Here is a 72,089-nt window from a genome sequence, read left to right as displayed (position 1 = left end):
TAGAGAGTATATGCAAATAAGATGAAAACAGAAATGTCATAATTTGTTTTCATAAACTCCCTCAAACAGTTTTTCAAAAGCTTATGCTGGTAGGTAAAATCAAATAAGTCAATCCAAATAGGCCCCGAGAATATTCCTATAGTGAAATCCCACTTGTACGACCTGATACATGGAACCAACCAAATCTCCATCGATTTGTGATCGATCATCTTTGAGACTCTTTGCAGGTTTCTCATCTCTTACATAAGTTGCAGCAACATTCTTCGTATCTCAGTTCTTTCTTGGTCTTGAGTAAAGCCTAGGGAGTCTTCAAAACTACAAACTGCTGTGGATTGACTGAAGCTATGTTATTGAATGGCTGTAGGATAATATATGTCATTTAGCAACCATAGTAGTCAATAGCGCTCTATAGCGGCGCTATACAGGCGTACGGCAAGAAACCGTTACGGTGGCTGTCATAGCAGTGCGGTTCAAGATAGAGGCCGCTGTAGCTGCTATAGCGGGTACCGGCGTGGTTCAAGATAGCGGCCGCTTTAACCGCTATTGGATTTTAACAGGAAAATCCCATATTGACCCTAATTTTAAAACCATTTTAAGGGCATTTTGTGGATTTCGTATAAACCCTAACATTTTCCTTACTCTTTCTTCTCTGCTGTAAAACACACAAAACACGATCTGCAAACTAAGTTGCAACCCTCACAAGGACTGCAAACCGATTGCCATCGCCGTTGCCTTCGCTGATTGCACCACAGCCATCGTCTTCCACTCTTCATGTTCCATCTATCTTCCTCTGTTGTTTGTTGTTCTTTCAGTTCCTCTGTTCTTTGTTCTTTTGGATTTAATTTTTTGATTAAGACTTGTGAAATTTTGTTGGAGACTTGATAGCTTTCATAAGCTTATTTATTTCCTTGACATTTGTTGGTATTTGGATTTGAATGTAATGTTTTGTGGATTTGAGTGTTTTGACTTATGAATGTTTCATGAAATTTGAGTGTTAAATTTAATTTTATATTAAATATATGTTTGTTTATACTTTATAGTAGTATTATTCAACAGCGATCTTCCTGCTACACGCTATCCTGCTATCCCACTTTTGGGGTCGGCCGCTACACGCCACTATCCGGGGTTGACTACTGTGTTAGCAACACACAAGAGATGCATAGAGAAAAGGAGAGACAAGGAGATCTGAAACACAGTCAATAGAGCATTGTTCTTCTGGCAAGAAACTAGGAAAAATATAACATAATTAACTTAAAAAAGTTAAGAAAAACTTGAACTCTTCCTAGTTGCAACAATCAAACCCCTTTCTAATAACTGACACCTCAATTAGAAAAAAACTCATATCTACCGGAATAGGTCTAATACTAGCTGTTAGGATAGATGAGAAATATCTTATAATATTAAGACTGTATCTTTCAGAATATTTTACAGCATTGTAGGTGATCTCCTATAGTGTGTTTGTTTCAAGGTATGCAATTATATATTACTAGGAAAGTAAGACTGTGGTTTAAAAAAGTATTAGGGGTATGATGGATTGCAAGAATATTTTTTTTCGTGTTTTCTCTTTTTCAATGGAAGATAAAGTACATATTTACAACAACATGTAGTAGTGGCATGGAAAATATCTATGCAGCCTTGCTTACGGTAGCATGAATAATGGTTACTTGCGTGTCAATCCCAAATCAACATCCAAGTCCAACAAGTATTATAATTGATTCCGATCTGCATGGTTGGTGGCATGGTTTCCACAATTTCTCTAAATCATTAAGCCTAGTCTCTTGGGGTTTCTTCTCGAAAAAGATCAAGCTAGTACTCCTTGATATTCTTCCACCTTATATGAAATTGTGAATTCTGCTATCTTTCAATTCCTTGTTTACGAATACTTTTAGATATATGTTATTTAATCTCCTCTGGAGAGTTCATTCTGCTAATCTGCTCATTGTGAATTCTTGCTGAACTAAAATTAATTTTTGTTACTGCAGCTCCTTAATTATGATGTTAGTTATGTCCCCTGCTTTGTGCTTATTGACAACAAAGGAAGGGCCCTAGCTAAGTCGGGTGTGCCAAATAGTCGTCTACATGTTATAGCTGGACTCTCGCATCTTCTCAAAATGAAGCGTCCTCAACAAAGTTAATGCATGGTGGGCATGAAAACCAACATTTGTTTGCGGTACTGTTCTATGATCTTAAGTTGCACTTCTTTATATATATGGTGTTGAGTCCGTTTTAATTGAGATGGGATTTCTTCTGCTTGTTGGAATTTGTTCCATATGTAAGGTTTGCTTCGAGTAACAAACATATTGTATGACTGTCCTTGCAATCGTCCCTTTAGATTCAACGTGTGGACTTGAATCGTATATTCATATTTTATAAAACTGTTGATCATTCTTTTTCCTCCTTGCCTTCTTTCTCATTTCTTTTAATTGCAATCCCTGTTTATTTCTCTTGTTTCTTTCTGTTCTAGAATGTTGGCATCATCACCTTCAAGGTTTTAGTTACTCACTATTGTATTGTGCTGTCACAGTCATAGCATGCTTTAGGTGCAAAGGTGTTAGTTAACTTATTGGCCAATCCGATTGTATGGCCCATGAATATAGATGTTGTCCATCTAAATCCTAAGTAGTCGATTCGTTCTAGTTATGCAAATTAATCCTATATCGATAATAGCTACTGTCCAATATAACATACGAAGAAATATAGCAAAACCTTTGATGAGATGAATAAGGAATAATAGTACAAAAGAAACCAAAGGAATTCATAATCAAGTAATATAGAGACTGAGTCACAATATCAGTCTGAAATTGATTATTTAACAATTACTAAATTAATAAAGTTCTTATGTTGTTAAAAAAATTGAAAGGGGCACTGGAGCAATATCAAGTAAGCAGCAAGAGAATTGAAGAATGCAATAAACTAATAAAGAGCTCAAAACCCAGGAAGAACAGTAAACATACAAGCAGTCAATTATGATTAAACCTAAAGTTTCTAGTTGCACTTATATTTATTATAGATTACTTAGTTAGAGATAACTTTTGCCTTCAAAGTCACTTCCTCCTACTAATCTTATAATTAAACCGTGGTAACGAATCTCGTGATGTGCAAAAAAGGCATGTCACCGACACAATTTACATGCAAAAGGCATGTCACCGACACAGTTTACATTATTCAGTTGGAGAATAAATTATGACAGTGCTTTAAGCTTGAAGCAGAGTTAAAACTATCAAATGGCTCATGACTTAAATAACACTTAATTCATATAACATAATAAAACAAAGATAACAAACAGCCTTCTTTTAGTTGCATTCGTGATCCTACTATGATCAACGATAATGCATGACTCTTGGCTACATCACACAAAGGGGTACATAAAACTGATAGTGATCTCACACTCAAACAACTGACCACAGAACTTAGAAGAAAATGCAATAATCAAACATAGTACATAACTTGCCAATGCTAAAGACCCATGAAGCTGCCTAATGCTAACCATTATGGCAGCACCTGTAGCTGATAAACACTTCCATTGTGCGGTGACAATCTGGACACTCAATAAAGTCTGGGATTTTTCCATCAACATTAGGAATCTCAAGGTGAGAGCAAATATGAACAGAGCTAGCAATCGTGTTATGATAGTCTCTAAATGAGTATTCAAAGCCCTTGGTGCTCACCACATCTTTCCATTTGTCAAACTCTGCAAATGTCTTCAAAACTGTAGTCCCATGACCAACAGCAATCACAATAGAACCTTTGGTTACAATTGCCCACCCTGACTCATTTTTGTATGAAAGCAATTTCTCAACTTGCTGTGTAACAGTGTTTGTTTTCTCATGCATCTTGGTCACAAACAAACTCTCTACCTTTTTCCAAAAGGTGTTAACCACATTTTGTTGTTGAGACTCCAAGCAAATCAACTCAATTGAAGTCTTTGTCTGCTTAATAGTGGCATCATTTACTATGGCGCCATAATACTTGGTGAATTGTTGAATCCATTCCTTATCTTTACCTCCACAAATGATGACAGTGTCATCCTCCCTCTTCATTTTTCAAAGGAAATATATGAAATTTATTAGTCATGTTTCTTTTTTTCTCAATTTAAACTTGTCAACAATAAAGAGAATGGACAATATATTAAACTTCTAGAAATAATATGCACTAGATATGTAAAAAAGCTTTCTCACAAACATAATTATGTCTCACAATATAGGTAAATATTACTTTGGATTTAGGTAAATATTACCACATGATGTAATATTATCAGATATAGACAAATGTCTTTGTATAAGATTTTTTATACTATTATTAGTACATGGTAATTAAATTCATAAAAATTATCATAATATATAAGAGTTTTCATCGTAATAAGAGATTTTATAAGATTTATGACCAACCAAACACTTACCCACTTAATCTTTATATCAATGCCAACCAGCACGGAATCAACCCACATTAGTTCTTGGGTCATTGATTCTTCTTTGGTTTTGGTGAAAGGGAATCCCTTTACTCCCCAAACATGAATCATATGAAATGCATTCTGATGCAGAATCTTTCCTTGTGTACTCAACACAACAACCAAAGGATTCAGCTTGAAATGCAACTCCTCTTTTATGAACCTGATGCCTTTTATGGTTGCAAAGTGATGCAACACATACCATGGCATCTTAGACTTCAAGGAATCAAACTTCTTCCTCCCCTTATCATTCCATTCCTCCACAATGGGAACCCACACAATCTTGTGTTGGCTTCCTGTTTTCTGGATATGATCATAAATTCGAATCATAGTTGAGATGTCTTCTTGGCAGATGTCCAAGGTTGAAATGAACAAGAACACGTCCTTCTTTTTCAACACATCAATGTTAACCTGTTTAAATATAAAACATTCAAACCAAACTAGATTAAAAAGTGAAGACAAAATGTACTCACTTTAATAAAAAATGTATTTATTGTCATAATGTATAAAGTAATTAAGATATGATAACACTAACCAGTGTTTTAGTGGAACCACAATAGATGGGTGTTTGTGGAGTATCTTTCCAGAAAATCAGCACCTTAAACACTTCCATAATTTCAGTCGGGGTTTGAAAGAGCTTTTTGAGTAACTTGTTATACTCTGCTTCATCTAAGAATTTAAAATAATTTCCTTCAGTATGGGAAGAAAATATAAATAAATAAAGTTTGATATAATGTTACAAGCTATAATTACCAATCTGTATAGTGATTTGTGACACATGCTTCCTCAATTTGCTGATTATGATGTTAATTTTTTGACCAAATTGAGATAAGTCCTGCCTCTCTTCCCTGTTAAAAAAAAGGTTAGTAACTATTATTGTATTAACTAATGTAGCCAACTTAGATTATGTAAAAGGTTTCAACAACAACAACAACATTAACAAGTATAAAAATTATAGTTATAATAAGTAAACTTACGAATCAGAAGTGAGGCATTCAATCTGAGTAACAATTGCAACAATGGTGTTGATAACCCAATATACATCAACTGGGAATTGCTCCAAAGCTGGTGCAAGAGCTGGCACTTCCTTGATGTCGTGACGTGAGTTGAGTCTTTCCAACTCAATGATGATATCAATCACTTGCCATGTTGCCTTAATCAGATTGTTAACCTCCAAAATTGCATAGCGGTGTTTTTTGAGCGATTCAGGTTTGGTGAGTTGAGGCACTCGCTTCATTATGGCCAAAGATTTGGCAAGTGGTTCTGTTGGTAGATACTGTGATAGCAGCCAGAACTCACCATATTCAAGAGCAAAAGCAGAAAGAGTGAGAACTCCTTTTGCAACCCATGAATAGTTTGACAACTTGTTCAAGATTGCTAGTGTTGTTTTGTATGCAATTTCCTCACCTGGAGCCTTGCATGCCATCTGCCACCATCATACAATACCGTTATTCATATACAATGTGCACCAAACCTTTATATAAAGTTAAAAATATTACAGGGTAATCATATACAAACACCTTTAATTTTCCAATATTCATTCAACATTGTCCTATTTTCTCTCTATCTCTCTTTTCCTATCACATCACCGATTTAGCACATTACTCTCTATTTCTTACTCTCTCAAGAGGTAGAATGGGTGTTTCAGTGTCCAATATTATATTCGTGGGATTATGATTTCTTGTTTTTAATTATGTGCTTATTTGGGAAGGATCAAAAGTGTTTGATGTCATGGGAAAGATCAAAAGTGTTTGAAGTCATTTTGAAGGAAAGAGAGGATGAAACACAAAAACAAAAATATTGTTGTATACTTTATATGCAGGTATAGATTATTTTAGTTTGCCTAAGTTATTACATAAATAGCTTTCAAATCGACCATTTATATTCCTCTAAAAAAAAAACGACCATTTATATGATTTTTATGGAATTCTACTTCTCTAAAGTGAGTTGTTACTAAAGATTTTTTTTTAGGAATACTAAAGAAAAAAAGTTATGGGTCAATATTGTAACAAACTCATGATTTACAGGGTGTGTAGCTCAAATGGTTTGAGCTCTAGAGTGAGTTGTTCCTAAAGAAAAAAAGTTAATGAGTCAATGTTGTAACAAACTCATGGGATTATAGGGGGTTGTGTAGCTCAATTGGGTTGAGCTAAGAGAAAAAAAGTTGGTGGTTTTGAGTTCAAATTTGGACGAAAGAGCAAAATTATAATCTAACGAATTAATTACTAACATTTTTTTGCTCAAAGACACTCATGATTTTTTTTTTTGGTAGTGACACTCATGATTTATAACACAAGTACATACAATATCAACATTTGATAATTCTTTCACCAAAAGAAAAATAAAAAATTTGTTTCATTAAAAAAATAAAAATTTGTTTTTTAATGTTTGATATTCATTTTACGCTCTTAATTGAGCGATTCACTTTAAAAGAGCTTATATTCTTTTTGGATAGATTAATCTTGGTTGAAGAATATAATTGACCATCTTTAATAGAGAGATCAGTTTGTTATTAGGTTTTTTTTTTTTTTTGAAAAGATGTATAAATTATTTTATGTTTGTTTATGATAATAAAAGTTTTTTTTTTAATATAACCAGTTATAGAAAATGTTTTTCTAGATCGAAGCTACTTAGAATAATTTTCACTTGAAGCAATTTTTAATTTTTTTTCTTGCGATTCTAATTTCTCTTTTAAATTGTGATAAACGGGTGAAAACTTCTAAAATTGACATTCTGTTTAAAAAAAGTGATTTTTTTTATGAAAAAAAAATTATTACAAAATGGATACTTAGATTCACCCGTCCTACTTGTTACACACTTTCTTTAAAATAAGAATATGAAGAAAAATAAATAAATCACAATTTCAAACGAGAAGCTTCTAGAAAATAATCTTTGATGATTGATTTTTTATTTTATTTTTTAAAAAAGAAATTTTCATTATGGTAAACAAACACAATAATTACTGTTTTTGTAATCTCTTAATTATTAAATATCAAAATTATTTTTTTTGTAACTTTTAACAAACACACATCCTCTAAATAAAACACACATTTTATCTCTAAAGTTTTGAAAATAAATTAAAAATCATTTTTTTTAATAATCTGTAACAAAGTTACCCAAAATCTCTCTTCAGTCACAACTATGTTTTTTCTTACATCCACATGATTTGTACCAAAAATATTACTTAAAAATATCGAGTTACGCTCTGAAGAGCTTAATCTTGAAATATTTACATGTAGTTTAGCATTTGGAAATGAAAGATTAAGATATAGACCTCAGAATTGATTTTCTTCAAAGTACACAGCGGTGAAGTGAAGTTAGCAGGGGGATTAATGTTGTCCAATTGCTCCACACTTGCTTGATATTCATGTCCCTGTAATAAACAAACAAGTTAACATTATTTAGTTAGAAGCAGTATATTAAATAATAAAAAAAGAACGTAGAGATAGGTGCAAATATACACATACTTGCACAAAGTTATCAACAACATGGGTTGAACGTGTAAGGATGTTTCCAGCAATGTTGAAAAGGTATTCAGCATCAAACTTAGTGTCACTATGGACATGAGTTGAATAAATCTCTTCCAAAATGTGCTCATCAGACATGGTTAAAGGGTTATGGTCAATGCTATTATCATTACCAATGTGAATAAGTGATCGCACTAGGCTAACCATATTGATTCAGAGAAAAAAGTGCACTAGAATTACTCTTGTGGGTTACTATGGTTTAGAAGGAAAGATTTTGTGTGTTTTGTCTGGTTGCTTTAGTGCCCTATTTATAGCCTTGAGAGCTGCAAGGTTTTTCTTGTGTGGAAAGGTAATTTGTTTTTTATTTATTTTTTCTCTTAGGATAAGCCTTTTAGGGAGCTTCTGAATTCACAATAGGATTGACACAGTATGCATCCTGCAATTCACACAAAATACTTGGTTGGTCATAAATATTTGAACACTTCATTTAAACACATATATTTGAGAAAAAAGTAGAAAGAAAAAAGAATTAAATAATATGTATTTTTAAAACAACGAATTTATATGTATTTTTGTGTATGTGTACCTAAATATTATAAGATGACCAACTTCTTCAAAAAAAAAAAAAAAATTTATAAGATGACCAAATATATTTGTGGTCATGCAAGACTTTCTCGAGTTTCACACTTCTTAACGTAATCCGTTGTTTTTTAAAGTACTAAATATTACCGTGTGCAACTCTCAAAAATTGTGACTAATAGTATCTTATCTTTTATCTTTAAAGACTAAGTTCAAATCTCATTGAATACAGTTGTAAAATGACAATTTTTATCACTTTAAATAATTTTAGTTTTTCATTTTTTTTTAATATCTTATGTTAATTGAGAGATTTTTTTTGGTAGTATCAGGGGTTCGAACCTCGAACTTTGCATATATTATGCATTATCCTTACCACCTGAGCTAAGCTCACATAGATGTTAACTTAGAGATTAAGAAAATGGTTGAGATGCCTCACAACAATTGTTTTTTTTTTTTTTTCTAGACTTAAGAAGTCAACTCCGTGTTCGAGTATTGGGAAATCAATGTACTATACTCAAAGGCAGCAATACAAGTTATTTGGACATTGAAAAACTTTCAGACATTTTGTAAAGATATCTCTTTATTTTTATGCCACACAACTTTCACATTTATAGCAATACAAAATTATTTTATTCAAATAGATAAACATAAGTACAAGTGGTATTAAGTCAATTACAATATATGAAGTATAATTAGTACACTACCCATCAAAATAATCCTAATACATCAATTACCTATCAATATATTTTAAGGGTTTGGAATTCCATTAGTAAAATAAACAAAGGGAACACCACAATTATAACCGGTTAAATTTAGGGTTTTGACTCATCTTAAGGGAACACCACAATTATAATTGGTTAAATTGTGGCAATATAAAATTAAAACTTCCACAACTCTATCACAGGGTCATATTCTAATTTTGTAAATCAAAGACAAGTCATAAACTAATAATTAACCACATTAATTCCAACAAAGAAGGAATGAGGATTCAAGGATTTCCTAATCGCCGTTACTCATCTGAGTCAAACCAACCTAATCTCGTATTGGGTGGGACAATTAAAACCTGGCCACCACTTTATCTCTTTTATTTTATTTACTTCTAATAAATTCCTCTAATTGCTAAGTTGAACGACAATCCATGTTGAGACGATAACTTACTATTTTATTACTTGTTTATGATTTGGTGCCCTTGCCAATTCGCATCATTAATACTTGATGGTGATTTTATTAATATCTTGCCTATCAACACACATTATGTAACTTACAAGGGCTAACATTATCACGTATCAACCCATCCTTCAACTTGACACTGGCCTTTAGCATGCTCTTGAGGATTCATTTTATATTCTAGTAGGACTTGATTTCACACCATATTTGATAAATGAATAGGTGCTGGCTTAACCTTCTTGATGAGTGCGATTTTAAGGTCTTCCAAGGAGAAGGTGACATGCAACAATAGGAACGACATATTTGATAAGTCAATAAGTGCATCAGAAGCACGATGGCAATGTGTCAAGAATCAAGATTGACTCTCGATGGTTTGAGCTTGGATTGTTATTTGAACCTAGTTTTGAATCATAATTTGGACCTATATCATAAGCTACTTTCACATTTTTAATTTAATATATTTAAAGTAATAAAAAAGTAATTCCTTTTTTAAATTACCCATCTCAGAAACTTGTTCCATGAGAGTAAATTATGTATTGAAAAGTGGAATTTAAATTAATTGAAGAGTAATTGAGAATAGTATGTAGCATTAAATATGATAATATATTAGGTAACTTTTTCTTAGATTTCAGGCCAAGGATATTTTATTGTTTATATTTGAGACCGGATGAAATATTTGATCATGTCGTGGATTGAAGGTGAATTGAATTCAATTAGGATTTAATAAGCTAGTATGTCCTTGATTTTGTAATCATTGATCAATTAAATAGCTATATAGTACCTCAATTTAATTCACGTCTATCTAATAAGTCCCTCGGTCAAATATAAACTTTAGACTTGCTAACGTTTAAAGTTAGATGCTGACTAGTCCTCCGCATCACCTACCAGGTTTGCAAGATCAATTTGCTTGAATTTATTTCTTTCTTAAAATTCCCATTTATCAAACTTTATCAAAAAAATCATCAAGCTAAACAAAAATTTAAGTTTAGAAACACATGATTATTCTTCTCTTCTTCATCATCTTGAGTTGCAATGAAAAATTAATGCTTAGAAACACGATGATGAAGACGAGAAGAATATTCAAGCGTTTGCAAGTTTAATTTTTATTTAACCTTGATGATTGTTTACATTTTGAATAAAGGTTGATTGATGGAATTTAAAAAAGAAATAAATCTAAGAAAATTGGTCCTTAAAGTGAACATGTGGTAGGTGATGTGAAAAGACACATCAAACATTACATGGCGTTGAGTCTAACTTCTATATTTTACGCTGAGACTCATTTGATAGACGTGAAGACAAACTTAACTATTTCATAAAATTCAAGAATGAAATTGATCGATGATTACAAATTCAAGGACGAACTAACTTATTCACTCATTTGATTACTCGGTGTCTCTTGCTATCATGAAATGTGTTATGTTGAAGAGCAAGTCTTATTTGAACACAACTCCAAATCAAAATTATTTGAACAAACAAAAGATAAAAAATTTAAAAACAAAAAAAGTTAAACAATGCGATTAAATTATTTTTCTCTTAGTAAATTTTTTCATTTGTATGAAACATAATTTTAATTTGTGGTTGCTCCCAAGTAAGTATTTTTCATTGAGAAATGATATTTGTACAACCATTTTTGACAATTTTCTTTTTCATAATCATTATGTTTTGAGATGTGTTATTTGAACAATCATTTGATTGACAACTAATTTGACAATCATATATTTACAAAGAAAATATAGGTATTGACACGAAAACCAAAAAAATAGAGATAAAGTAAAAATATAATGTAAGTATGAGAAAAAAAGCTGTCACAAAAATTATCATAACATGGTTGTACAAATATCGTTTCTCTTATATTTTTACTTTTTTTTCTCTATTGTTTTGGTTTTTAAACCAATACATCTTTTTCATTGTTGAATGGCCGGGGGTGTGTTTATGAATTGAGGCTGCTGTCATGGAGTGGTTGCCGAGTGGTTGAGGCACAGTTGGAATAACTAGTGAGATTTTTTATTTTGGAGGGATGCAGTTTGTTGCAAGTCATGATGAATTTTGTAGTGATTGATGGATGATTCAGTTTGATGGGTTTCAAAGGCTATTCATGTCTCCTACCGTAAACGGCACCGATGTTTTTAGTCTTAAATAAGTTTGATGAATGTTGTAGATATTAGTGATTCGGTTTGATACACTAAAAAAAAAAAAATCAGTTTGATGCTTTATTTTTATTTTTAAAGAAGCTAATTTAACAACACCATCATCATATATTACAACAGGCTGCAAAGGTGTTGAGTGCCACATTGGGCAAACATATGAGCACTACGGTTAGCTTTTCTCGACGTAAAACAAATCGAACTCTTTCAATTTTAACTATGAAGCAAAGGGTGGCTTTTCTCAACGTAAAAAATTACCATGATGGTCTGGTAAGATACCTCTAGAAGCCGAAGAACCACTAGCATCTCCAGGAGATCCATCAAGAATCATTCTTAGCACTCTAGGGAACGGTTTTTAACCAAAACGCATGAGAGGTAGAAATGTTATTTGTTCTCAAATAAGAGTTCATCGAGTTATGGATCTTCTCCTCCTAATTTATTAAATGTTATTTCTGATAAACCAAACAAATTCACATATAATCAAATGTATTTACTTAAGTTTAATTATTTTATTAAAATTGATACCAAAGTTAAAGTGAATTTCCGTAATTTTGTAAATAAAAATGTTTTTTGACATAAAAAGTTGATCTCAGTTCTCATACATCATATATTATTCAATTTTTGTTTTTATATTAATTTATTTTCTCTTTTAATCAAATCAACATTTAAACTGAGTGTTTATATCCGTTATAACATGCTTCTTTAAGATATCGACTTTTAATGTGTACACAAACATAATTAATTGTTTTTCTTTTTAGTCTTGTATACTTAGGAATTATGGAAACAAGGGCTTTTAATGTATGATAGAGGTCTACGTGATCAGTGTGTACTTTTGCTGCATAAATGTTTTCTGCGAAAGTATAGACTCTCCTCTTTATGAGATAGGAAAGAAGGTTCTGTGTACATGTGTGAGTGTGGATAAGGTGGATTCAAACATTTCCAGTGGGCGCAAGAGCTAAACATTTAAGATGTTCACAATGTAAGAAATTTGCATTTAAGAATAATAAGTGAAAATCCATAATATTAGAGGGTGCAACGTGCAAGTACTCACCCCGACCAATAGGTGGGTCCACCCCTCATCTAAGAGTACATTAAAGGTTGAGTAGTTTTACATACAAGAAGAAAAAAATTGAGCATTATAATACGACGACTTTGGTAAACGCATGAGGAAAAATAGTGAGAACGCAGTTTTTCTATATTATTACTAGCAGTACCATAGTGTAAGGTAGATTTTCAATAATTTCTCTTTAAATATTTGTAGTAAAGATCCACACCTATTTTTCTTTGGTTGGTTACCAACGATTTTTGTTGTTAACTTGTCATAAAAGCTAATAAACACAAACTCCATCGGTCCTTTTAGTTATTCTCCTTTTATCTTATATGAGATTTAATTTGTATATATCGATAATGTAAACCTTTTTATAGAGATATCTGTACATGTATTTACAAAGATATTTTAATAACTAATCTAAGCTTTAACTTTCTCTCTAAGCATGTTATTTTCATTTTTCGACATTGTTAGTTCAGATAAAAAGTTCTTCATTGTAAGTAACCTTTTGGTTTTCAAGAGAATGGACCATGGTAATTGATCATAAAAGGGAAAAAAACGGGTTAATAGCAACGTTATGCATGTATCATGTATGTGATATGACGAAAGGATAGAAACTCCAGCACACCACTATGACGTAATCACGATTTCTAGCCCTGACGTAAGTAAAGTACACAAACGTGTACTATAATTGAAATCTAAGTCAAACCATAGAACTTCGTAGAAGCTTCATGTACATAAATAAATTTTTTTTTTTTTGAATAAATGTACATAAATAAATTAACAAATGTTACTCTCTCCCAGGAAAACCTTTTTTGTCTCAATTTATAAGTCATTTTACATTATCAATGAAACATTAATTGTTTAAAATGTTGAATATTATGACATATGTTAAGATTTTATTAATGGAAATTATGTATTAAAAATTGTGTTAGTTTATTACTTTTTTTTTTGAAGGATGTGTTAGTTTATTACTTAAAATGTTGAATATTAATTTTTTCAATAATTTTTTTTTAATGCACGTTCTTTGTGGTTTTATGCTTCATCCTACCATAGGTCTTATCAGTAACTAATCTGTAAAAATCAGCTTGGGATATCCATGCAACTTCAAACTTGAACATGTGGTTACGCCATTATGAGGAGCCCCTCCAAATAAAAGCATAAGAGGATGATGATCAAATTGCACCTGTGGAATAACTAACAAATCCCTCGTGGTATTTTAGATGCTATGCTAGATTATATAAAACCCTATCAAGCTTTTTTAAGACATTATAATGGTTAATCCATTTGAGACTTCTTCACGTAAACTTAGTTCCTATAGTGTGGACTTCCATTAGAATACACTCATTAATCCAATTAGATAATTCAACGCACTTGGAGATGTAAAATTGAGCTCCCCCTTTCTTTTTCTTAGGCAATGGGTATATCAATTTTACTTCATTCTGTGTAAGTCTTCTTCTGAGATCGTGCAAGCCACAATAGTCAGATTTTCTGAATTTCTTTGTTCATTGTCTATTTCTCATCATTATAACGTCCGCAGTGACTATATCCAAAGAGGTTACTTGACACATCTTATAAAAAGCATAGCATGATAACAAAGTTGTTTGATTAGGGTGCATTCGAACTAATTTCAAGGTCTTGACATTTTTCTCTTTTAATGACCATTTCTTCAATTTATTACATATCTAGACTAAAACATAAAAAAAAACTCACCTATAAATATTGTAAAATGACTCATAAAAGACCCTTAAATTCTATTTTGATAGGGTGTCATCATTTGGAGGTAAGCAAATGGGGTTGTCCATAGCTTAACGAAGGCGGCCACATTGTCAGCTAGTTTCCATATTTCGGTGGATATAAAAAATTGTATTAAACACATTTTAAGTAATGAAATGCTAGAATAATTTTCACCTAAAAAAAAAACTTTAGCTTATTTCTTAAAAACAAATTTCCTTTCACTCTCATGAAAGGTTAAAAATTAATGAAAAGTTAGGAGTAATTAAATATTAAAAAATGTAAATTTCTCTCTACTATCACGAAATGTTAAAAAATATTCCTTACTATTATGTGACCTCTTTATTAGTTGTGCTAAAGGGTACATAAAGATATATTTAATAATGATAATAATTTTGAAAAAGGATTTTTATAACTCTATAAAAGCTAATAATTACTTAATTATTTATAGGAAAGAATGAACTCTATACAATATACACTATAAAGAGATCAAATAATATTTTATGTTTTTTGTTTTGTTTCGGCATCGTTCTATATTTTACATGCAAAGTGGAAAAATATGTCTGCAACTGTCAAATTTATTTATGCCATGAGTTTAATTCTTTTCGTTGGGATGCATTATTGTAAGACATTTTTTCATTTCGTACGCCACCATTTATCATGTTTAGGTAATTTTATTTGGGTTTTTCTAAACTGTGCAATGTTGCACAGTTTAAGCCTTAATTAATGCATATTTTTTTCTCTCATTTATTACCTTTTCTCTGTCATATTAATTAGCATTTTCTGAAAATTGATGATAGAGATAAACTTCATTTTCTTCCCAAAAAAAAAAAAAGAAAGAAAGAAACTCGTTGATATAAAACGGGGAAGATGGTGAATCAGTACTTTAATATTCTTTCTTCAATAAAAAATAAAATTTTGATAAGAATAAATCTTGTTGGTGGTGGTGATTCATGAAGGTTCTCCCAAAAAGCGTGACATAACAATCCAATTCGGAACCGACGCCGGTAATACTTCATCGTTTGCAAAGGCTTTGCAAGGATTTCCGGGAAGAAATTTCGGCGTCTCCCACACGTTTCAGCCGCGTGTTAGAACTTTCATTTCGATCATTTGTCGAAGTTGCGGAGGAGGCGCACGACTGTTTCTGTTATGGGACAGAGACGCGAGGACTCTCGTAGGAGATCCAAATCGGTATGATGAAGATCGTGGTAAGGGATGGTGAATAATTGGAATTGTTTCCTGATCAGATGGAGATTGATATGTGGAGGTTTTGTTTATGGTATTCAACCTTGGTGAAGCTTGCAAGGTTAATAAGAGAGAGAAAAAAAAATGTGCATTAATTAAGGCTTAAAGTGTGCAACATTGCATAGATTAGAAAAATTCATTTTATTTTAGGAAAATGTTAACTTGCACAAGATAAGGATCTAAAAATAGAATTAAAAAATAAATGTTGCATTGAAAAGATAAATTTTTAAAATTTTAAGATTATGAATGCACAATTTCTAAAATTAAATTTTTACATTTAGTTTTTTATCTTGTGCCCTTAGGGCACAAGTTAACAAGACCCTTTATTTTATTATCTTTAAAATTTATACAGGGTTAAAATTCTGTGGAACTGATGAAGATTGTCGAAGAAGTGGAAGCAACCAACACTGGGTTTATAAATGCATTAATTCTAAATGTCAATATGTTCCCTCAAAAAAAAAGAATGTCAATATGTTCATCGCTGATTCTCTGAGTACCACATCTGGAAGAGTGCAATAACATACCGAAGAATTATTATGATTTTATATGAGTTGGACTTCGTCTCTTTGTAATAAAAAAGAATTTATATGAGTTGATATTTACTAATTATACTGGAATATATTTTTATTTCTTTTCCTTATTTCACGAACCATGGCTTTATGGTTTTATTCTTTAAAATGATTATAATTAAGGAAGTCAATAAAATTAGGGAAATGCTAACCGGTGCCCCCGGGGCACTGGTTAAGGTTACTAAAAAGGGAAATAATATAGTAATTATTGCATTGAAAAATGTGTAATTAATCCATAAATAAGCCAACAAAGTTTCCTTTTATGGTAAGAATTTCCTTTTTTTGTATGCTTAACCAGTGCTCCGGGGACACCGGTTAGCAAGACCCATAAAATTATTACTACCTTCGTTTCTAATTATAAGATTCTTTTAAGAATTCTTTTTGTCGTTTTTATTTGACCCCTTTGCTATGTTCAACTAGATTAATTATTTCTTTACCTACATACCCCTATTTATTATACATTTTTTTTCTTGAATCAACAACAAATAGTTTTTTTTTTTGAGAGGAAACAACAAATAGTATGTTGAAAACACAAACTAGGATAAATTTATTTAGACTTAACCATGTGATTAAGTTAAAACCCGGTTAAGCATGAATTTATATGAAAGACATGTAGTTTAAATTCTACTAATAGATTTACTTACTTTATAGTCGAACTCATAATCAATTACCATGATCCATTCTCTTGAAAACCAAAAGGTTACAATGAAGAACTTTTTATTTGAATTCATTATAACAATGTCGGAAAAATGAAGTTAACATGCTTAGAGAGAAATTTAAACTTAGATTAGTTTTTTTTTTGAGAAAAAAACTTAGATTAGTTATTAAAAAAAATATGTCTATAAATATATGTATATATATAGTGTGATTTGATTGAATACACCTATAAAAAAAAAGTTATACATTATCGATATACAATTTAAAATTTAAATCTCATATATGGCAAGAGGAGCATAACTAAAAGGACCGATGGAGTTTGTGTTTATTAGCTTTTATGACAAGTTAACAACAAAAATCGTTGGTAACCAACCAAAGAAAAAATAGGTGTGAATCTTTACTAGTAGTGTTATTTGAACAACCAAATGAGACAACTTATGTGACAACTTCTTTTTTCTCTCTTTTCATTGGTTAAAATCAATGGAGAGAGAAAAAGGAAGAGAGAAAATAAAAATATAATGTGAGTATGAAATATAAAGTTGTCAAAAAATTGTCTGAAAGTGGTTGTACAAATATCATTTCTCCGTATTGATCATAAAAGGGAAACGGGTTAATAGCAACGTTATGCATGTATCATGTATGTGATATGACGAAAGGATAGAAACTCCAGCCCACTATGACGTAATCACGATTTCTAGCTTCTATGACGTAAGTACACAAACGTGTAATATAATTGAAATCTAAGTCAAATCATAGAAGTATAGAACTTCATAGACGCTTCATGTACATAAAAACATTATTTTTTTTTTTGAATAAATGTACATAAATAAATTAGGGTTAAATATGTTTTTGGTCCCTATAAATTTATCAACTTTTCATTTTAGTCCCTCTAAAATTTTCCTTCAATTTTTAGTCCCTATAAAATTTTCAATCACTACTTTTGGTCCCTATTTTAAAGTAAACTCATATGTAGAATTCATATTTTTGAATAAATTTTTTCAGAAAAATTCATAATATTATAAGAATCTCTCCAAAAAAATTTTAGAATTTTTTAACAATACATGAATTTAATATGAATTTTTATATTTTTTATGGTTAAAAATTCATATTAAATTTATGTTTTGTTAAAAAATTCTATTTTTTTTTGTGAAATATTTTTACAATATTCTACACATTTCTGCACAATTTCATTAAAAAATACAAAAATTAACTTTAAAATAGGGACCAAAAGTAGTGATTGAAAATTTTATAGGGACTAAAAGTTGAAGGAAAATTTTAGAGGGACTAAAACGAAAAGTTGCTATATTTATAGGGACCAAAAACATATTTAACCCAATAAATTAACAAATGTTACTCTCTCCTAAGAAAACTTGTTTTGTTTCAATTTATAAGTTATTTTACATTATCAATGAAACATTAATTGTTTAAAATGTTGATATTATGACGTATGTTAAGAATTTTACTAATCCGTAAAAATCAGCTTGGGATATCCATGCATCTTCAAACTTGAACATGTGGTTACACCATTATGAGGAACCCCTCCAAATAAAAGCATAAGAGGATGACGATCAAATTGCACCCGCGGAATAACTAACAAATCCCTCGTGGTACTTTAGGGATCACGATTCACTGCTGTCAAGCAAATCATGCAGTCACGCAGTCAAGTTAATGTGAACCGCCGGATTTAATTAACGGTTTAGATTTAGTTTTTTAATTTTTTTAATCTAAACCCCACACACAGGAAATTCAGAACCCAGTAAAACCCAATCTTCCCTTTCCTTTCAATCCATCTTCATTTTCCTCCGACGAGTTCTCGTCCTCGTCTCTCATCTGTCAATCAGATATGGCAGTTTTCATCCATTTCCGTCCTAGTTGTGAATCTTTTTATGCCAAAGAAAAAGAACATATCATGAAAACAGATTGGATTTTTAAGCTTTTTGACATGAAGAGGTGGAAAACATTTCTAAGAGAAATCGATTGATTTGGATCTTACAACTTATTTTTGATATTTCAAAGTTGTAAAGAGAAAAAAATAATAAGAAGGGAGGGATAATAACAGCCACAAGAGGAGCTTAATGCATGAAGGAGATAAGGAATGAATTGAAATCAATGGAAAAGGACAGAACTTAATGGATAAAAGACAAAATCAATTGACTGGATTTAGAAATCGTGGAAATTGTTTAATTGACGAGACCGCATGGAAGAAGAAAGGAAGAGTATGGTTAATTACCTGTGTTTGGAGCTGAGATTAAAAAATTAAAAAATCTAAATCTGAACCGTTAATTAAATCCGGTGGCTCATGTTAACCTGACTGCATGACTGCATGATTTGCTTGACAGCAGTGAATCACGATCCGTATTTTAGATGCTATGCTAGATTATATAAAACCCTATAAAGCTTTTTGAAGACATTATAATGGTTAATCCATTTGGGACTTCTTCATGTAAACTTAGTTCCTACAGTGTGGACTTCCATTAGAATACACTCATTAATCTAATTAGATAATTCAACGCACTTGGAGATGTAAAATTGAGCTCCCCCTTTCTTTTCTCAGGCAATGGGTCCATCAATTCTGTGTAAGTCTTCTTCAGAGATCGTGCAACCCACAATAGACAACTTTTTTTAAATTTCTTTGTTCATTGTCTATTTCTCATCACTATAACGTTCGTAGTGACTATACCTAAAGAGGTTACTTGACACATCTTGTAAAAAGCATACCATGACAACAAAGTTGTTTGATTAGGGTGCATTCAAACTAATTTCAAGGTCTTGACATTTTTCTCTTTTAATGACTATTTCTTCAATTTATTACATATCTAGACTAAAACATAAAAAAAAAAGTCACCTAAAATATTGTAAAATGACTCATAAAAGACCCTTAAATTCTATTTTGACAGGGTGTCATGATTTGGAGGTAAGCAAATAGGGTTGTCCATAACTTAACAAAGACGGCCACACTGTCAGCTAGTTTACATATTTCGGTGGATATAAAATATTGTATTAAACACATTTTAAGTGATGAAATGCTACAATAATTTTTACTTAAAAAACAAAAAAACTTTAGCTTGGTTCTTTAAGACAAATTTCCTTTCACTCTCATGAAAGGTTAAAAATTAATGAAAAGTTAGGAGTAATTAAATATTAAAAAATGTAAATTTCTCTCTACTATCACAAAATGTTGAAAAAAAATTCCTTACTATTATGTGACCTCTTTATTAGTTGTGCTAAAGGGACAAACAGTACATAAAGATTTAATAATGATAATAATTTTGAAAAAGGATTTTTATAACTCTATAAAAGCTAATAATTACTTAATTATTTACAGGAAAGAATGAACTGTATACAATAATATACACTATAAAGAGATCAAATAGTAGTAATATTTTATGTTTTTTGTTTTGTTTCGGCATCGTTCTATATTTTACATGCAAAGTGGAAAAATATGTCTGCAACTATCAAATTTATTTATGCCATGAGTTTAATTCTTTTCGTTGGGATGGAATTTCATCGTAAGACATTTTTTCATCGTTTTTCAATTTTTTTTCTTTACTTCTTAGTTCGTACGCCACCATTTATCATGTTTAGGTAATGTCATTTTATTATCTTTAAAATTTATACAGTTGAAATATTCTGTGAAACTGATGATGAATGTCGAAGACGTGGAAGCAACCAATACTATGTTCATAAATGCCTTGATCACGTGTGTCAATATGTTCGTCGCTAAGTCTCTGGAAGAATTTCCCTAAAAAAAAACATACTGAAGAATTACTATGATTTAAAAATAAATGTGTCATTACCTCTTTTCTTAACAAACAAAAATGGATTATTTATAATAACAATAATATAAAGTACTTAGTAGTACAAGGTAATAGGTATGCCAAGAAGAGTTGGACTTCGTCTCTCTTTATAATAAAAAAAGAATTTATATGAGTTGATATTTATTAATTATACTAGAATCTATTTTTATTTCTTTTCCTAATTTCATGAACCATGACTTTATGATTTGACAGATACTACCCACACCCCAAATAATCCAAGTTACACCCCAAAGTTACGTAGTGTATGTAAATTCAGTTTACGTAGTTTATGTAAATTCAGTTTACATGAGTTAAGTAAACTGAGTTTACATACACTACGCAAACTGAGTTTACATACACTATGTAAACTGAATTTACATAAGTAAATTAAGACTGAGTTTTTAGTTCATGTAAACTGAGTTTACATAGTTTATGTAAACTGAGTTTACATACACCAAGTAAACTGAGTTTAGGTGTATGTTATTCATTTTTAGAATATGTACGTAAACTAAATTCACGTGAGACCTATATGTAAACTTAAATGTTACCCTTCTACGTAAACTTAAATCAAACAAATCAATGTTGATAGACAAAAGTGAAATTAACTACAACTATAAACATCCATGGTAAAATTAACAACATCGAATAAATCATAGAGCAAACGATAAATAAAAACTCGAAGAAATTTATGAAATTCACTTACTTGTATTAATCGAGTACGTATCAATGGAAGAGAAGTTGATTCAATTGATGATTTTAGTAGGTATTGATTGTATATCCATGGTGGTTTGTGGGTGAAAAAGGGTGAGGGTTCAGAATGATAATAAAAGAAGGGTTTTTAGAAATTTAGATGAAGAGGGCAATTTTGTTATTATTGTAAAAAATTTAATAAATTTGGGTATAACTATGATTATATGGGGTGAAACTAGAAAGATTCTTATGATTTTATCCTTTAAAATGGTTATAAGGAAGCCAAGAGAACTAACATATATTATTTTCTCTTAATTTTGGAGATATCACCTTCACCTTGGTAGCATATCCCGCCTTATTATTAATCCCACCACCTATAAAAGTAACTTTAATGGTTGGGTTTAAAAAATAATAATATGCTTCAAAGACTTTAATCTTAATTTTATGTCATAACTAGAAATATTACGTGCAACGCACTAGTTATATATATATTTTTTGGTAGTTTTATATGAATCTGTTTCCAGAATTTAGATTTTAACCAAAAAATAATTTTAATAAATATAGTTGGGAAATGCTTACTTGTGCCCTTATGGTACATGTTAATAATTCCACTAATAGAAAGTATGTATTGGACATTGTGTTAATTTATTACTTAAAATGTTGAATATTAATTTTTTTCGATAAATTCTTACTATTAGTGGAATGCTTAAAATCCCTAAAGGCACAAGTTAGCATGACCATTTTTCTTATTACTCCCTCCGTTTTAAAATGAGTGTCGTTTTAGCCAATTGCACACAGATTAAGGAATGAAATAATGTTGTTCAAAAATATGATATTTTTACTAAAATAGCCTCGTTAGTTATTGGTGCACTTGCCATCGTTATAAATTAAAGTACAAAATGATACTTGGGAAGTTATGTGGATAATAATAATTAAGGGTACTATTGGAAAAAGTAATTAATAGTACATTGAAAAGTGAGAATGACATTCATTTTGAAACAAATTATTTTTGTTAAAGCGACACTCATTTTGAAACGGATGAAGTATATTCTTAACTATTTATTACTCTATCTTCTTTCAATTCATTCATTTATCTTTCACATACTATTTATCAAGGATAATTTTGTAAAACAATTCATCATATCTTTTTCCCATACAAAATTAATTATATTTTTTAATACGTGTAAAATGCTCAAAACATTATATATTTACATGCTTACAAGAGTGTTACAGGGACTCGATGACAAATTATTAATTGTCCAAGCATGGAGAAAGCATAGCCATAAGATGTGAGGAAGCGTTAACGCGCTGGTGCGTAAGCGATGGAATGAGAATTGACACATGTGTCACTTAAATCATGATGTTTTAATTTCAACCATTCCTTTTATAAGAAGGCTACCAAATATGTATGTATGTATGTATGTATGTATGTATGTATGTATGTATGTATGTATGTAAAATCCAAAATAAGACAATTTCTAAATGACATACTCATATTCATCCATACTCCTTCATTGAGATATCTACCGATTGGGGTGGGAGTGAGGATTACTTTTGGCTCCATATCCCTATCAACTAACATGGTCACTGTCCCTATCTCCATTATTCGCCTAACCAACTCCCAACCAAACCACCTACAAACTTATACCACACATGATAAGCAAAGACACACGTGTGACAAATAAATGGCTATCAGATTTGACTAGATTCTCACAAAATACACGCAATATACCACTAAGATCAATGATGATCCAATTTCTTAAGAGATTCGAATAGGTAGGAACACTGTCTTGGAGCATCTAACAAGAGAAGATACTTACTTTGACAGGGCCCAACTATTCCAAACCTTAGCAAGAAGTTAAACTTTTTCATGTCGTGTTCTCTCTCTGTCGAAAGCAGCCGACATAGTTGGATATGTCTAATTAACTGACTGGACTCCATTCGTTTCGTACTTCCATGACAAATATCCCCCTCATGGAGATACTCAATCATTCAACATCTACCTCATACTGGCAAACATCTTCTGTTTATATATACCACCTCTCTCTCTCCCTCCCTCCCTCCCTCCCTCTCCCTCCAGCAATAAAGAATGTTCAAATTGGACCTATACAAACAAAACATTTAAATATAAACATTAATTAGGCTATAACCTAATAGTTTTTAGCTAAAACATATGTTTGATGTTTAGTTTTTTTTTTTATATAAAAACGTTATAGATATCTTGGTACATTGTATTTTTTTATAGTTGGTTTGTGTTTACAAAAATCAGCTTAAAAATGGTTACGAAACTCACAATTGATATTAACTATTTTTAACCAAACTATATATTTGTGTTGTATATATCAAAATATGAAAGTCTTTAACGAGTCACTATGAGTCATCCTGTGCTTAGCACGGGTCATTATGAGTAATTTGAATTTTGAGGTGTCTATAAGCAATTACTAAATGCCTAAAGAACATTTTTCTTTTCTTATAGTGAAAGGAAGATAGTCCATACAAATATGTAACACATATATATTGAAACAACCAGCCGAAGAAGCATAACAGAAAGAAAGAAATATCTTAATCTTAATCTTAATATATATAAATGTTAAATAGTTCTGATTAACCCTAATCCCACCTTTTTTGAGGGTTTTGAAAAATATGTATGAAAAAATTCTCTCCAAAGATTCAAACCCATGCCATGTTGGTTAATTCCAAGCATTTTGACCACCAAACCACTTGCTGTTTTTGTGGTATTATTTGACTTCCACTACATGATATCTAATATTAAACTCCCTTTTCAAAAAAACCAATTAATTCCTTTTCCTTTCTTTCCAAAAGGTTTTGAACCCTTTTTTCTCCTTTCTCCTTCACAATCTAAACCCAAAAGTCTGCAGTTTTCATCCATTTCTTCCCCTTTATACAGTAACTTTTTTTCTTTGATGTGTATTTTGAACTATTTAATTAGCTCATTGTTTAAATTTTGTATGATAAGTTCCAACTTCTGTTCACTTTTCTCATTGTAGTCTTTATTGAAATGTTATACATATTACATTTAAACATGTCGACAACTAATAATATAGTCAATCTGATGCTTATATATGAAAATCGAAATAAACCCGTGCATCGCACAGGCCAGGGTCTAGTTTCCTCAAAAACGAAAGATAAGAAAGAAATATATTAAACCCTTATGCTATTTTGTCTCCAACGAAACCCTTAAACATAAACCCTCAAACCATAGTAGAAGATTTACCATGAAAACTGGCTACGCTCACACCTTTCGTTCCCTACCAATGAGAAGGAAAAGAATGTATTCCCTCGAATCTTCAACAGAAAATTTAGCGTCCGCGAAACTCACCGGAAGTCCAATGAAAAGGAAGAATATAACTCCTTCACAAGAAACATATTCATATTTACCGATGAGTGTTGGGAATGTATCTTCAAATTAATGAATGACTACAATCGTCACTATTTGAATTCTCTATCCCTCATCTGCAAACAATTACTCTCCATCACCAATCGTCTTTGATTCTCACTCACTGTTAAAAACACAACACACCCTTTCCTCCCTCAGCTCTTGAAAAGGCTCACCAATCTCACCTCTCTTGACCTCTCCCACTACGGCTATGAACTAGATGAGCTTCTTTGCAAAATCTATAATTTCCCTTTGAAACTCACATCACTCAAACTCCCTAAGGGACGTGCCTTTCCCGCTAATGGCTTGCGAGCTTTCTCCCAAACCATTACAACTTTGACTTCTCTCACCTGTTGTCCCCATGTTTTTGGTGATAAAACCGACCTTTCACTCGTTGCCGATTGTTTCCCTTTGCTCAAAGAACTCAACCTCGGTCACGCTCAGTTCAACAATCACACTAACTTCATTAATGGATTTCACTCTCTCTTATCCAACTGTCAATATATACAACATTTGGATCTTAATCACACTTATTTTCTTAATAATCAACATGTTTCCGAGTTCTCTTTGTTTGTTGCTGATTTGGTGTCTATAAACTTTAATGGATGTTGGAGGTTTACAGAATCAGCATTGTATTCACTTGTTACAAACTGTCCTTCACTTAGTGACATAAAAATGCAATGCACAAGTATTGGGAAAGGGAGTATAGAGTATTCTAATTCTTTGACGGATTTTGCAGTAAGCCCTCAATTAAAGTCACTCTCTTTTGCGGACTGTCAGCACTTGAGAGATGCAAACATCGTATTGTTTCCTTTCATTTTCCCCAATTTGGAGGTGCTTGATTTGAGCTATTCGAAGGACTATCTAGAGAAATTATTCGTCATGTTTTAAGATGTTGTAGTAAGATTAAGTATTTGAACTTGTAGTGACAGAAAGAAAAAAGTCTTCTTGCGTCGTCATGGATGCTTTGTTTGCTAGTATTATGAAAGTGCTATGCTCAAGTTTCATTGAACATTGTAAGTAGTTTTTCTAACCTACAAAGATGTTTCATTTTTAATTTTGGCAATATAGATTTTGATGTGATGCTCCTCTATTTCTTTTCAATTTAAGTTTGGGAACTGTCCAAACTATTAATTTGCATCATATATCAAATTTGGTTGTCTTGGCTGATGCTGAGAATGAGAAGTGGCTTCCAGAGGTATCTTATTTTTGACAAATATTTTCATTCAAAATGTTTAGCTTAGCAGCTTATATTTTTATTGATATGATGATATATGTAGTTCCATAATCAGGTTCAGTTCATATTCATTGTCTGTCTGTCATGTTTTACAATAGTGCTTAGTTAAGTTAAGAAAAAATTGAACTCTTCCTAGCTGCACATAAAGCTTATTTTGAATTTTGTAAACAAACATTCATCAGAATCTATGAACCACGGATACGGATACGGACAAGACACGGACACGCCGACATAGCTAATAATTTGAAAAAATTACATAATTCAGTGTAATTACAAGTGTTGGTGTCGTGTCGGTGTCGGATACGACACGTGTCCGACACCAAGATACGTCTGATCCGAGGAGTGTCTGTGCTTCATAGTATCTACCAAGGCTAAAATTTGATTTCAAAGATTTCAACAAGGCTAAAATTGATCCATAATGAAAATAAAAAATACATTATATATCATTGAAAATATAAAATGAGTAATTACCACCCTAATTTAAGCAAATCAAACAATTTTAATTCAACTGACACACATTATATGTCAACTGATAGAAATCTGGCAAGTGCACCAAATACTATCGAAGTAGTAAAATATCAATCCAACGATGACTGTTTTTAATCTCAATAATTCAATTACGTTGTACTTTAGGATGTGTAAAAGTTGTAAGACAAGTAAACTCACACAACATATTCACATGTATTAAAACACTTCAAAACAGCAAGAAATATTTAAGTAAACTCACACAACTTGTATATTCTAAGTGGGAGATAATTTTCACAAACAATATTCACATAACTTTTAAGACAAGTAAACTCACACAACATATTCACATGTATTAAAACACTTCAAAACAGCAAGAAATATCCATTGCAAATTCATACTTCACAAATCCAACATCATGTATCATGATTAAGGATCAAGAACATGTACTTTCCACAAATTTTTTAACACAAAACATCACCAAAATAGCAAGAAAAGCATCATATTATTTTGATCAAGTTTTAAAGTGCAAAAATCATCACAAAAATACCATAAAATTAACAAGAAATATACATGAATTTTTTTAGAGTTTTTAAAAGATTTTTAGACTCAAGAACATATAAAACTCCACAATTTCTAACAGAAATAGCAAACAATTAACAAGAAATACCACACATTTTTTAGTCAGGATTTAACACATGATAACATCACAAAAATATTAAGAGAATGATCAAAAACACATAGGAATTTTTTAGGAATTTTTCCAAGAATTTTTGAACATACAGGGGTGCAAACAGCAAGATACAGTGGTGGAATTAGCAAGAAAAATGCAAGGAGCCATGATCTGCGCAGAAAATAGGCCCAGGCCCAAGGGTGAATGGATCCTGGATCATCCAAACGCATCAGGGGCGTTGGATTGATCCAGATCCTACTAAACCTAAATCAAACGGTGGAAAGAGGACCAAAGGTGAACCAGAATTGAACCGGTCCGGTTCAACAACCTTTATAAAGGCTGGAAGACCGGTCCAGCTCATTCTGCAACTCTCCTTCTCTCTCTATGTTGTTCTAGTGAGAGAAGCTCTCACTTCTCTCTAGTTCTTCCGTTCATCTTCTCCGACGGAATTGACCACCGCCGGCGAAGCTTCCGATGACGGAACCTTAACCTTCTTCGTTTAACACAAAACAAAACCCTAACCTACACTACCTTTCACGCTGATTACGAATTTGCACTTAGTTTTTCGAAACAAACGGTGAATCTTCGTAGATCTAAGTTTGAAACTACAATCTCAACGTTTTCAAATCTTCTTCGAAACTCTTGAAACAAAACCCTAAACTGAACTAAATTCTACACTGATTATGAATACATGCTTGGATTTGCAAAATAAACGGTGGATCTTCACAGATTACATTTTTAGGGTTTCGGCTTTAATCTTTTTTGAATCTTTTCAATGTTTTTCGAAGAAAAAAGTTTCTAAGTCATGGATCCATTATGATTCACCGTTTATTTTGTGTTATAAACCTTCGTTGAGCTTTTTTGCGATGAAAAACGAAGAAGTTGTGATGATTACCTGAGTTGAGATGGAGGTTCGAACAAAGATCCTTAAGAAAGCTTTCTGGTAAGTTGAAAACCGAAAATAAATCGGTGTTCTTCTCTTCTTCTTCTCCACTGGTTCGAAACCTACTTCGATTCCTCTTCTTCTCACTTCTCTGAATTGTGATTGCACTATTTGTGCTTGGATTGCAGTTCTTTCAGTTCAATGATGAAGATTCGAACTCGAATCTCTGAGAACTGCAACGAATTAGTTCCAATTCGATTCAATTCTTTTCTGGAAATTTTAGGGTTTGATGAATTGGGGATGAATTTCTGGGTTTCTTTGGCTTTTGATCGTAACTGTCAAGAGAGAGAATGTGTGATTCTGCTTCTGTGAATTGTGATGAGTTGGCGTATTGTGATTGATGATTCTTCTGTTGCATTGATGACACAGCCTTATATAGGCTGCCATGTGGCCTCTGAGCCACTTAGGACTTGCCACGTATCTGGACTAATGACTTGGACAATGACTTGGACAAAAGGACCAATCTGCAATTTCTAAAACTAAAAGGACCAACCTGTAAATTTAAAAAAAGACTATTCTGCAATTATATAAAAAAAACTTAAAAAAAAAAATTTCGAAATAAACAAAAAAAGGACTTAAAAATAAAATTTGAAACTAGAAAAAGGACTTGAATGCAATTTTTGGAAGTTTGAGGACTTTTAAGAAAAAAGAGAAAATTAAAAATAAAATTGGACTAAAAATTGGTAAATTTGACTAAACGTAAAGTGAAACGATTAAAAATGACAAAACGAACTAAAACGAACCAACTACTTAAATGAGGTACTTTAAAGTAACCTCTCTCTGTCGAAATTTTGTGTGAAAAGACCAAAATGCCCCTAGGGACTAAAACAACTCAAAATGACTCAGATGCAATTTTAGAATGGATTTTTAACAGGAAATTAAAGCAAGAGCTTATACAAGCAAAATTAAAAGATCAGAGACGATTTTTTGGAAATTAAACAGAGTTTTAACACATGAAAAGACTAAAATGCCCCTAGGGGCTAAACTGACTCAAAATGACTTCAAATGCAATTTTTAAAATGGATTTTGACATGGAATTGAAATAAAAACTTATTCAAACAATTGAAAAGACTCAAGCAATTTTTAAAGGACGAAAATGAGCTTGGACACAGGAAATGACTAAAATACCCTTTTATATGAATTTTGCAAGTAATATTGAAATAAAATGCTGAGAAAGATGTAATTGATCAGAGACAGTTCAAATGACTTGAAATGCAAGAAAAGAGGAATGGAGCTAGTATTTTTAGGTCCAAAATTAGGGTATAACAAACACCATGTAGCTTCACAACGTCTCTAACATAAATCTCTGCTAACTGGGACACAGGAAAAGTAATATTAATCGGAATGAAATGAGCCGACTTCGTCAATCTATCTACGATCACCCAAATTGCATCATTCCCTTTGTTGGTATTCGGCAAACTCGTCACAAAATCCATGGGTATACTATCCCATTTCCATTCCGGAATCTCTAGCGGTGTCAATAACCCAGCAGGCTTCTGATGCTCAACTTTCGACTTCTGATAAGTCAAACATGCATACACAAATTGTGCCACGTCGCGCTTCAAACCTAACCACCAAAACATTTTCTTCAAATCTTGATACATTTTAGCAGCTCCTGGATGAATACTCAAACTGCTTCTATGGCCTTCTTCAAGGATCATCTTCTTCATCTCATCATTATCAGGAATACAAATTCTTCCTCGAAACCTCAACATTCCTTGGTCATCAACCTTAAAGTCACTGTCTACAGTAGGATCGCTTGCAACCATTAAATCCACCAACTTCACATCTACTTTCTGCGCCTCTCTGATACTATCCAGAAATTCATTGTTGATCTTTAACATCCCCAATTTCACACTCCTTGGCGACATTTCGCAAACCAAACTCAAGTCTCTAAACTGTTCTAGCAATTCCATCTCCTTAACCATCATTGCCGACAAGTGTAAAGTCTTCCTACTTAAGGCGTCTACAACCACATTAGCTTTACCCGGATGATAATTCAAACTAAAGTCATAATCTTTCAATAATTCGAGCCACCTTTGCTGTCTCATATTCAATTCCTTCTGATCAAACAAATACTTCAAGCTCTTGTGATCACTAAACACTTCAAATCTCGAACCATACAAGTAATGTCTCCAAATCTTAAGTGCAAATACAACTGCAGCTAATTCAAGATCATGAGTAGGGTAGTTTCGTTCATGAGTTCTCAACTGTCTTGATGCATATGCAACCACCTTACCATCTTGCATAAGTACACCTCCTAAGCCCAACTTGGACGCATCACAATACACTACAAAAGGTTCATCAGGTTTCGGCAAGATCAAAATCGGAGCCGTCGTCAAACGCTTCTTCAACTCATTAAAACTGTTCTCGCAATGGATATCCCACACAAAGGTTTTACCTTTACACGTCAACTGCGTTAACGGAAGTGCTAACTTAGAAAATCCTTCAATAAATCTTCGGTAGTAACCCGCTAAACCCAAAAAGCTTCTAATCTCTGTAACTGACTTCGGAGTCTCCCATTGTGATACCGCTTCAACTTTAGATGGATCAACTGCAATACCACTACCAGAAACAACATGGCCTAGAAAACTTACTTCCTTCAACCAGAACTCGCACTTAGACAATTTAGCATACAACTTCTTTTCTTTCAGCACTTGCAAGACAATCTTCAAATGCTCAGCATGTTCTTCCTCCGTCTTAGAATAAATCAGAATATCATCAATGAACACAACCACGAAGCGATCCAAAAATGCATGAAAAATGCGATTCATATACTCTATAAATACGCCAGGTGCATTACTAACACCAAAAGGCATCACCTTATATTCATAATGTCCATATTGCGTCCTAAAAGCCGTCTTCTGCATATCTTCATCTCTTACTTTAATCTGGTGATAACCCGACCTCAAGTCAATCTTACTGAACACACGTACACCCACTAACTGATCCATCAAGTCATCAATTCTTGGAAGTGGATACCTATTCTTTATAGTTACTTTGTTCAACTGTCGATAGTCAATACACAACCTCATACTGCCATCTTTCTTCTTAACCAGCAACACTGGAGCTCCCCAAGGTGAAACACTTGGTCTAATAAACTTCTTGTCAAGTAGATCTTCTAACTGTTTCTTCAACTCAGCCAACTCAGAAGCTGACATACGGTAAGGTGCCATAGACACAGGCTTCGTTCCCGGAACAAGATCAATAGAAAATTCAACTTCTCTTTCCGGTGGCACATCAGAAATTTCATCAGGAAAAACTTCAGGGAAATCGCACACTACTTGTAACTTATCGATCACTGCTTGATTCTCCAAAGATAAGGATGCCATCAAAGAAAACATCAGGATACCATCGCGTTCTAGCTGCTTCAGCTGCTTAGTAGACAAAAACTCCGCTCCACTTTCCTCTTCAGCAGAAGAGAAACGCATCGACTTACTAAAATAATTAATGAGAACATGGTTGTACTCTAACCAGTTCATACCAAGAATCACATCCATTCCACTCAAAGGTAGACATACTAAATCAATCTCAAAATCACGATCGGACATAGACAGAGGACAATGTAAACAGACGAGAGAAGTGGTCACCAGCTGGAGTTTCGACAACCATTTCTCCATTCATATCAGACATAGCAAGGCCCAACTTAGAAACACAATCAAAAGCAACAAAACAATGTGTAGCACCAGTATCAATAATAGCAACTAAAGGAGTATCATTAATGTAGCAAGTACCTCTGATCAAACGATCCTCATTCTCAGTCTGAGTACCAGTCAAAGCAAAAACCTTACCCCTGGTCGGGGCCTTCTTTGGTTCATGATAGGGCCAAACCGCAAGTGCACGGCCTATCGAAGTAATAGTAGTAAGTAAGAGTATCGTTCCGCTAGGGAGTTGGTCAATCTAATTAACTTTTAGATATTGATTAGAGGAGAAAGAATTAAGAAGTTGGAGAGTGCAGTTTTTGAAAGTAAATAACAATGATAATAAAAAGCCTCGGGATCATTGGTTCATCATAATAACGAATCTTTTCACAAGCAAGCCTTAAACTTATAATTAAACGTTAATCCTAATTACTAAGGACAAGTTTCTCTTTAGCATATCACAGCTCCTCTCGAAGTCAGTGAGTGTATCCCTCCAACAACCACACCTATTCTCATGGGTGATTGCCTTTGGGACCCTTGAAGATCGAAACTTTATGTGTCCCAAGGTTTGCTAGACTATTCTCATGTTTCGCAAACCTTGTCTAAATTCACTTGATCGGATATCAAAGCTCCGCGTTCGCTTTATGAATTGATATCTGTGATGATGAATTAACCATTATCAAACCCTCCGCGTTCGCTTCCACAGTTTGATAATAATTAATTCATGTTAAAACGGTGAATTTAGATTAGGAATTAGGGTAACAATTAATTAAGGTTTAAGACTTGGCTTGATCCGGATTACGTCATTAGACTTATCCAACGATCCCAAGACAAAGAAGTCTACTCACTCATGTTCATCGTAGACATGGGGGAAGAAGAGAGAATGCGATAAAAGTAAATTGCAAAGGAAGTAAAAGGAAATAAAGACTTTATTGAAATAGCAATTGAAATAAACAAAGTAAAACGTGATTGTTTATGGTGGAGAGCTACTCTATTTATAGCTTTACAATCGACTTAGAAACTAAGCAACTAAAAGGGTAAAACAGTAAAGCTGCAACAGGGTAACTTGGGCCTGAAGAAAAAGCAGCAAAAGAGGCTCTGGGAGGTGGCACGGCCGTGCCACATGTTGGCACTGGCCGTGCCAAGCTTCTGACTTGGTGGGAACATATTTTTGTCCCGTATCTTCGTATTCTTGCGCTGTATTTGTTCCAGTCCTCTTTCTTTTGCTCCAAGACACCTTCCACCATAAATTTATTCCTAAAATAAAATAAAACACAATTTGAAGTAAAATATTCTAAACTAAAATAAAATGCAATAAAATAAAATCAAATCTAAAATAAAACTAAACTAAATAAGGCAATAATTAATACTATCTATGACTCATCAAACTCCCCCACACTTGAATCTTTGCTTGTCCTCAAGCAAAAGGCAGCAAACATAGTAGCAACAAAAGATTTGATTATGGCAATATTAAGAACAAATGTCTCAAAAGAAAGGCCTTGCCTCAAGTACACTAATTACAATTTCAAATACTTCTCATGAACCTATTCTACCCAACATCAAGTCTCAAGTGAGTGTGTGTGTGCAGTCCAACCCTTTTCTTGCTCCTGTATAAGACAGATATTATGAGGAATAGGTTCTATCCTTAGTGCTAAAGTAACCGAGAAAAGTCTTTTCTTCATTTCATATAAGAGTGATGGGAATTTGAGTTAAACATTAAATTAGATATAACAATTAAGCACAAGGGGCTGCAGATGCTTAGGGGCTATCTATCCTCGTAGGGAGTCTTCTCGGATGTAATTGTCCTTTCCCCCTAGATTCAAAATCACCCTAAGTAGTGCTGCAAAATTATTGTTTGTTTCATCTCCGCGTAGGAAGTCTTTTTGGATGTAATTGTCCTTTCCCCCTAGCATTGATGAATTTGTTTCACTTTAGGTTCAAATTAAGGAGTCACCACCACAATTAGGAAGTTAGGGATTGTCATTTCCCCCACATGTTGGTGCCATTCTCCCGCCCCATTTAACATTAACAAATTAATAAGAATATAACAATTAAGAACAATTTGATTAATTTTCCCACACAAACTTATACTACTTTTACTCTTAAGACTTTAAAGGGTCTAAGTTAACACTAAAGATAGAACGTGTTCCTTAAAATACCTATTCATACATTTACTCAAGGATTGCAACCGGGTGCTTTTCTCATTGGAGAATTTTCGCAATAAAACATGATATGGGTATAGCAAGAACATAAGAAACACAAGAAACTATTTTCATGTACAAGAAGCAACCTAAAGAAGAGACAAAACAAAAATTTTCATGCCATATTTACATTAAAAACAAGCTACTAGTCATGCCTCTTGCTATAAAAACAAAACAAAAGAATAAAGTTCAAGGGAGTTTGGGAACACTACGACTCTAGACACTTTATTAGGCCCCCCCCACACTTAGGGGAAGCATTGTCCTCAATGATTCAAAAGAAAAAGAAATTAAAAGAAGAAGAAGAAGAGGAAGAAGAAGATGAAAGAAGGAGATGAGTAGAAGAATGAGAGAGATAGGGAGAAGAAGAAGGGAAGGGAGGAAGAGGAAAGCTCACATTTGTTTATTGAGGTCCGTAAGGAGGACCTTGAAGTTGGAGGTGTTGCATCATCCGACGGAGCATCTCATTATTTTCATCATTGACACGGTTGCCCCTTTGAACTTCATTGCGAAGGCCGGAGATCTCAACACCTTGCCTTTGTTGCCCGGTGCTCATCCTCTCGATTTCATTGTGAATCCATGTCCATTGTTGATTTTCATGAAGCTCACCGGTTTCATGGCCATGGTGCCCCTCTTCATGGTGCAAGTTAGCACCTTCTCCTTCATCACGGTGCAAGTTAGCACCTTCTCCCTCATCATCACCAAGAACCTGCACATCATTAACATACAACCAATTTTCTTCCACCTCGGTGGTAGTCCGAGATGGGTTAGGCAATAAAAACATGATTGGCACATTTAGCTTAAGTTGGTAATGGAGGGGTGGACGATGTTTGATGAAATTCATAGCAATAAGGGTTTCTATGTTAAGCCTATTATTTCCCTCAATTGGTTTGATCCCCTCATCTTCACCCACTCCAAAACACCTAGCTATATATGTAATGATGCCACCCACCACTATGTCTCCTCTACCGGCCGGTCTAGTACCGACAAAGTCTAGGTGATCAATCAAATAAAAACAGGTATTGACGGGGTGGTTGTGGAGCATTGCCCATAGCATGAACAACTCATCGGTTCTAGTGTTTCCTAGCTCGGTTCTACCCCAAATAGTGCAAGCCATTACCCTCTGAAGGTACCTAAGTACGGGGTTGTGAATATTGCTTGCTTTGTTCGCCCTAGGGACGTATTTGTTAAGACCGGTGATTTGTTTCCAAAAGGCAGCTGGGTCATAGTTATCCGGTTTAAGGCTGGGATCCCAATGATCATGAATATATCCCTCATTTGCAAAGCCTAAGGCATCACAAAAGTGCTGAAGTGACATGTCATAATCAATATTCATTAACCGGAAAACAACTCTATGGTTAGGGTTATCAAAATTCATCTTATCTTTAGTAAAATCTATTGAGCTCAAGAATTCATAAGTGAAATTTTCATAACCCCTCATAGGTTTCAGCAATTCAGTCCAACCTAACTTTCCTATCAACCTAGAAACATCATCAAGCAGCTCTAGCATATCTAAAGTATGGGAATCAGGATAACGAGAAGGGTGCAGATGTTTAGAGATAAGATTTTTATACCTGTCCCTTTGCTTGTTGTTTTTGAACTGGATCCCATGATTCTTCACTTGGGCTTGCTTCTTTGGGGGAGGTCCTCCTTGAGAGCTTGCTGGTTCTTTACCACTTCTTCTTGAAGCCATTGACCTTTGGTAGAATTGGTTTTGAAGGTTTAGGGTTTGGGAAAATTTTTGGTGGAAAGGATTGGTTTAGGGTTGGGGTTGATGTTTAAGGAAGTTTTGTTGGTTTGGATATGGAGATTGGTTAAGGTTTTGTGGTGTTTGGGTTAGGTTTTGAAGGATTAGGGTTTTGGTGAATTGTGGGTTTGGATGGATGAAAGATGTTTTTGATTGGTGGTTTTTGTTTTGGGTGAAGTTTGTGGTTGATTGGTGAAAGAATGGAGTGATTTGGTTAAGAATTGAGGGAGATATGGTGGTTTGAAGGTTTGAAGGTTATGGAGGTTTAGAGAGAAGTTTGAAAGATGAAAGAGGGTTGTGGTTTGTGAATGAGGAAGAAGGAAGAGAAATTTGATGTTATAGGGTGCTAGAAGTCGGGCACGGCCGTGCCACCTATTGGCACGGGCCGTGCCATCATTCTGACTTTGAACCTTCAGTTTTGCTTAAAAAAAAACTGGCACGGCCGTGCCAGTCTTAGCACGGGCCGTGCCAACCTTCTGGTCCAGGGGGCTTCAAAAATTTTCATTTTCTTGAATCTTACTCGGACAATTACCTACAAAACATCCTAGAACAAAGAAAAACAAACAAAACAAAAGCAATTAAATGCGTGGGTTGCCTCCCACGAAGCGCTCTTTTAATGTCATTAGCTTGACGGTTAGAAAGAGTCCTTAGAATGGATCAAAGATATCATATTGTGTAGATGACGCTATAAAACGTTCTTTCACAACATGATCGTTAAGCATGCAACAAGAGTAAAGAGCGGGACCTTTCATAACGTTTTCCAACTCGTATCCTACCATTTTATCACTCACTTGAAAGACTATCCTACCAAGTTTCACATCAATGAGAGCTCCCGCAGTTGCAAGGAAGGGTCTACCTAGGATTATAGGGACGTCATCGTCCTCTTCAATGTCAACGACTACAAAATCAGTGGGGATGTATATCCCCTCTATCTTAACAGGTATGTCCTCGACAAATCCTACAAGTTTCATGGTAGAACGATCAGCTATCTTCAGTTCCATTTCGGTAGGTTTCAATTCTCCTATCCCTATCCTTTTAAGAAGAGACAAAGGCAGCAAACTAACACTAGCTCCTAAGTCACATAAGGCTTTGTTTATGGTTTCATTCCCAATTTCACATGGTATGGCAAAGCTACCTGGATCTCTAAGCTTAGGGGGTGCTTCTTGGATGTTTGCACTAGTTTCCTTAGCCAAGGCTATTGTCTCATTATGCTCTATAGCCCTTTTCTTTGAAAAAATTTCCTTTAAAAACTTGGCATAAAGAGGCATCCTAGACAAAGCTTCAGCAAAGGGAAGTTTAATGCAAATCTTCCTAAGTATGTTAACAAATTTTTCAAATTTACCCTCTAATTTAAGCTTTTCGGGATTTAAGGGGGATGGAGTTTTGTTTTCTTCAAGTGGTTTAGCTTCTTCTATCACAACTTTATCACCTAAGGGCTTGACATTTTCTTTCCCAATGTTTTTAACCTTGGCAAAAGTTTCGCCTAACTTACTACCCCTAAAAGATATGACATTAACTTGGGCTTTGGGGTTGGCTTCGGTTTGACCAGGAAAGACTCCCGGTGTTTGGGAAGATGTAGCCACTTGTTGGGCTATTTGAGCGATTTGAGTTTCAAGCATTTTAGAGTGAGTAGCAATAGAATCAACCTTGGTATTGAGCTTGGAAAGAGAATCATTCAGAAATCCAGTTTGGTTTTTGAGTTCTTGAAGTTGTTTGTTTTGGTTGGCAATAGAGTTTTCCAACAAAATTTCCAAATTGGATTTTTGAGTGAATCTTTGGTTGTTTGCATAACCGGGTGGTGCTACTTGTCCATAGGGATTTTGGTTTTTATAAAAATTTTGATTTTGTCGCATCCCTTGGTTGTATTGAGCATAATTCATTTGCTCAACACCATTAATAGCACTACCTAGTTGGCAATCAACACCAGCATGACCAGCTATACCACATATTTCACAAGAAGAAGTAGATGCAGAGTTGATAGCACTAACATTGAATTTTTCAAGTTTTTCAGTTAGTGTATCAATTTTAGAAGCAAGGTGATCATAGTTAGAGACTTCGTGTATACCTGCCTCCTTTTTGGAGGGTGAAGAACTAGAGATGGCTCTCTCGTCGGTCCATTTGTAATGATTCTGAGCCATGTCTTCAATTAGGGCATACGCTTCCGTGTAGTTCTTGTTCATAAGTGCTCCACCTGCAGCTGCATCAACAGACATCTTAGTGGTATAAGACAAGCCATTATAAAAAGTGTGGACTATAAGCCACTTCTCTAGGCCATGGTGGGGACAAAGTCTTAGCATTTCTTTGAAACGCTCCCACGCCTCATAGAGAGATTCCCCATCTTTTTGATTGAACCGTGTGATTTGGTCTCTAAGTTTAGCGGTTTTAGATGGTGGAAAGAAACGGGCAAGGAATGCTTGCCTCATCTGATCCCATGAAGTAATGGAACCGACTTCGAGGGAATGGAACCAAGCGCTAGCTCTATCCCTTAAGGAAAAGGGAAAGAGATGAAGTCTTACGGCTTCTTGGTTCTCCTTCATGGTTCCACTAATTCGTAGGAAAACAGAGATGTGAAGATTGGGATCCTCAGTGGGGGATCCCGAGAATTGGTTTTGCTGCACCAAGTTAAGTAGGGCAGGCTTGATTTCAAAGTTGTCATCCTCAACCGTTGGGTACACGATAACAGCTTGTGGCTCAGCCGTAGACGGCGTTGCATACTCTTTGAGAGTGCGATTGGCCATGTCGGTGTTATTTTGTGCTGCTCTCCTCCTTCTATGTAAGAACCTTTCGATCTCGGGTATGAATACCGCTTGATTTCTAGTTCTTCGCATACAAGGTTGAGAACCCAAGAAGTTAACGATAACAGAAAAAAAGTTAAAAATAAAAAGAAAAAGAGGAAGGAGAAGAGAGAATTCTAATCACTAAGAAAAAGCTAATTAAATTAGTTAACTCCCCGGCAACGGCGCCAAAAACTTGATAGGGCCAAACCGCAAGTGCACGGCCTATCGAAGTAATAGTAGTAAGTAAGAGTATCGTTCCGCTAGGGAGTTGGTCAATCTAATTAACTTTTAGATATTGATTAGAGGAGAAAGAATTAAGAAGTTGGAGAGTGCAGTTTTTGAAAGTAAATAACAATGATAATAAAAAGCCTCGGGATCATTGGTTCATCATAATAACGAATCTTTTCACAAGCAAGCCTTAAACTTATAATTAAACGTTAATCCTAATTACTAAGGACAAGTTTCTCTTTAGCATATCACAGCTCCTCTCGAAGTCAGTGAGTGTATCCCTCCAACAACCACACCTATTCTCATGGGTGATTGCCTTTGGGACCCTTGAAGATCGAAACTTTATGTGTCCCAAGGTTTGCTAGACTATTCTCATGTTTCGCAAACCTTGTCTAAATTCACTTGATCGGATATCAAAGCTCCGCGTTCGCTTTATGAATTGATATCTGTGATGATGAATTAACCATTATCAAACCCTCCGCGTTCGCTTCCACAGTTTGATAATAATTAATTCATGTTAAAACGGTGAATTTAGATTAGGAATTAGGGTAACAATTAATTAAGGTTTAAGACTTGGCTTGATCCGGATTACGTCATTAGACTTATCCAACGATCCCAAGACAAAGAAGTCTACTCACTCATGTTCATCGTAGACATGGGGGAAGAAGAGAGAATGCGATAAAAGTAAATTGCAAAGGAAGTAAAAGGAAATAAAGACTTTATTGAAATAGCAATTGAAATAAACAAAGTAAAACGTGATTGTTTATGGTGGAGAGCTACTCTATTTATAGCTTTACAATCGACTTAGAAACTAAGCAACTAAAAGGGTAAAACAGTAAAGCTGCAACAGGGTAACTTGGGCCTGAAGAAAAAGCAGCAAAAGAGGCTCTGGGAGGTGGCACGGCCGTGCCACATGTTGGCACTGGCCGTGCCAAGCTTCTGACTTGGTGGGAACATATTTTTGTCCCGTATCTTCGTATTCTTGCGCTGTATTTGTTCCAGTCCTCTTTCTTTTGCTCCAAGACACCTTCCACCATAAATTTATTCCTAAAATAAAATAAAACACAATTTGAAGTAAAATATTCTAAACTAAAATAAAATGCAATAAAATAAAATCAAATCTAAAATAAAACTAAACTAAATAAGGCAATAATTAATACTATCTATGACTCATCAAACTCCCCCACACTTGAATCTTTGCTTGTCCTCAAGCAAAAGGCAGCAAACATAGTAGCAACAAAAGATTTGATTATGGCAATATTAAGAACAAATGTCTCAAAAGAAAGGCCTTGCCTCAAGTACACTAATTACAATTTCAAATACTTCTCATGAACCTATTCTACCCAACATCAAGTCTCAAGTGAGTGTGTGTGTGCAGTCCAACCCTTTTCTTGCTCCTGTATAAGACAGATATTATGAGGAATAGGTTCTATCCTTAGTGCTAAAGTAACCGAGAAAAGTCTTTTCTTCATTTCATATAAGAGTGATGGGAATTTGAGTTAAACATTAAATTAGATATAACAATTAAGCACAAGGGGCTGCAGATGCTTAGGGGCTATCTATCCTCGTAGGGAGTCTTCTCGGATGTAATTGTCCTTTCCCCCTAGATTCAAAATCACCCTAAGTAGTGCTGCAAAATTATTGTTTGTTTCATCTCCGCGTAGGAAGTCTTTTTGGATGTAATTGTCCTTTCCCCCTAGCATTGATGAATTTGTTTCACTTTAGGTTCAAATTAAGGAGTCACCACCACAATTAGGAAGTTAGGGATTGTCATTTCCCCCACATGTTGGTGCCATTCTCCCGCCCCATTTAACATTAACAAATTAATAAGAATATAACAATTAAGAACAATTTGATTAATTTTCCCACACAAACTTATACTACTTTTACTCTTAAGACTTTAAAGGGTCTAAGTTAACACTAAAGATAGAACGTGTTCCTTAAAATACCTATTCATACATTTACTCAAGGATTGCAACCGGGTGCTTTTCTCATTGGAGAATTTTCGCAATAAAACATGATATGGGTATAGCAAGAACATAAGAAACACAAGAAACTATTTTCATGTACAAGAAGCAACCTAAAGAAGAGACAAAACAAAAATTTTCATGCCATATTTACATTAAAAACAAGCTACTAGTCATGCCTCTTGCTATAAAAACAAAACAAAAGAATAAAGTTCAAGGGAGTTTGGGAACACTACGACTCTAGACACTTTATTAGGCCCCCCCCACACTTAGGGGAAGCATTGTCCTCAATGATTCAAAAGAAAAAGAAATTAAAAGAAGAAGAAGAAGAGGAAGAAGAAGATGAAAGAAGGAGATGAGTAGAAGAATGAGAGAGATAGGGAGAAGAAGAAGGGAAGGGAGGAAGAGGAAAGCTCACATTTGTTTATTGAGGTCCGTAAGGAGGACCTTGAAGTTGGAGGTGTTGCATCATCCGACGGAGCATCTCATTATTTTCATCATTGACACGGTTGCCCCTTTGAACTTCATTGCGAAGGCCGGAGATCTCAACACCTTGCCTTTGTTGCCCGGTGCTCATCCTCTCGATTTCATTGTGAATCCATGTCCATTGTTGATTTTCATGAAGCTCACCGGTTTCATGGCCATGGTGCCCCTCTTCATGGTGCAAGTTAGCACCTTCTCCTTCATCACGGTGCAAGTTAGCACCTTCTCCCTCATCATCACCAAGAACCTGCACATCATTAACATACAACCAATTTTCTTCCACCTCGGTGGTAGTCCGAGATGGGTTAGGCAATAAAAACATGATTGGCACATTTAGCTTAAGTTGGTAATGGAGGGGTGGACGATGTTTGATGAAATTCATAGCAATAAGGGTTTCTATGTTAAGCCTATTATTTCCCTCAATTGGTTTGATCCCCTCATCTTCACCCACTCCAAAACACCTAGCTATATATGTAATGATGCCACCCACCACTATGTCTCCTCTACCGGCCGGTCTAGTACCGACAAAGTCTAGGTGATCAATCAAATAAAAACAGGTATTGACGGGGTGGTTGTGGAGCATTGCCCATAGCATGAACAACTCATCGGTTCTAGTGTTTCCTAGCTCGGTTCTACCCCAAATAGTGCAAGCCATTACCCTCTGAAGGTACCTAAGTACGGGGTTGTGAATATTGCTTGCTTTGTTCGCCCTAGGGACGTATTTGTTAAGACCGGTGATTTGTTTCCAAAAGGCAGCTGGGTCATAGTTATCCGGTTTAAGGCTGGGATCCCAATGATCATGAATATATCCCTCATTTGCAAAGCCTAAGGCATCACAAAAGTGCTGAAGTGACATGTCATAATCAATATTCATTAACCGAAAAACAACTCTATGGTTAGGGTTATCAAAATTCATCTTATCTTTAGTAAAATCTATTGAGCTCAAGAATTCATAAGTGAAATTTTCATAACCCCTCATAGGTTTCAGCAATTCAGTCCAACCTAACTTTCCTATCAACCTAGAAACATCATCAAGCAGCTCTAGCATATCTAAAGTATGGGAATCAGGATAACGAGAAGGGTGCAGATGTTTAGAGATAAGATTTTTATACCTGTCCCTTTGCTTGTTGTTTTTGAACTGGATCCCATGATTCTTCACTTGGGCTTGCTTCTTTGGGGGAGGTCCTCCTTGAGAGCTTGCTGGTTCTTTACCACTTCTTCTTGAAGCCATTGACCTTTGGTAGAATTGGTTTTGAAGGTTTAGGGTTTGGGAAAATTTTTGGTGGAAAGGATTGGTTTAGGGTTGGGGTTGATGTTTAAGGAAGTTTTGTTGGTTTGGATATGGAGATTGGTTAAGGTTTTGTGGTGTTTGGGTTAGGTTTTGAAGGATTAGGGTTTTGGTGAATTGTGGGTTTGGATGGATGAAAGATGTTTTTGATTGGTGGTTTTTGTTTTGGGTGAAGTTTGTGGTTGATTGGTGAAAGAATGGAGTGATTTGGTTAAGAATTGAGGGAGATATGGTGGTTTGAAGGTTTGAAGGTTATGGAGGTTTAGAGAGAAGTTTGAAAGATGAAAGAGGGTTGTGGTTTGTGAATGAGGAAGAAGGAAGAAAAATTTGATGTTATAGGGTGCTAGAAGTCGGGCACGGCCGTGCCACCTATTGGCACGGGCCGTGCCATCATTCTGACTTTGAACCTTCAGTTTTGCTTAAAAAAAAACTGGCACGGCCGTGCCAGTCTTAGCACGGGCCGTGCCAACCTTCTGGTCCAGGGGGCTTCAAAAATTTTCATTTTCTTGAATCTTACTCGGACAATTACCTACAAAACATCCTAGAACAAAGAAAAACAAACAAAACAAAAGCAATTAAATGCGTGGGTTGCCTCCCACGAAGCGCTCTTTTAATGTCATTAGCTTGACGGTTAGAAAGAGTCCTTAGAATGGATCAAAGATATCATATTGTGTAGATGACGCTATAAAACGTTCTTTCACAACATGATCGTTAAGCATGCAACAAGAGTAAAGAGCGGGACCTTTCATAACGTTTTCCAACTCGTATCCTACCATTTTATCACTCACTTGAAAGACTATCCTACCAAGTTTCACATCAATGAGAGCTCCCGCAGTTGCAAGGAAGGGTCTACCTAGGATTATAGGGACGTCATCGTCCTCTTCAATGTCAACGACTACAAAATCAGTGGGGATGTATATCCCCTCTATCTTAACAGGTATGTCCTCGACAAATCCTACAAGTTTCATGGTAGAACGATCAGCTATCTTCAGTTCCATTTCGGTAGGTTTCAATTCTCCTATCCCTATCCTTTTAAGAAGAGACAAAGGCAGCAAACTAACACTAGCTCCTAAGTCACATAAGGCTTTGTTTATGGTTTCATTCCCAATTTCACATGGTATGGCAAAGCTACCTGGATCTCTAAGCTTAGGGGGTGCTTCTTGGATGTTTGCACTAGTTTCCTTAGCCAAGGCTATTGTCTCATTATGCTCTATAGCCCTTTTCTTTGAAAAAATTTCCTTTAAAAACTTGGCATAAAGAGGCATCCTAGACAAAGCTTCAGCAAAGGGAAGTTTAATGCAAATCTTCCTAAGTATGTTAACAAATTTTTCAAATTTACCCTCTAATTTAAGCTTTTTGGGATTTAAGGGGGATGGAGTTTTGTTTTCTTCAAGTGGTTTAGCTTCTTCTATCACAACTTTATCACCTAAGGGCTTGACATTTTCTTTCCCAATGTTTTTAACCTTGGCAAAAGTTTCGCCTAACTTACTACCCCTAAAAGATATGACATTAACTTGGGCTTTGGGGTTGGCTTCGGTTTGACCAGGAAAGACTCCCGGTGTTTGGGAAGATGTAGCCACTTGTTGGGCTATTTGAGCGATTTGAGTTTCAAGCATTTTAGAGTGAGTAGCAATAGAATCAACCTTGGTATTGAGCTTGGAAAGAGAATCATTCAGAAATCCAGTTTGGTTTTTGAGTTCTTGAAGTTGTTTGTTTTGGTTGGCAATAGAGTTTTCCAACAAAATTTCCAAATTGGATTTTTGAGTGAATCTTTGGTTGTTTGCATAACCGGGTGGTGCTACTTGTCCATAGGGATTTTGGTTTTTATAAAAATTTTGATTTTGTCGCATCCCTTGGTTGTATTGAGCATAATTCATTTGCTCAACACCATTAATAGCACTACCTAGTTGGCAATCAACACCAGCATGACCAGCTATACCACATATTTCACAAGAAGAAGTAGATGCAGAGTTGATAGCACTAACATTGAATTTTTCAAGTTTTTCAGTTAGTGTATCAATTTTAGAAGCAAGGTGATCATAGTTAGAGACTTCGTGTATACCTGCCTCCTTTTTGGAGGGTGAAGAACTAGAGATGGCTCTCTCGTCGGTCCATTTGTAATGATTCTGAGCCATGTCTTCAATTAGGGCATACGCTTCCGTGTAGTTCTTGTTCATAAGTGCTCCACCTGCAGCTGCATCAACAGACATCTTAGTGGTATAAGACAAGCCATTATAAAAAGTGTGGACTATAAGCCACTTCTCTAGGCCATGGTGGGGACAAAGTCTTAGCATTTCTTTGAAACACTCCCACGCCTCATAGAGAGATTCCCCATCTTTTTGATTGAACCGTGTGATTTGGTCTCTAAGTTTAGCGGTTTTAGATGGTGGAAAGAAACGGGCAAGGAATGCTTGCCTCATCTGATCCCATGAAGTAATGGAACCGACTTCGAGGGAATGGAACCAAGCGCTAGCTCTATCCCTTAAGGAAAAGGGAAAGAGATGAAGTCTTACGGCTTCTTGGTTCTCCTTCATGGTTCCACTAATTCGTAGGAAAACAGAGATGTGAAGATTGGGATCCTCAGTGGGGGATCCCGAGAATTGGTTTTGCTGCACCAAGTTAAGTAGGGCAGGCTTGATTTCAAAGTTGTCATCCTCAACCGTTGGGTACACGATAACAGCTTGTGGCTCAGCCGTAGACGGCGTTGCATACTCTTTGAGAGTGCGATTGGCCATGTCGGTGTTATTTTGTGCTGCTCTCCTCCTTCTATGTAAGAACCTTTCGATCTCGGGTATGAATACCGCTTGATTTCTAGTTCTTCGCATACAAGGTTGAGAACCCAAGAAGTTAACGATAACAGAAAAAAAGTTAAAAATAAAAAGAAAAAGAGGAAGGAGAAGAGAGAATTCTAATCACTAAGAAAAAGCTAATTAAATTAGTTAACTCCCCGGCAACGGCGCCAAAAACTTGATAGGGCCAAACCGCAAGTGCACGGCCTATCGAAGTAATAGTAGTAAGTAAGAGTATCGTTCCGCTAGGGAGTTGGTCAATCTAATTAACTTTTAGATATTGATTAGAGGAGAAAGAATTAAGAAGTTGGAGAGTGCAGTTTTTGAAAGTAAATAACAATGATAATAAAAAGCCTCGGGATCATTGGTTCATCATAATAACGAATCTTTTCACAAGCAAGCCTTAAACTTATAATTAAACGTTAATCCTAATTACTAAGGACAAGTTTCTCTTTAGCATATCACAGCTCCTCTCGAAGTCAGTGAGTGTATCCCTCCAACAACCACACCTATTCTCATGGGTGATTGCCTTTGGGACCCTTGAAGATCGAAACTTTATGTGTCCCAAGGTTTGCTAGACTATTCTCATGTTTCGCAAACCTTGTCTAAATTCACTTGATCGGATATCAAAGCTCCGCGTTCGCTTTATGAATTGATATCTGTGATGATGAATTAACCATTATCAAACCCTCCGCGTTCGCTTCCACAGTTTGATAATAATTAATTCATGTTAAAACGGTGAATTTAGATTAGGAATTAGGGTAACAATTAATTAAGGTTTAAGACTTGGCTTGATCCGGATTACGTCATTAGACTTATCCAACGATCCCAAGACAAAGAAGTCTACTCACTCATGTTCATCGTAGACATGGGGGAAGAAGAGAGAATGCGATAAAAGTAAATTGCAAAGGAAGTAAAAGGAAATAAAGACTTTATTGAAATAGCAATTGAAATAAACAAAGTAAAACGTGATTGTTTATGGTGGAGAGCTACTCTATTTATAGCTTTACAATCGACTTAGAAACTAAGCAACTAAAAGGGTAAAACAGTAAAGCTGCAACAGAGTAACTTGGGCCTGAAGAAAAAGCAGCAAAAGAGGCTCTGGGAGGTGGCACGGCCGTGCCACATGTTGGCACTGGCCGTGCCAAGCTTCTGACTTGGTGGGAACATATTTTTGTCCCGTATCTTCGTATTCTTGCGCTGTATTTGTTCCAGTCCTCTTTCTTTTGCTCCAAGACACCTTCCACCATAAATTTATTCCTAAAATAAAATAAAACACAATTTGAAGTAAAATATTCTAAACTAAAATAAAATGCAATAAAATAAAATCAAATCTAAAATAAAACTAAACTAAATAAGGCAATAATTAATACTATCTATGACTCATCAGTTCAGTACACTGAACAGAAATATGTCCTTTCCCACCGTAATTGAAACAAATAGTGTCATCGTGCTTGCATTCTGCAACTGTATGCCCTTTGACACCACAACGGTAGCACCCTCTCGCCTCAGTAGCACCACAAGCATTACTCTTGTGACCTTTTTCTCCACATTTGTAACAAACAATCCCAGCAGGAGTCTCGTTCTTCTTAGGCTTCCTCTCATCAATCACTCTTTGCTTGCCCTTATCAGCTGGAGTACTATAAGGCTTCCCACGATTCTGTTGCTGCTTACCCTTTCTCTCATTCATAATCTTATAATGAGCCTTCGAATCATCTTCATAGATTCTGCACCTGCTCACCGACGCAGAAAAGTCACGGATCTATTGGTAACCAATGGCTCGCTTAATATCAGGACGCAAACCATTCTCAAACTTGATACATTTAGAAAACTCAGCATTGTCTCCAGTATAGTGTGGATAGAACTGAGCCAGCTCCACAAACTTTGCCGCATACTCTGTCACCGACATGTTTCCTTGCTTCAGCTCAAGGAACTCAACCTCTTTCCTTCCACGAACATCTTCAGGAAAATATCTGTTTAGGAACTCTCCCTTAAACACGGCCCAAGTAATAGCCGCACCACCTTGCTCTAATTCAGGTAAAAGACTCACCCACCAGTCATCAGCCTCCTCAGATAGCATGTGCGTACCAAAACGCACCTTCTGATCATCAGTACATTGCATAACCCTGAACACCCTCTCAATCTCCTTGAGCCATGCCTGTGCTCCATCAGGGTCGTACCTTCCTTTGAAAGTGGGAGGATGATTTCTCAGAAAGGCCTCCAACATCCTTACGTCAGCATTAACACCAGCACCAACATTTGGTTGTTGTCCTACAGCTTGGGCTACAGCTTCCAAAGCAGCAGCAATCGCAGCATCATTTCTTCCAGCCATTCTAGTCATCTTGTAACAGATAAGGTTTGCAGCCTCCAGGTCTACTCTTCTTTACTGCACAACACACAACGTTTAGAATAACATAATAATGGTATTCCAATTGCTAAAATGACACAACTTGACTCACTACTTGGCCGGACGGACCGACCTGCTCTGATACCAATTGTAACGCCCCGTTTTCCCGACTTAAAAATTTCATAAAAATTATCAGAGTTTATCAACATAACGGAGCATCACATACATCAATACATCATTTAACAACAAATATAATAATAGGGAATACTATTTATTTAATCAACCTGTCTTTATAAAATTCAATAGTCAAAAGCAGCGGAAATTTAGTTCACAACGTCACGTAAAATCTTTGGCATAAAAGGCCACAATTTAACATCTCAAATAGCCTTCATAAAATGTTCAACATTTATTGAATAAAATACGTAACAAGGAAAACAAGCATCAGACAATCCCCATCCCGTTACGTATCAGAGCATCCTAGACGACACGACGTGAGAAGTCTACTCACGAACACAACTAGTCTTTATTACCTGCACATTACCCACGGTCGAGGCAACATATACGCAGAAGGGGTGAGATTTCACATTCATTAATTAACAAATAATAATTCATAAAGATAACCAACAACATATATCTAACATTAATATCATCATTTAACATCATTTAACAAGGTTAAGTAACCAACAACTTCGTAGTTATTCAAAGGTAGCATATTCATCTTAATTCACTTCATTTACATCATTATAATTATGGTGACAACAATGTTTTATCTTGGTTTTCGGGTGTCAAACATTGATTAACGTTTGAACCTTTTAAACCGGTGATATCTTATTTTTTCTTGGGAAGGGAAAAAGTAAGCAAAACCCTTGAGAATCGAGGTCCGGGAGTTGTTTTCGCTACGGGAAGGTGTTAGGCACCCATAACGACTATAGTATCCTATAGAAACCGTCTTTAATTTCTACGCGCGCGCTTTATTTTTAAATGCTATTTTGAAAGTGTTTATTAAACCTAAGAGTTTCTAAGTGAAGAATTGGAGGGAGAAGAATGTTTTTAGATTTTTTATTTTAGTTGAATTGAAGGAATTTTGTTCCTTGCCTACGTACCCGATTAAGGGATCAAATCCACCGTAGTTCTCTTCCAAAAATGTTTTTTGTTTTTGTTGGTTGATTTTAAGTTTGAAAATGGAATTTGAAGAATAAGAGAGAGGCCTTAAAGGCATGAGAATTTATGAAAAGAGTGAGGTTTGATTAGTCATTTTGCAAAAGAAGTCAAAGTTTGATTATTTTTCATTGAAGTTTGATTAAGAAAATAAAAGGAAAATTCAATGGGGTTTTGACCCCAAGGTTTATTGTGAAAAACGTTTGAGTGAAGTTTGTTCAAGTTTTTTGGGAAAATGATTTTCCTAAGTATAAGGCCTAAACATACATCTAAACATACAATCCTAAACATACATCTAAACATGCATATTCTAGCTATATAGTGATGTGTGTGCATGTGTCGGTGCTTGTGTCGGTGTACATCATTAGAGTTCATTGTCCTTTACATCATACCCTAGATACATTCTATGGCCTCTTTGCCAAGAAATTAAAATTGCATGAAAGTAAAATACAAGAATTTCCTAAGTATTACATTCTAATTTTTGCATGAAATTGAAACTTAAAATGCAAGAAATAAAATGGAGAAAGGGATGAGATATGGAATGAAATGGGAATGCTTATGGAGAATATGAGACATGAAATGAAATGGTTAGTAACACATGACAATATCAAAGGAAATGAAGTAAGAGAAGCATTAGAATATAAAGGATAGAAAATAAAGGCAAAATGAGTGCAAACATGGCTAAAATTTGTTCATAGAATACAAGAACCAAGTGACCTATAATTCTCACATCCCAATACATTTTTAAAGGTTTAGAATCAAGTCTTGGAATGGGAATTAAGGCAACATGATTTACTTGGCATTTTAAAACAAACTTTAAGCATATTTGCATTATTTAACTACACAACTAACTTGTAAGCTAAGTAACCTACCAAGATTCACAATTATGCAACAATATTAAACACAAACAGTAGCTAAAACCCTATGAAATCAAGTGGTATAGGTCACCAACATTCATCAAGCAATTTGGATTAAAATCAAGCAAAGTTTCATTCATTTTTAGCACAAAATATCACAAAATAATAGGAAAATTAGCCACATTATGTTCACCAATCTTTAATATGCAAAATTATCACAAGAACACCACAAAGTTATCAAGAAAAGTGTATGAAAATTTTTAGAATTTTTAAAGCATTTTTAGACACAAAAACATATAAGATTTTCACAAACTTTCAACAAAAATAGTAAACAATTGACAAGAAAATATCACACACTTTTCAATCAAGATTTAGCATATGACAACATCACAAAAACATCAAGAAAATGATCAAGAACACATAGGAAATTTTTTAGGACTTTTCAAAAGATTTTTAGGCTTTAAAATGTGCAAGAAAATCACTAACTTTAACAAGAATAGAAAAAAAGCTTCATATATTTTTCCCAGGCTTCAGCACAGAAAAATGTCACAAAAATGTTAAAAAAAATGTCAAGAACACATAGGGAAAGATTTAGGAATTTTTTACAAAGTTTTTAGAAAAACCAGTGGTGTAAACAGCAAGGCGCAGTGTTAAAATAGCAAGGAAATTGCAAGAAGATGAGATATACAGACAAATCAAAGCCCATGCCCACGCACAGGTTGAAAAACGGGTTAGCAAGAGGCCTGGGGATCGTTGGATCGATCCAGTTGGATCAGATCCAAGATCCAACTATCATGGAGGCCTAGGGCGCATGGTAATGGCATGGGTGAGCACGCATAGGAACAGACCAGAATATGGGAGTATAAAAGCGAATTCCCTTCACAAACCCTCATTCTTCCCCACACTTTCTCTCTCTAACCTCTGTCTCTCTCACTTCTCTCTCTAGTTGCAGACATGACGGAACTAAAGGAAGAAGACAACCGGAGCGCCTCCGGTGCGGTGGTCGGCCGTAGCGCCGCCGCACCGGAGTGTTTTTATGCAAACTTTTTATACCAAAAGCTTCGGTTTGTCCTCCTCTTTCTTAATCCGTCATCAAATTTTCGAAAACACGCACCAAAAGCTCTAGATCTACACTTAACCGAATCGGACGAAAATGTCAAGAAAATGCAGGAATCAAGGAATACCTCTATTTCAAACGGAGATTAGTGAATACGACGGGAATACTTCGCGTAATCCTCGTCTCCTTGCTTCCTCCCGATCTGTTCTTGCTTTACGGTTTGAATTGGCCTCGGTTTCCTTCGATTCTTGCGAATTGATCTTTCTTGCTTGCTTTTGCCACGATCTCCTCTTGCTGGATCAATGAATTTGATTCGGATTTTCTGGATTTGAGCTTGTTGAATGTTTCCCCGTGTTCACTGATTCTTCGATCCTTTTTCTTCTCTTCTTGCTTTTCTGTGATCGTTCTAATTCACCACTCTGATGGTGAATTCGAACTCGAATTGTAGGAAGGCAGGTTCGATGATGATTTGAATATCTGAGAATCTTGCAGATTTTTGTTGCAATTTTATGGTTGAACGTACTTGTTTATGGTGGAATTTGATGTGAATTGGTGATTCAGTGATGAATTGGTAATGGCTTGATGCAATTTTGATGTTTGGAACGGTTAGGGTTTGAAGGTTGAAGATGAATCTTCAACCTTGTTCTTGAGATTTTTCTGAGTTTTTTTGGTGTTTGATCTGCGAGAAAGAGAGAGAGAAAAATGGAAACTGTTTGTGGTGATTTGGCAGCAAGTGAATGGTACCCCTGACTTTGACTGATGAAGTGGCCTTTTATAGGCTGCCACTTGTGATGACTGGACCAATAGGGTAGCGACACGTGGACTTGTAAATGTAACAAACTTTGACCAGCTCTAACTGCTTTGACCTGTGGGCCCTTTCTGCAAAGAGGACAAAATACAAGGACTGGACTGCAATTAACAATACTAGACTAAAACACAATTTTAGAAAATTTAGGACTTAAAATGAAAATTAAAATAAAATGAATTAAAATTGGTAACCGGAAAATAACGTAAAGCGAAACGATTAAAATTGACAAAACGGACTAAAACGAACCAATGGCCTAAATGAGGTACTTTAAAGTAACCTCTCTCTGCCGAAATTTCGTGTGAAATGACCAAAATGCCCCTGGGGCTAAAAATGACTAAAAATGACTCAGATGAAATTTTAAAATGGATTTTTAACAGGAAATAAAAGCAAGAACTTATACAAGACTCAGAGACAATTTTTTTAGAATTTAAACAGGGCTTTGACACATGAAAAGACTAAAATGCCCCTTGGGGCAAAATTGACTCAAAATGACTTCAAATGCAATTTAAAAATGGATTTTGACATAGAATTGAAATGAAGACTTATTCAAACTATTTGAAAGGACTCAACAAAAATTTTAAAAGACTGAAAGAAATTTTAACACAGGAAATGACTAAAATACCCTTTTATGTGAATTTTGCAAATAACATTGAAATAAAATGCAGAGAAAGATGCAATTGATCAGAGACATATCAAATGACTTATAATGCAAGAAAAGAAGAATTAAACAAGTATTTTTAGGTCCAAAATTAGGGTATAACAAGCAACAACAACAACAAGGCAGCAACATCATCACAGCATACATCATTTATTGTAATTTATGATGACTCTACAATGCAACAACAACATCAACAACAACTTAGACAACATCAACATGCATGTGGTACCACCAGGACATTAAGCCCCCATCGCTAAGGTCATATTTGGACCGTCGGGCATTAAGCCCCCATCGCTAAGGTCGTAAGAACCTGTCAGGCATTAAGCCCCCATCACCGACTATGCAACAACTCGACTCTAAATGCAAAAATCTTCATTTTTAATGTTAAGTTAATTAACAAATAATTCACAAAAACTCATTACATCAAAACAGCATCACTGGAACATCATAATTAGCAGCATCATCACTAATATAAACATCAGAAACTAATTCATCAAAGATACGGGCGAAAAGACACAATTTCGCACAACATCAGGTTTGTACTGCACTAACTCGTAGTGGCGAGCTAAAAAACTCGCAATGGCGAGCTCAACAGGGAAGCTCGCAGTTGCGTATAACATTGCTCGCAGTTGCGAGCTAAGGGGTTACTCGCAGTTGCGAGTAGGATCACTTGCAGCTGCGAGCGATGACAGAACAGGGTTCTGTCGCAGCTCTCATCTCTCACCTCAGCACACGAATTCTCACCTCCCAGCCCTCTAATTCATCACCAATCAACATCTAAACGTGTTCTATGACTAATTAACATCTGTCTACATCAAACTACATTAAAATTCACTTAATTCTTCCATTTTTAATAATTTTTGACCTAATCCCAATCCCTTAAACCTACAACAATGATCACTTCTATGAATCAAAACTTGTTAATAATGAGAGTTAGTCTCACCCTTACCTTAGATTATGTTTCTGAAATCCAATAGCCGCGTTCTTCGTTCTTTAGGGTTCTCTCTGACTTCTCCTCTTTCTCTCTTCTTTTCTCTGTTGTACGCGTTCCAATTTTCTCTCCCAATTACAGACTTTTATTCTTTCCCTAATTGCTCTTCTCACCACAACTTACTCTTTCCCCTATTAATTTAATTATTTCTACTAATAACAATATTTCTCCCCCACTTAAGAAAATACTTATATTACTAACATATCTTCTACCAATATATATATATATATATATATATATATATATATATATATAATAATTCACATATTATTCTAATAAAAACCATAAATCACTTAAATATTAATTATGAAAAAGTGGGCGTTACATCGGACGGTTCCAATACTCCTGATCTGACACCTCATTCATCCAGTTGGCATGGCCGAACACGTAGTCCAGCATCATAGAATGAATAGGTGCATAGGCACCCTGCTGACTGCTCCCCTCTCCAGCAAAAGTCTGACTCTGAGGTGGTGGCTGAGATTGACGTGGTGGCGGTGGCTGTGGCTGGCAACCATGATAGCATGCATGCGGTCATGATAATCCTTGACAAAGCCATCCATGTAAGTGTCGGCGATGGGCTTCATCATGGCTGCACTTAGATCGTTCCCAAACAAATCACACTCCGCTTCCTCACAAAGCCAATTGATAAGGCTCAAGTGAGGAAGCACCTTCTTGGTACCTGAAGCAAACATATAAATATTGTTGGCAATTAACTCACCAACATTGATGGGTGCACCATCAAGAATAGCAGACAGTGTAAGCAAGCGGGGCAGCGGAATCTCTGAAGTACAAGTGGTGCCCTCAATAGTCTGCACCACAAAAGATGCCCACACCTTTGCATAGGGCTTGAAGTCAGCCCTCAACAGCATATGTGACCCTCCATGCCACTTAGCACCTTCAACACAAATCTGCATTAACAACTCCTCCCACCTATCATCATTCCAATTCTTGCACTCCTCCATCCTCCTCTTCACATCACAAGTCTCCGGTGGCACAATCTCAAGCAAATCATTGATCCTCTCCGGGCTATAATCAATCTCCTTACCCCTCACATAGGACACATACTTCCTCCCCATGTACCTAGCATTGGAATAGAATTCTATCCCAATAGTCTTGTTGGCCTGCTCAAATATCATACTCACAAGGGACTCCCACCCTCTCTCAGTGATCACTTGATGAAACTCGGGGTTGGAGATAAGTTTGATGAAATCAAAACCTCTCTCCTGGATCACTCTAAAACCACGGATGTCTTTGAAACGGTCTCGGACAGCGTTGTTGTAAAACCGGTGGTTGACGGATGGTGGTGGGGCGGTGTTAGGGCTAGGTTTAACGATTTGTTTGTGTTTGGGGGCGGTCTTGGCCTTTTTGGATGGCTGGGATGTGGCTTGGGACTTGCCTTTGTTGTGGGTCTCAACCATGGTTAAGGTTAGGGTTTGAAGAAAAATGAGTTTTAGGGTTAGGGTTAGGGTGGTGATGATGAATATGGTGAAGTTTGGTTGTTTGTTGGTGATGATGAAGGTAGATGATGATTGTTTGGTGATTGGAAGATGAAAAGATGAAGAATATTGGTAGAGAAAGGTTAGAAATTCGTAGGTTAGGGTTCTGGGAAAATTTTGGCAGAGTTTGGCTACTTTTGGAAGTGGATGGAATGAAAATCGTGGTGGGTTTATTTATAGGCTGGGGAAATCGTGTCACGTTTGGCCAAAAACATGTCACGATTTGGTTTTGTAACGGTCATAATTTGAAAACCACCAAAATCGTTTCACGTTTGGGCAAAACATGCCACGATTGCTCAATTTTGAAAAATTTCTTGGCTAGAAATCGTGTCACGTTTTGGCCAACGTGTCACGATTTGGCTATGTCGAATGGAACCAGTTTGAGACTTAGAAAAAATTTGAAGTGCCAAATTCGTGTCACGATTTCAGTATCGTGACACGTTTTTGAAAATGTCGAATGGCACCATTTTTAACTTGGAAAAATTTTCTGAGAGGAGCTTCAGAGGGAGGCAAATCGTGTCACGTTTTGCCCAAAACGTGTCACGATTTTGCCCAGTATTGGACTTGAAAATTTTTGTTCCTCTGTTCGTTTCAGCAAAAATCTTTTTGTGTTTTTGAATTTTTTGAAAGCAATAAAAATTAAGAAATACTACCTGAAATACACATGTGGGTTGCCTCCCACAAAGCGCTTCTTTACCGTCACTAGCTTGACTTATGATGACCCCTAAGGATCATTCAAAATAAGTCCTACCCTTGCCTTCGGTAGGTTACCACCCAGATATGGCTTAACTCTCTGCCCATTCACCTTGAAACTTCGGTGACCTTCAGGTGTCATCAACTCAACAGCTCCATGAGGTGACACACTTTTCACCAAGAACGGTCCAGACCACTTTGACTTGAGCTTTCCAGGAAACAGCTTCAACCTGGAATTATACAACAAAACTAGTTGCCCATAGTTAATATCCCGAGACACTAAGTTGTTGTCATGATACCTTTTAGTCCTGGCTTTATAAATGAGCGCATTTTCATACGCTCTAAGCCTCATTTCCTCAAGTTCATTAAGTTTTAAGAGTCTTTTCTTACCAGCGGCTTCTTGATCAAAATTTAAGGCCTTAATGGCCCAGTATGCTTTATGTTCTAGCTAAACTGGAAGATGACATGCCTTCCCATAGACTAACTGATAGGGTGAGAGCCCTAGATGAGTCTTAAAGGCTGTCCTATATGCCCACAGTGAGTCATCTAATTTTTTAGACCAATCATTCCTGTTTGACGCAACTGTCTTTTCTAGTATCAGTTTCAGCTGACGGTTTGAAACCTTTGCTTGACCACTTGTTTGTGGGTGATAGGGAGTTGCAACTTTGTGCCTTATGTTATAATTTTTAAGCACATTTTCAAAAAAATTATTGCAAAAGTGCTTACCCCCATCACTGATCAACACTCTAGGTGTTCCAAACCTAGTGAAAATGTTCTTATGCAGAAAGTTAACAACTGTCTTGGCATCATTAGCAACACATGGTATCGCTTCAACCCATTTTGTGACATAATCAACACAGACAAGAATATGAAGAAAAAAGTAAGAGGAAGAGAAGGGTCCCATAAAGTCGATGCCCCAACAATCAAATAGTTCAACTTCGATGATTCCTGATAAGGGCATCTCATTCCTCTTAGAGATGTTACCTGTCCTTTGGCATTTGTCACACTGTGCAACAAAGTCGTGGCAGTCCTTGAAAAGGGTGGGCCTCCAGAATCCACTTTGCAAAATTTTCGCAGCGGTTCTTTCTCCACTATGGTGGCCCCCATAAGCTGAGCTATGGCAGTGCCACATGATACTATGAGCTTCCTCACCTGCAACACAACGTCTCATCAAACCGTCAGTGCCTAATTTAAAAAGGTAAGGGTCATCCCATACGTAGTGGTTTGCATCTTTGAAGAAGTTTTTCCTCTGATGATAGCTCATGTCATCAGGAACTATGTTACCGGCCTTAAAGTTCGCAATATCAGAAAACCAAGGCCTTTCTCCAATAGCAAGCAGTTGTTCATCTGGAAACTCAGCCTCGATGGCCTTCTCCTTCTTTGTCACCTCGTCATTTTCTAACCTTGAGAGGTGATCAGCTACCACGTTCTCTACTCCCTTTTTGTCACGAATCTCAAGATCAAATTCTTGCAACAAAAGGATCCACCTCAACAGCCGAGGCTTTGAATCCCCTTTGGTTAAGAGATATTTTAGAGCTGCATGATCTGTAAAAACAATGACTTTGGAGCCTATTAGATAAGAACGAAACTTTTCCGATGCAAAGATTACCGCAAGCAACTCCTTTTCAGTTGTGGAATAGTTAACTTGATTTTCATTTAAAACCTTGCTTGCATAGTAAATTGCATGGAAAAATTTGTTCTTGCGTTGGCCTAGGACTGCACCAACAACATAATCACTTGCATCACACATAAGTTCAAAAGGTAAATCCCAATCGGGTGCAATGATTATTGGTGCAGTCACCAACTTGTCTTTAATCAAAGAGAAGACATTTAAACATTCAGAATCAAAATTAAACTCGTTTTCTTTGATCAAGAGGTTACAAAGGGGCTTTGATATTTTTGAAAAATCTTTTATGAAACGCCGATAGAAACCGGCATCCCCAAGAAACTTCTTACTCGCTTAACATTAATTGGTGGGGGGGAGTTTTTCTATAACCTCTATCTTGGCTTGGTCCACCTCTATGCCTTTAGCACTTATTTTATGCCCCAAAACTATACCTTCAGTTACCATGAAATGGCATTTTTCCCAATTTAAAACAAGGTTAGTTTCGGTGCATCGTTTAAGGACAGCATCTAGGTGGAACAAGCATTGATCAAAAGACTTACCAAACACAGAAAAGTCGTCCATAAATACCTCTATGTTCTTCTCTATCATGTCCGAGAAGATGGAGAGCATGCACCTTTGAAAGGTCGCCGGCGCTTTACACAGCCCAAAGGGCATCCTCCGATAAGCAAATATTCCAAACGGACAAGTGAAGGCAGATTTCTCTTGATCTTCCGGGGCCACCGCAATCTAATTGTACCCCGAATACCCATCCAAGAAGCAATAAAAGGCTTGGCCAGCCAATCTCTCTAACATTTGATCCATGAACGACAATGGAAAGTGGTCTTTTCTTGTTGCGGTGTTCAACCTCCGGTAGTCTATGCACATTCTCCAACCGGTGACGGTGCGTGTAGGTATCAATTCATTCTTTTCATTAGCCACCACCGTCATTCCTTCTTTCTTAGGCACCACATGAACTGGACTTATGCATGAACTATCAGAGATAGGGTAAATCATACCTGCATCCACTAACTTAAGCACATCCTTCTTCACCACTTCCTTCATTATCGGGTTTAGTCTTCTTTGAGGTTAAACCACTGGTTTGTATTCAGCCTCCATGTGTATCTTGTGCATGCAATAAGCTGGACTAATACCCTTCAAATCAGAAATGTTCCACCCAAAGCTCCTTGATTGTCCCTCAACACCATCATCAATTTTTCTTCTTGTAAAGGTGACAAGGTGTTGCTGATAATTGCTGGTTTAGAAGCATCCTTGCTAAGGAAAACATACTTCAAGTGAGAAGGAATTTCTTTCAATTCTGGATTTTTCTCTCCTCCTCCACTCAAAGTAGGTGCACCGGTAGAGTCTTTACCAACTAGTTCTTCAATTTTTCCCGGCCCCAATTCTTGCTTGCTTGCCTCAAGTTGCTTGACACAATCACCAACTTCAAGGTCTTCATCCTCCTCACAACTCTCTATAGAATTTACAATTGCCCTTTCAAGAGGTTGTGGTGGTTGAGGTTCACGAGAGTTGTCTTCTACTATTTCTTCAACAACATCAATCCGGTAGCACCTTGGTGATTTCTTCTCGGTGTTTCATTGCTTCAAAGATATTAAACACCACTTGCTCATTATGGAATCTCAACATTAGCTCTCCCATCTCAACATCAATCAAAGCATGACCAGTTGCAAGGAAAGGTCTTCCTAGAATTAGTGGCATATCTTCATCTTCAGCCATATCTAAGATCACAAAATCTGCTGGAAACACTAGATCATTTACCTTGACCAACACACCGAAAGGATAAGAGATTGACCGATCAGCTAGAGTAATGGTCATTCTTGTTGGCTTTGGCTCCCCACATCCAAGCTTCTTCATCATTGAAAGGGGCATCAAGTTTATGCTTGCCCCTAGATCACATAAAGCTTTTCCAACGTTTACCTGTCCAATAAAACAAGGGATAGTAAAAGCACCAGGATCTTTCAGCTTAGGTGGTAGCTTCTTTTGGAGAATAGCACTACAATTCTTGGAAAGAGAAATGTTTTCATCATCTTTAGGCTTTCTTCTTCCAGTTAACAAATCTTTCATGAATTTGGCATACAAAGGCATTTGATCAAGAGCTTCACTGAAGGGAATATTCACCTGAAGTTGTGAGATAAGTTGCATGAACTTCTTGAATTATCCTTCCTTCTTCTTTTTCTTCTTCTCTAGATGAGGGTAAGGAAGCTTCACATATGATGGAATAATTTGTGGTTTATCTCCATCCTTCAATATTTGGCTCTTGGACTTCCTCAAGATTGAATCTTCATCTATCAATTTCTCACTCTTTTCTCCCTCTATTTTTTTTTCTTCTTTTCATTTTCAACAACTCCTTGATCATTCTCCTTTTCAACTACACCATTTTCACTTTCTTTTTCGACTTCACCATCTTTTTCCACCTCCACTACTACTTCATCAACCTTCTTTGGAACTAAAGGTGTCAAAACCTTTTTACTCCTCAACTCAATAGCATTACAAGATTCGTTCTTAGGGTTCTCTTTAGTGTTACCCGAGAATCCGCCTTTGTTTTGTTCAGCCAATTGCTTAGCTAATTGCCCTAGTTGAGTTTCAAGCATCTTCCTGGAGGCTTCATTGTTCTTTCTCTCGACCTCTTGACTCTTCTTCATCTCTTCAAAGTTGCCTTGAGTCATCTTCATAAAGTTTATCATAGTTTCCTCGAGAGCTGAAGGCTTTCTTGGTTGTTGCTGTGGAGGAGTAAGCATCTGAGAGTTCAAAGCATTGTTATTCGAGTAGCTCAAGTTGGGATGCTTGTTGATGCCTTGAGTGTAGTACTGATTTTGCCTTTGGTAGTTCCCCCTATAGTTGGCTTCCTCACTACTTCCTTCAGGTACACATTCACCATTAGCATGTCCTTCACCACATAAGTCACACTTGATTGCAGCCACTTGTTGTTGCTTGTGAGCCAAAGTGAAACCTTGAAACTCCTTTGTTAGAGCCTCGATTTGTTTGTTCATGGCTGCTTGATTAGCTAGAATTGTTGTTTGTTCACTCACCCCAAACACTCCTCTTTCTTTCTTTTTCGCTTCAGCGCGATATTCGTTGCTGGCCATGTTCTCGATTAGAGCTTGAACTTCAAGATTAGTTTTACTCTTAAGACTACCTCCCGCGGAAGCATCTAAGAACATCCTAGTGTTTGGTGTCACCCCCTCAGTGAAGATTTGGAGGTATTGTTTCTCGGTGAACTCATGGTTAGGACATCTCTTAAGAAGCAAATTAAATCGCTCCCAAGCATCATATAGTGACTCATTCTCCCCTTGCTTGAAGTTTAAAATCTCAATCTTCTTCTCCCAATATTTGGACATAGGGAAGTACTTCTCGAGGAATTTAAGCTCTAGCTCCTCCTATGTTTGGACAGTCCCATTTGGTATTGTTAACAACCAATCTTTGGCTCTTCCCGTCAAGGTGAAAGGAAATAGCCTAAGCTTCTTTTGTGCATCGGTCACAGTGGCTGGTTGTACACAAAACTCACATGTTTCAGCAAAGCAGCTCAAATGTTCATGTGGGCTCATGGCTTTGGTCCCGTCAAACTGTTTGTCTCTTAACCCATTCAGGACGGTGGTCTTGATGTCGAAAGCAACGGGGTTAGCTGGTTGAAAAGTGTGGGTCAGTTGACCGCGGTGAGTAGCTAACCCATAGTCTCCCAATTTTGGTCTTGGTGGTACAGCTTCTTCCATAGTTTCAAATTCAGTAATAATCGGCTCCGGTATTGGTTCCCGTACACCCGGTGGAACGGACTGAGATAACCTTTGTAACAGGACAGCTTTCCGAAGTGCTCTAGCAGTCCTTTCTATTTCTGGATCGTATTCTAAATCGTCGGCGTTCTGTTTACCTCGCATAAACAGTAAAATACCTTAGTAGCACTGCACAATTCAAAATACTTAATGAATACTAACACAAAGAAAAATTAAAAACAGAAAATTAAATTGCAGAAATCCTAAATTATAACGTAATTGCCTTGTTGAAATAAATCAACAGTCCCCGGCAATGGCGCCAAAAACTTGATAGAAATCTGGAAAGTGCACCAAATACTATCGAAGTAGTAAAATATCGATCCCACGAGGACTGTTTTAATCTCAATAATTCAATTACGTTGTACTTTAGGATGTGTAAAAGTTGTTTTGTTTTGCCACTAGGCAGTAGGTTGGTTTGATTGCGTAAAAGTAATTGCTGAAAATAAAATTGGTTTTTAAGAATAAGAGAGAGATGAGTTTAGGTCTTTCGAATCATCGATGTTTCCCTAGTTGTTATGCTGCACCTATTCTTATGAATGATCTTCTAATCCCACGATAGTTAACAAAATAGTCCTAATCAATCCTTGCAGTCACAAAATCGCACTTTGCTCTCTAGAATTCGTCACCCTTGTTTTTGGAATAGACTTCAGCTTAAATAGGCACAGAATATCGCCCAAATCGTGTCACGTTTTAAGTGAACCGTGACACGTTTTTACCTTATGGAGCAAGAAACTCAATTAGGGTTTCTCATAATTGTGTCACGTTTTACCAATCGTGACACATTTCCTTAATGTCGAACCCATGCTTCTGGTCTTCACCAAATCGTGTCACATATCCGACAAATCGTGACACGTTTTCTTTCTTTGTATTTTCTTCAGTTTTTCTGCTCTTTTTGCTGCATAAGTCTTCTTGTGAACTCCATTTTGTGATAAAAATACATAGAAAATTACGTAATGACAAGGTGTCATCATCAACTACAGTGAATCATTCACTAACCAGCTCTCTAGAAGAGCTCATCTCCCCTGAACTTGCGGCAACCATATAGTGCAAACTATATCCAACAGCGCATATATACTAAACTGGTGATTTTGACATATCTACAAGAAGTATACTGCTGTGTTTCGGTTGAATGGCCGGATAATTATCTATGAGCTTTAATGTGAGTAGAGGCTGTTATGACATAGTGATTGATCCACAGCTGGAACAATTAGTGAGAATGTTTATTGAGGAGGGATGCAGTTTGGAGCAAGTCATTGCATAATAAATTTTCTAGTGTTTATGATTCAGTTTGATTAAATTTCAAAGACTCATGGAGTAGTGGTTAAGATTCAGTATAGTGTTTTTTTTTACGTAAGTTTAATGTTTTGCTGAAAAATGGAAATATAATATGGAAATAATGCGCTATATTGTTATAATGTGTCAAACCAAAATGGGGCGGGAGAATGACACCAACATGTGGAGGAAAGGACACCCCCTCACTGACTTGTTAAATGTGGTGATGACTCTCTAATCGAACTTAAGTTCTAAATCCCTCAAAAGAGGAAATAATTCATCAAAGCATGGAGGAAAGGACACCCCCTCACTGACTTCCTACGTGGAGATGATTAAAAAAATTGCAGCACTACTTAGGGTGATTATGGAATCTAGGAGGAAAGGATACCCCCTCGCGGACTTCCTATGAGAAAATGGTAGCCCCTAACCAATCTGCATGCCCCCAAGTGCTTAAATTGTCAATTTAATTCTAACTAAATTCCCATTTTTCTTATATGAAATGAATAAAGGACTTTTCTCGGTTACTTTAGTGTTAAGGATATAACCTGTTCCTCATAATATCTGTCTCACAAGGAATACTTGAAGTTGTGACTAGTGTACATTGAAATAAAACCTTAAGAGAGACATGAGTTTTCAATTGTATTGCCATATGTTAATCTTTTTGTTGCTACTATGTCTATGCCTTTTGCTTGAGGACAAGCAAAGATTCAAGTGTGGGGGAGTTTGATGAGTCAATAATTAGCTAGTTTTAGTATAATATTTAGTGTCGTTTTAATTAGATTTAAGTTTATTTTATTTTAATATTATTTCCTTTTTGAGCTATTTTACTTTAGTTTCAAATTATTATATTTCAGGAATGAATATTTGATAGATTGAGTCTTGGAGCAAAAGAAAGAGGACTAGGAGCTGATTCGGGTGAAAAATACGAAGATTGAAGACAAAAATATAATCTCCCAAAGTCAGAAGCTTGGCACGGGCAGTGCCAATAGTTGGCACGGCCGTGCCACCCTCCAAAGCCACTTTTGTTGTTTTTGCTTCAAGAATAAGCTACCTGTTTTGACCGAAAAACCCGTGGTTTCTTATGAAACATTCTACTGTATAGTTGCTTGGGTTTTAAGTCGACAATAAGACTATAAATAGAGTAGTCATCTATCATTAACATTCATCTTTTGTTCTTGGAATAAAAGTTCACCTTTATTTTATTTACTTTTATGTTCTTGTTCTTGTTCTTCTTCTCTTCTATGTCTACAATGAACGTTAGTGAGTAGATTCTTCTTGTCTTGGGATTGTTGGATAAGTCTAATGACATAATCCTAATCAAACCAAGCCTTAAAACCTTAATTTTATGTAACCCTAATTTTTGTTGCTACTATGTCTATGCCTTTTGCTTGAGGACAAGCAAAGATTCAAGTGTGGGGGAGTTTGATGAGTCAATAATTAGCTAGTTTTAGTATAATATTTAGTGTCGTTTTAATTAGATTTAAGTTTATTTTATTTTAATATAATTTCCTTTTTGAGCTATTTTACTTTAATTTCAAATTATTATATTTCAGGAACGAATATTTGATAGATTGAGTCTTGGAGCAAAAGAAAGAGGACTAGGAGCTGATTCGGGTGAAAAATACGAAGATTGAAGACAAAAATATAATCTCCCAAAGTCAGAAGCTTGGCACGGGCAGTGCCAATAGTTGGCACGGCCGTGCCACCCTCCAAAGCCACTTTTGTTGTTTTTGCTTCAAGAATAAGCTACCTGTTTTGACCGAAAAGCCCGTGGTTTCTTATGGAACATTCTACTGTATAGTTGCTTGGGTTTTAAGTCGACAATAAGACTATAAATAGAGTAGCCATCTATCATTAACATTCATCTTTTGTTCTTGGAATAAAAGTTCACCTTTATTTTATTTACTTTTATGTTCTTGTTCTTGTTCTTCTTCTCTTCTATGTCTACAATGAACGTTAGTGAGTAGATTCTTCTTGTCTTGGGATTGTTGGATAAGTCTAATGACATAATCCTAATCAAACCAAGCCTTAAACCTTAATTTTATGTAACCCTAATTTCTAATCTAAATTCACCGTTTTAACATGAATTAACCATTATCAAACTGTAGAAGCGAAAGTGGAGGGTTTGATAATTGTTAATTCATTATCTTAAATATCAATTCATAAAACGAAAGTGGAGTTTTGATATTCGAACAAGTGAATTTAGACAAGGATTGCGAAATATGAAAAATAGTCTATCAAACCTTGAGACACATAAAGTTTCGAGCTTCAAGGATTCCAAAGGCAATCACCCATGAAAATAGGCGTGGTTGTTGGAGGAACACACTCACTGAGACCGAAAGGAGATGTGATAGGCCAAAGAGAAACTTGTCTTTAGAAATTAGATCTAACGTAAAGTTATAAGTTTAAGGGTTTGTTTGTGAAGGATTCGTCATTATGATGAACCAATAATCCTAAGGCTCTCTTATTTTACTTTTGTTACTTTCTTTTAATTAAACAAAAATACAACTTTCTACCTTTTAAACTTTCAATCTAATCATTGGTTAAAAGTTAATTGAATTCATAACTCCCTGTCGAAACGATATATTTTTATTACTACTTCGGTAAACCGTGCACTTGATGTTTATCCCATCAATACTTGTGTGCTGATATAAATTTTTCTCTTTGTGTTTGCAGGGATGGGTTACAGCTCACTTCAGCATGAGAGGGGTGAGCCGGTCCCGGATGAGGAGTCGTGGAAGCATTCAGATGGGTACATTAAATGGTTCTACCGTGTATCCCATCTTCTTATCGTCGGCCCTGCTCCCGTTCCTGAGTACGTAGCTCCTAGACATGTGTACCAGGAGGTTATTGTTAAGCAGGAGTGGGCCAGACATCCTCCCGATCCATTGCAGGTCATCAGCAGCATGAGAGCCAGAGTGGAGCATGGGATAGAGATTCCAGAGGTGGTTTCAAATCCACTCTTTTTCAGCATTTTGGAGGGCCTCCGGACTGAGTATAGCGTGTTTGACTAGGAGCCGGTTCCATGGAGGAGGAGTGAGAGTCATAGTCCATTGGAGCAGTAGTAGTGTCTTATTTTAGTACTTTTTTTTATATTTGTAGTATTTTTATGACATTTTGGTTGTAATATATTTATATTTGCGCGGTTGCGCTTATTTATGACATTTTAGTTATTTTTCGTTAATATTGCGTATCTAAATTATGAATGAATGAATGCATGATTTAATGAATTGTTGAATGAATGTTCTTTAAATTCTGAGTTTTGGTTGAATGAATGAAGGAACTTGGGAAAACAGGGAACAAGGCATTACTGCCTGTTCTAGTACGAGCACAGAAGCTTGCGTGAGTTAACTCACGCTCAGATTTACACTAGCGTGACTTAACTCATGCAGAGTGGCTTTAGTCACGCAGAATTTTGAACTAGCGTGAGTTAACTCACGTTGAGATTAACACTAGGGTGACTTAACTCACGCTGCGTGACTTAAGTCACGCAGAATTTTGCACGAACGTAACTTAACTTATGTAGGGGTAAAATTATCTTTTCAGTTGGGAATAAGCAAAAACTGTTGGGTAAAGAGAGCACAATTCTTTTCTTTTCTTATAGTGAAAGGAAGATAGTCCACGAAGAAAGCCCATTTATATAAACATGTAACGCATATATATTGAAACAACCAGCCGAAGAAGCATAATAGAAAGAAAGAAATATTTCCTCAAAAACAAAAGATAAGAAAGAAATATATTAAACCCTTATGCTATTTTGTCTACAACGAAACCCTTCAACATAAACCCTCAAACCATCGTAGTAGAAGATTTACCATGAAAACTGGTGATGCTCATACCTTTCATTCCCTACCAATGAAAAGGAGAAGAATGAATTCCCTCGAATCTTCAATGGAAAATTTAGCGTCGGCAAAACTCTCTGGAAGTCCAATGAAAAGAAAGAATATAACTCCTTCACAAGAAACATATTCATATTTACCCGACGAGTGTTGGGAATGTATCTTCAAATTAATGAATGACTACAGTCGTCACCACTTGAATTCTCTGTCCCTCGTCTCCAAACAGTTACTCTCAATCACTAATAGTCTTCGATTCTCACTCACCATCAAAAACTCAACACGCCCTTTCCTCCCTCGTCTCTTGAAAAGGTTCACCAACCTCACCTCCCTTGACCTCTCCCACTATGGCTATGAACTAGATGAGCTTCTCAGCAAAATCTATAATTTCCCATTGAAACTCACATAGTCACATCACTCAAACTCCCTGAAGGACGCGCCTTTCCCGCTAGTGGCTTGCGAGCTTTCTCCCAAACCATTACAACTTTGACTTCTCTCACCTGTTGTCCCCATGTTTTTGGTGATAACAACAACCTTTCACTCGTTGCCGATTGTTTCCCTTTGCTCAAAGAACTCAACCTCGGTCACCCTCAGTTCAACAATCACACTAACTTCATTAATGGATTTCACTCTCTCTTATCCAACTGTCAATATATACAGCATTTGGATCTTAATCACACTTATTTTCTGAATGATCAACATGTTTCCGAGTTCTCTTTGTTTGTTGCTGATTTGGTGTCTATAAACTTTAATGGATGTTGGAGGTTTACAGAATCAGCATTGTATTCACTTGTTACAAACTGTCCTTCACTTAGTGACGTAAAAATGGAATGCACAAGTATTGGGAAAGAGAGTATAGAGTATTCTAATTCTTTGACGGATTTTGCAGTAAGCCCTCAATTAAAGTCACTCTCTTTTGCGGACTGTCAGCACTTGAGAGATGCAAACATCGTATTGTTTCCTTTCATTTTCCCCAATTTGGAGGTGCTTGATTTGAGCTATTCGAAGGACATATCTAGAGAAATTATTCGTCATGTTTTAAGATGTTGTAGTAAGATTAAGTATTTGAACTTGTAGTGACAGAAAGAAAAAAGTCTTCTTGCGTCGTCATGGATGCTTTGTTTGCTAGTATTATGAAAGTGCTATGCTCAAGTTTCATTGAACATTGTAAGTAGTTTTTCTAACCTACAAAGATGTTTCATTTTTAATTTTGGCAATATAGATTTTGATGTGATGCTCCTCTATTTCTTTTCAATTTAAGTTTGGGAACTGTCCAAACTATTAATTTGCATCATATATCAAATTTGGTTGTCTTGGCTGATGCTGAGAATGAGAAGTGTGTGCCATGTTTAACAACAGTGTCAATGTTAATAAGGGCTTCAACCTGGGAATTCGGATTATTTGCGTCCTCTGGAGAGTTCATTCTGCTCATTAAGACTTCATGCTGAATTATGATGTTAGTTATGTCCCCTACATACATATGATGTCTGAGTTTGTTTTGATTGAGATGAGATTTCTTCTGCTTTCATATATTAGTTAGAGAGGTTGGCGAGATTCCCCAGAGATATAAAATCCCAATGAGAACAGAAGCGACTCACTTCCGTTGTAGTCATTAGAGTCTTTTAGCGGTCTTCCTACACGCACGCGCCCGCCAGAATGCCTCCTTGGTTCTAGACAAAGCCAAGCCGACACGTACGATAGGCGAAGGAAAGACCCCCATTTCATAGCGCCTGGGGAAAGATAATTTGATCGAGGATTGGACAGAACAGTTGGAAGAAAAGGCTTGGGATGGATTTAGGAGTCTTTGTGCGAGCCATATGCTGTGAGAGTCGCAAGTACGGTATGTTTCTTTGAGTAAGAAACATATTGTATGATTGTCCATGTAATTATCCTTCTTTAGATTCAACACGTGATTCGTGAACTTAATCGAATCATATTTTATACAAACTGTTTATCATTCTTTTTCCTCCTCTCCTTCTTTCTCATCTCTTTTAATTGTAATCTGTTTATTTCCCTTGTTGTAACTTTCTGTTCTAGAATGTTGGCACCATCACCTTCAAGGTTTTAGTTACTAACTATCTTTGCTGTCACAGTCATAACTTGTGTTAGATGCAAAAACAGTTAACTTATGTTGTCCAATTCAATTGATGACCAAAGAATATAAATGGTGTCCATCTAAATCCTAAAGTACTTGATAGACGTTTGGCAAGTGCACCAAATACTATCGAAGTAGTAAAATTATCGATCCCACGAGGACTGTTTTTAACTTCAATAATTCAATTTCGTTATATAATTAGGATGTGTAAAGTTTATTTTTAGTTTGCCACTAGGCAGAAGAATTGGTTTGATTTTATGAAATCAAATAAAAGAAATTAGATTTGATTAAGAAAATATGAGAGAAAGATGAGATCAGATCTGTCGAATCCTCTAAGTTCCCCTAATTGGTCTACTGCACCTATTTGTTATGAACCTTCTTCTAGTTTACGATGATTAACAAATTAGCCCTAATCAATCCCTTGAGTTAGGACCCTCTTCTTAAACTACAGCCCCTAATTCCTTAGGTGGTCTAATAATTCTTGAAGGTTTTACCGAACGTTAACCTATTATCACTAACAAACGATTATCTATTCCTAGACTAACCCTGTTTATTAGAACAATTCAATTAGGTCTAAGTCGAAAGCCATGGTCAGTGGTCATTCGTTCTCACGAAATCAAGTTATATGTGATCAAGATATAAAAAGCATTAAGAACAATTGAATTGAATAAACTAGAATTGAATTCATAAACAAAATAGAGTTTCACAGCAACATGTGTCAATTAGGGTTACAAAGATTCATCTCGGATCTAATCTCTAAGAGATTTAGCTACTCATAATCGAGTTTACAAATAGCATAATCAATGAAATAATTAAAACATACATGAATTGGTAAAAGGATGAAGAAATCGCCCTTCTAGCCGTCTCTGATGTCTCAAAATCGCACTTTGCTCTCCAAAATCGTAACCCTTGTTCTTCAGATTGAGTGCAGTATTTATAGAAGTCATGGGCCTGACCCATCAAAATCGCGCCGCGCCATGTATATAGGCGTGCCGCGATTTCCCTTAAACAGGGAGGATGTAATTTTGCTTCAAAAATCGCAGCACGGCTTGAAATTGGCGTGGCGCGATTTCCTTCGAACAGACTTCAATATTTAAGCTTTTTGCACTCCAGAACAGTATAAATTGCATGAGAACTCTATCAAAATGTCACAATAAGTCCTAAAAATTACGTAATGACAACATGTCATCAGTACTCAATTCATTATATAATTAAATGTAGTAATGTTACTGATATATCAACTAAGTTTTGTAGTTAAAAATCTCAAATGTGAAACCTTTAGAACAGATAACTTAAATAACACTTTATTGATATAACAATGTAATACAAAGTTGACAAACAGCCTTATTCTAGTTGCATTTGTGATCTCACTGTGATCAATGATAATGCAAGACTCATGGCTACATTGCTTAAGGGTACATAAAACTGACAGAGATGATCTCACACTCAAATGACCATAAAGAAAACTAAGAAGAAAATGCAATAATTAAACATAGGACATATAGTTTGCCAATGCCAAAGACCAGTGAAGCTACCTAATGCTTGCCATTGGCCTTATCGCCGTTATGGCAACACTTGTAGCTAATAAACACTTCCATTGCGCGGTGACAATCTGGACACTCGATAAAATCTGGAATTTTTCCAGCAATATTGGGAATCTCTAGGTGAGAGCAAATATGAACGGTACTAGCAACCTTGTGATGATGTTCTCTAAATGCGAACTCAAAGCCCTTATTGATCGCCACATCTTTCCATTTGTCAAACTCGGACACTGTCTTCAGAACTGTTGTCCCATGATCAACAGAAGTCACAATAGACCCTTTGGTTACAATTGCCCACCCAGTCTCATTCTTGTAAGAAAGCAATTTCTCAACCTGCTGTGTAACAGTGTTTGTTTTCTCATGCATCTTGGTCACAAACAAACTTTCTACCTTTTTCCAAAAGTTGTTAACCACATTTGGCTGTTGAGACTCCAAGCAAAATAGGTCAATTGAAGTCTTCGTCTGCTTAATAGCGGCATCATTTGCTAGGGCGCCAGCATACTTAGTGAATTGTTGAATCCATTCCTTATCTTTACCTCCATAAATGATGACAGACTTTTCCTCCTTCTTCAATTTCCAAAGATAACATGAAATTACAACATTAGTACATAGTGATTAAATTTATAAAAGCTTATCATAATATGAATTTTTTTTTTCTAAGAGTTATGATCAGCCGAATACGTACCCATTTAATATTTATATCAATGTCAGCCAGCAGGGAATCAACCCACATTAATTCTTGTGTCATTGATTCTTCTTTGGATTTGGAGTAAGGGAAGCCCTTTACTCCCCAAACTTGAATCATATGGAATGCATTCTGATGTAGAATCTTTCCTTGTGGACTCAACACAAGAAATAAAGGCTTCTGCTTGAAATGCAACTCCTCCTTTATGTACTTGATACCTTTAATGGGTGCAAAGTGATGCAAAACATACCAAGGCATCTTTGACTTCAAAGAATCAAATTTTTTCTTCAACTTATCATTCCATTCCTCCACAATGGGAACCCACACAATCTTGTGTTGGCTTCCAGTTTTCTTTATATGATCATAAATTGGGATCAAAATTGAGATGTCTTCTTGGCTTATGTCCAGAGTTGAAATGAACAAGAACACGTCCTTCTTTTTCAGCACTTCGATATTAACCTGTTTAATTATAAAAACATATTTAAACATAGACCAACCTTGTACATACTTAAACATAAATCCAATGAAACTAAATTAAGATATGATAAATACTAACCAGTGTTTTAGTCGAACCATCATAGATGGGAGCTTTTGGAGTGTCTTTCCAGAAAATTAAAACCTTAAACACTTCCATAATTTCCGTCGGGGTTTGAAAGAGCTTCCTGAGTAACTTGTTATACTCTGCTTCATCTGAGAATTTAAATAATTTCCATCAATATGGGAAGAAAATACTTCAATTTGGGATTGACAAAACAAAAACAAATAAATCAATAATTTTCCAAAATGTGTCAAGCTATAATCACCAATCTGTATAGTGCATTGTGACAAATGCTTCCTCAATTTGCTGATTATGATGTTAATCTTTTGACCAAAATGAGATAAATTCTGCCTCTTATCCCTGGAAAAAAAAATTGTAACTATTTAGACAGTAATTAATTTAATGAAGTTATTGACTTATAATGTTGCTAACTTGATTATAAACAAAACAAGGTTTTAACATGATAGTCCATGATGTATCACATCAGTGCTAAGAATAATTAAACTTACGAATTAGTAGTGAGACATTCAAACTGAGCAACAATTGCAACAATGGTGATGATAACCCAATATACATCAACTGGGAATTGTTCCAAAGCTGGTGCAAGAGCTGGAACTTCCTTGATGTCATGACGCGAGTTGAGTCTTTCCAACTCAATGATGATTTCAATGACTTGCCAAGTTGCCTTGATCAAATTCTTGAGCTCCAAAATTTCATTGCGATGTTTTTTCAATGCTTCAGGCTTCGAAAGTTGAGGAACTCTCTTGATTATGCCTAATGATTTGGCAAGTGGTTCTGTTGGTTGGTTCTGTGATAACAGCCAGAAATCTCCATACTCAAGGGCAAAAGCAGAAAGAGTAAGCACTCCTTTTGCAACCCATGAATAGTTTGACAGGTTTTTTAGGATTGCTAATGTTGTTTTGTAAGCTATTTCCTCACCTGGTGCCTTGCATGACATCTGCCATCATTATAAATGTATTAGTTATTTTAAACTATAAAGTTTTCAGAAGGATGTTTTGGATATAACTCTTGTTAAATGAAGAATTTAGTTTTTAGTAGATGCCCTTAAGAAAGATCTTCATTGAAATTTTCTTCCTTTCATGAATTTGTTTAATATGGACTTTTAAAGAGATGTCTACTTAGTAGTAAGTAACATGATTCGAAACTCACAATAATAATAATTTTCCTTTCTTCAATTTTTTTTAAAAACATGGACATTTACCTTTCTTCAATATAACAAAATAATTATAGATGCGCAACTAGATTAGTTGGTCAAAAAGAGTGTCTCA

At 35.6% G+C, this 72,089-nt stretch overlaps 3 protein-coding genes, 4 long non-coding RNA genes, 2 other non-coding genes and 1 pseudogene across 9 annotated transcripts in view; 6 read left to right on the top strand and 4 right to left on the bottom strand.

The window, feature by feature from the left end:
* Nucleotides 1–2,394, top strand: part of LOC146956690 (Thioredoxin superfamily protein) — a 3,621-nt gene extending 1,227 nt beyond the window's left edge. Inside the window, exon 2 of the mRNA XM_085730647.1 lies at nt 1,983–2,394. Within this exon, the coding sequence (XP_085586773.1) occupies nt 1,983–2,135 (153 nt within the window). The 3' untranslated portion in view covers nt 2,136–2,394. The remainder of the gene's footprint in view (nt 1–1,982) is intronic.
* Nucleotides 2,395–3,211: 817 nt separating this feature from the next.
* On the bottom strand, nt 3,212–8,999 carry LOC146956689 (protein SIEVE ELEMENT OCCLUSION B-like). Its single transcript, XM_085730632.1, has 7 exons — nt 7,915–8,999; nt 7,722–7,820; nt 5,425–5,873; nt 5,201–5,295; nt 4,983–5,116; nt 4,400–4,858; nt 3,212–4,034 (listed from the first exon to the last, which is right to left on the bottom strand). The coding sequence occupies exons 1-7, from the start codon at nt 8,119–8,121 to the stop codon at nt 3,483–3,485; spliced, it is 1,995 nt and encodes a 664-aa protein (XP_085586758.1). The 5' UTR covers nt 8,122–8,999; the 3' UTR covers nt 3,212–3,482.
* Nucleotides 9,000–12,804: 3,805 nt separating this feature from the next.
* LOC146956688 (uncharacterized) lies at nt 12,805–14,406 on the top strand. Its single transcript, XR_015020595.1, has 2 exons — nt 12,805–13,029; nt 13,909–14,406. It is a non-coding gene; the product is annotated as an uncharacterized LOC146956688 (long non-coding RNA).
* Nucleotides 14,407–14,945: 539 nt separating this feature from the next.
* On the top strand, nt 14,946–16,471 carry LOC146956687 (uncharacterized). Its single transcript, XR_015020591.1, has 2 exons — nt 14,946–15,209; nt 16,184–16,471. It is a non-coding gene; the product is annotated as an uncharacterized LOC146956687 (long non-coding RNA).
* A 2,251-nt stretch (nt 16,472–18,722) lies between these two features.
* LOC146956686 (uncharacterized) lies at nt 18,723–20,040 on the bottom strand. Its single transcript, XR_015020594.1, has 2 exons — nt 19,288–20,040; nt 18,723–18,937 (listed from the first exon to the last, which is right to left on the bottom strand). It is a non-coding gene; the product is annotated as an uncharacterized LOC146956686 (long non-coding RNA).
* Nucleotides 20,041–20,380: 340 nt separating this feature from the next.
* On the top strand, nt 20,381–21,036 carry LOC146956685 (uncharacterized). Its single transcript, XR_015020588.1, has 2 exons — nt 20,381–20,566; nt 20,678–21,036. It is a non-coding gene; the product is annotated as an uncharacterized LOC146956685 (long non-coding RNA).
* Nucleotides 21,037–29,568: 8,532 nt separating this feature from the next.
* LOC146956682 (uncharacterized) lies at nt 29,569–48,065 on the bottom strand (annotated as a pseudogene).
* On the top strand, nt 38,114–38,220 carry LOC146956684 (small nucleolar RNA R71). Its single transcript, XR_015025118.1, has one exon. It is a non-coding gene; the product is annotated as a small nucleolar RNA R71 (small nucleolar RNA).
* Nucleotides 44,854–44,960, top strand: LOC146956683 (small nucleolar RNA R71). The gene has a single exon (XR_015025129.1). It is a non-coding gene; the product is annotated as a small nucleolar RNA R71 (small nucleolar RNA).
* Nucleotides 48,066–69,324: 21,259 nt separating the features above from the next.
* The window catches only part of LOC146956681 (protein SIEVE ELEMENT OCCLUSION B-like), a 5,755-nt gene continuing 2,990 nt past the window's right edge, over nt 69,325–72,089 (bottom strand). Inside the window, exons 3-7 of the mRNA XM_085730616.1 lie at nt 71,310–71,758; nt 71,066–71,160; nt 70,819–70,952; nt 70,263–70,721; nt 69,325–70,144 (exon numbers count right to left, since the gene is read on the bottom strand). Of these exons, the coding sequence (XP_085586742.1) occupies nt 69,572–70,144; nt 70,263–70,721; nt 70,819–70,952; nt 71,066–71,160; nt 71,310–71,758 (1,710 nt within the window). The 3' untranslated portion in view covers nt 69,325–69,571. The remainder of the gene's footprint in view (nt 70,145–70,262; nt 70,722–70,818; nt 70,953–71,065; nt 71,161–71,309; nt 71,759–72,089) is intronic.

This window comes from Medicago sativa, chromosome 1, assembly GCF_051527215.1.
Source record: "Medicago sativa cultivar Bolivia chromosome 1, Bolivia_mono, whole genome shotgun sequence".
Classification (NCBI taxonomy): domain Eukaryota; kingdom Viridiplantae; phylum Streptophyta; class Magnoliopsida; order Fabales; family Fabaceae; genus Medicago; species Medicago sativa.
The sequence above is the reverse complement of the archived record's forward strand: the minus strand, read 5'-3'. Positions and strand labels throughout refer to the sequence as shown.

Coding starts and splice junctions, on each gene's coding strand:
- LOC146956689 (XM_085730632.1), bottom strand. CDS start 8,121: ATGGTTAGCCTAGTGCGATCACTTATTCACATTGGTAATGATAATAGC. Junction 5,874..7,721: donor TGAAGAAAATCAATTCTGAG/GTCTATATCTTA, acceptor TGATGGTGGCAG/ATGGCATGCAAGGCTCCAGG. Junction 4,859..4,982: donor GTGGTTCCACTAAAACACTG/GTTAGTGTTATC, acceptor ATATTTAAACAG/GTTAACATTGATGTGTTGAA.